Source organism: Sphaerodactylus townsendi, linkage group LG12, assembly GCF_021028975.2.
Source record: "Sphaerodactylus townsendi isolate TG3544 linkage group LG12, MPM_Stown_v2.3, whole genome shotgun sequence".
Taxonomy (NCBI): domain Eukaryota; kingdom Metazoa; phylum Chordata; class Lepidosauria; order Squamata; family Sphaerodactylidae; genus Sphaerodactylus; species Sphaerodactylus townsendi.
The window spans coordinates 49,777,416-49,848,044 of NC_059436.1; the positions used below are offsets into that span (position 1 = coordinate 49,777,416).

General features: G+C 50.3%; 2 protein-coding genes across 2 annotated transcripts; one reads left to right on the plus strand and one right to left on the minus strand.

Moving 5' to 3' along the window:
• Positions 1-15,249: 15,249 nt before the first annotated feature.
• Positions 15,250-59,022, plus strand: SH2D3C (SH2 domain containing 3C). Its single transcript, XM_048513016.1, has 10 exons — positions 15,250-15,394; positions 40,918-41,046; positions 42,694-43,142; positions 43,980-44,104; positions 45,537-46,114; positions 46,697-46,812; positions 48,903-49,074; positions 52,818-52,929; positions 55,454-55,660; positions 57,634-59,022. The coding sequence occupies exons 1-10, from the start codon at positions 15,314-15,316 to the stop codon at positions 57,807-57,809; spliced, it is 2,145 nt and encodes a 714-aa protein (XP_048368973.1). The 5' UTR covers positions 15,250-15,313; the 3' UTR covers positions 57,810-59,022.
• A 3,641-nt stretch (positions 59,023-62,663) lies between these two features.
• RMI2 (RecQ mediated genome instability 2) lies at positions 62,664-63,239 on the minus strand. Its single transcript, XM_048512057.1, has one exon. The coding sequence runs from the start codon at positions 63,188-63,190 to the stop codon at positions 62,768-62,770; it is 423 nt and encodes a 140-aa protein (XP_048368014.1). The 5' UTR covers positions 63,191-63,239; the 3' UTR covers positions 62,664-62,767.
• Positions 63,240-70,629: the final 7,390 nt, after the last annotated feature.

Below are 70,629 nucleotides of genomic sequence, written 5' to 3' on the forward strand. Positions count from 1 at the left end.
CTATTTACCCCATGGCGTTTTGCTTCACAGTGGAGTTTTCCCACAGGTGTTTGGTTTTTTTTGCACAAGGATTCTCCTCCTACAAAGTGTCCTTGGCCACCATTTTGCCCGCCCACCCGTTTTCTTGTTCTTGTTCCTGTGCATTTGGAGACAGGGGAAGGGGCTATTTGCCATCTGGTCAATTTCATGTCAATTTCACTGAGTTTATTGCTTCGGCCATAAACCCGCAGTCCAGATCCTTCTGAAATGGGGGCCTGAAGAGTGGGAGGAACTGTTGTGGTGCGGGCAGGAGAAGGCAGGATGAGCAAGGAAACCTGAAGAAAGCTAAATGAGTGATTATCTCCTTTGCTTGCCCTGCAAAAGGAGATGAAAAGTCACACCTGAAACTGTGGGGATGCTCTGATCTGAAGACAGGGTGACTGCCAAAGGGGGAGAAAGGTGCGTGTAACTGAAAAACAAACCTAAAGGGAAAGTAGGGCTCATTCCGCACATGCAGAACAATGCACTTTCAAACTGCTTTCAGTGCTCTTTGAAGCTGTGCGGAATCGCAAAATCCACTTGCAAACAGTTGTGAAAGTGGTTTGAAAACGCATTATTTTGCATGTGCGGAAGGGGCCTAGGTGTCAGGCTGCGCCATTCTCGGCCTGGCATCTTTCACATCCACATCAGGGCCGCAGCTGGCTGAGCCATTATTATCGCTCAAGGCTACAGGGGCCTCATTTGCTTGCCCATAACTAGTCAATAGAGCTTAACCGTTCTCTCTTATCTGTTTTCCTCCAAAGGAGGGAACCGCCTGTCCCAAAACATTGCTCTGTTCACACAAGTCTTAATTATGCTGATATTATGGGAACATGAGGGAGGGGGGCTCAGGGATGAGCCATGTTGTAACTTACAGGTATAAACCAGAGGTCAGAGAGCCAAACTTCAGTTTCGGCTGTCTGAACCTTGGGCTGACACGGTTCCAATAAAGCTCTTGAAACGTATTGTCGAAGGCTTTCACCGCCGGAATCACTGGGGTGCTGTGTGGTTTCCGGGCTGTATGGCCGTGTTCTAGCAGCATTCTCTCCTGACGTTTTGCCTGCATCTGTGGCTGGCATCTCAGATCCTCTGAAGATGCCAGCCACAGATGCAGGCGAAACGTCAGGAGAGAATGCTGCTAGAACACAGCCATACAGCCCGGAAACCACACAGCACCCCAAGCTCTTGAAACGTTCCTGAGTCTTTGCTTGCCGACTGGAGTACCAGACCCTTACAGTAGGCTCGATGCAAAGGAGAGAGACCACGAGCGCATAAATCATCTTTGCATTAACATTCCTTTGAGACACAGCTGGGTCCCAGGTGCACACAAGGCACCAAATCTGTTTTAGAAGTGAACAGAACTTGGATATCCTTATTCCCACTAGCATCATTCAAGATAACTGTCTCTTTCTCAGCTGTTCATGCCTTGTCCTTTTCTGGGGAAGGCAAAGGACTTGCTTGAATTAATTATGCAAGGGGTGGGGAATACTCTTCAAATATTAACTGTGGCAGAAATGCCAGCGTGTATTAGCAGCCTCCTCCTTCAAGACACAATAGTGAAATAACTATAATCGGGTTCCAGATATTTCAGAGTTCTCAGCCCGGCCGTGGGTCATGGCTTTCTTGCATTTCTGGAGACAGGATGATTCGCCCGCATAGGTCAGGCTCTGTGTATTAGAGATGCCATCGAATTTACACACTTGCCGGTTCAGTTGGAACGTCCCCCTTTTGATTTTGTTTCTCTCACATCTAAAAGTGTCTATTTTTGTGCCACGTCCTGCCGTCTCACGTCAGATTTTGCATGTCAGAATGTGTACATTTTCCAAATGTTATTTGTCCATCAGTAAATAAGCATTATACATGATATCTGTGTTAGGTATATAAAATGAGGAACGCTGCATGTTTAATCGCTGCAGGGAATGCATAACAAGAAACAAAAAGTCTCTTCAGTGCTTGCTTTTGATAAAGGCAATCCGTGGAAATAAAAAGAAATGGAAATTCCTGTTTGTCCTGCTTGACTGGAGAAAATGGAAAGGGGGTAATCAAGCTCGGATAGGAGTGCCTTCCGGGGACCTCATTATCATCTCATCTGATGTGAATCAAATGACAGCCATCTTTGCCTTTACAGATCACAGCTGTTAATGCACCTTTGCAAGAGACTTTCCCTAAGTACCTGACTGGAAGCTTCATTTTGAACCAGCATATCTCCTCACCTGGGGCGGGGGGAATTGTCAGAGGCAGTGGAAACAACGCCACGACCCTTTCATCGAGTTCTTTGGCGGGAGGACGGAACTAAATAATGTCACCTGATAATTGCGGCAAGTCAAACTGGTATTAAAGAGGCTAGGTACAGGGGTCTGCAACCTGCGTCTCTCCAGATGTCCGTGGACTACAAATCCCATCAGCCCCTGCCAGCAGGGCCAATTGGCCCTGCTGACAGGGGCTGATGGGAATTGTAGTCCACGGGCATCTGGAGAGCCGCAGGTTGCAGACCCCTGGACTAGAAGGACCATTTTAAAAGCTTGCAACCCCAGACCAGTGGCGTATTTGCCTGGTCTTATCTGGTCATGTATTTGGCTGATCTGGTCACGTGGGGGGTGCAAAATCAGCCCCCCCCCCACGTGATCAGGAAGACGGCAAGGCATCAAGAAGTGCTGCGGCCTTGTTGTCTTCTGGTGCCCTTGGCCCCGCCCATGTCATGGGCGGGGCCAAGGAAGTCAGAGGGAACCCCCCTCCCAGCCTTGCCCCCCTCCTGGTTGCCTGGCTCTGAGCCGGCAGCCGAAAGTCCCATCTGCCCTCCCCTCTGGGGAGGACAGAAGCAACTGGAAGACTCCATGCTGGGATGTTTGCTTTTATAAGCTGGGGGGGGGGTGGGCATGGCCCTTTTTTTTGTACTGTTCACATGCATGCCATGCAGGCAGCGATTAGAGCCCATGAAAACAATCCAGGTTGTTGAAGGCTTTCACGGCCGGATTCAACTGGTTGTGGTGGGTTTTCCAGGCTGTGTGGCCGTGGTCTGGTGGATCTTGTTCCTAACGTTTCGCCTGCATCTGTGGCTGGCATCTTCACAGGTGTCTCACAGAGGGAAGATCCACCAGACCACGACCACACAGCCCGGAAAACCCACCACAACCAATCCAGGTTGGTTTTGCGCCTTCTCATGGATATGCTTCTCTTAAAAAAAAAATTTCCTGTAACACCTGTGAAGCTGTAAGGGTCTGTTACTCCAGTCAATAATTGAGACTCATGAAGGTTTCAAGAGCTTTTATTGACCTTTAAGGCCCTACGCGGCATGGGGCCCTCAAACCTGCGGGACCGTGTCACCCCTTACGTCCCGCATAGACCGCTACGTTCAGCAGTGGCGGAACTGCTGGAAACCCCTAGCCCTGCGACGATGCGGCTGGCCTCGACCCGGGCCAGGGCCTTTACGGCTCTGGCCCCTGCCTGGTGGAACGCTCTCCCTCCAGCTGTCCAGGCCCTGCGGCACCTTGGTGAGTTCCGCAGGGCCTGTAAGACTGAGCGGTTCCACCGGGCCTTTGGTGAGGCTGGCCGCGGATCTACCGCCCCCCACTGAGGCTGCCAGTTTTCCATCTTGGCAGGGCCTTGATTCCATCTTGGGCCCTATCTTTCCCCTCCCAGCCTTTTTGATCAGGCGCCTGTCTTTAATTTTGCTTGCTCTTAACTTTGTTATTTAAATTTTAAGAAACTGTTGCTGGGGAAATTTTGTTTTAATGTGGTTAGTTTTAGTTATGTATTTTATGTGCTGTTATTGGAACAGCTGTATTGTGAGCCGCCTCGAGCCCTTTGGGGGTGAGGCGGCCTATTAATAATAATAATAATAATAATAATAATAATAATAATAATAATAATAATAATAATAATAGCCGATATATTACAACTTCCTAGGCTTTTATTGTCTCAATAATAAAAGGTCAATAATAATAATAATAATAATGATGATGATAATAATAATAATGATAGTAATAATAGTAATAGTAGTAGTAGTAGTAGTAGTAGTAGTAGTAGTAGTAGTAGTAATAATAATAATAATAATAATAATAATAATAATAATAATAATAATAATAATAATAATAATAATAATAATAATAATAATACCCCTGGTCCGAGAAGCCAGAACTGGGGGCTCTGCCTTCTGTCCCTGGTATGTATCAGAAAGCATTTACTCATTCGATCATCCTCCCTTCCCCTTCTTTCCCAAAACAATTTGCACAAGACAAGGAATAGTGAGAGAGCGCATTGTTATGGAATCATAGACTGCGAAAGACGCCCTCCTGGTCCCAGGCAATGGGAGATAAGGGGGATGGATACCTGAATCACTAGTTACAAAAGCGTAGCAATAGAAAAGCCATCCAAACCCCCAAGCGCTGATAAGGAGCCAGGTGTGAAGCAGGAAATGAGAAGAAAACGAAAGGCGAGGGGGAGAAAAGGAAAGCACATATACTGGATGGGCTACCTCCAGAAAAACACTCGCCCAAAACAGGGAAGTACAACAAACTAATTTATAGCATGAATAACAAGTCTAAACACATTAATAGTATTGTAAACACATTCTTATACAATAAATTGAATGCGCTGGAATCAAGTTCATTCATAAATCCCACAGACGGGAGACCATTCATGAGTAGAAGCAACACTTCAATAGTCAGTTTGTGATGGTGTAGATAAATCACGTAGGCAGATAAATCACGTGAAGCAGGAAATGCCAGACCCAGCGGGGCCAGCCCTGGCAGTAGCTGTGCAGACCTACAGAAAGGAACTCCTACAGCCATGCCAATCGTCCCACAATACAGTTGACTGAACCTGCATGGCTGCGCATGTGCAACACGCACAAGAAAAACAAAACTAAAAGGGGCCTCCCTGCAGTGACAGGGCAATGGCAGGCGGATTCTCCCAGTCTGGGTTGCGCGGTGGAAGGGAGGGAAATACAGTGCCTCCTGTCTGGCCCTTTGCGCGGGAGCAGCTTCAACCCCGGGATTTTGCAAAAGGATCCCTGCTGGTTTACGGATTTTCTAAAGTCCCGGGTGGAATGCAATAAAACGGGGCGGACTCGATTTGGGGACGGGACCTGTGCCAAAGTCCATCACCTCCAAATGGTTTTGATAGCATCCTACACTAGTTATATTTGCCCTGTTTTGAATCCACCAGTGATTTATTCCCCCTGGAGGAAACGTCAGCTTCAGAGGGTGAACTACATAGCGCCATGTTGTCCAATCCAATCCAAAAGCCTTTATTAGGCATAAAACCAGAAGTACCATACATTCCAAGTACAATAGCAATGTAGGATCATTGTTACACATCATGTAGAACACGGATTAACAATGCGGCAACTGCTTCAGAAATTTCTACATGAGGGCTGTTCAATAGCTTAGACATTTTTAGTTTGTCTGAGAGAAACATAAATTCTAGAGGTAGTAAAGCTCCCAGATCGGTTCTAATATCATTATACCTCGAACAGTAAAGCAAGATGTGAGGGATTGAGTCCATAGCGTTGGGACAGTACCGACAGCAACGCTCACTTTGTGGGATGTTAAGGCAATGACCTTGAAGATAGACAGAGGGGAACAAGTTGCACCTTGCTCTGGTCATGACCCATCTGCACTTATAATTAACAAGCTGTTCTAAATATACAGCAGGGCTAGATTTCGGGGGTGTGATCCCAAAGTATAGAAGGGAACAGGAGCTTTGTGCAGCACTCAGGAGAGATTGGTATTCCTGGTCGTACAGTTTGATCTTTAGATGATGCTCCATACTCCATTCCCCCACCCCCAGATCTTCAGGAATTGACCTTCCTAGAACTGGCAGTCCTTGAAGCTGCCCATCTCCAGAGGGGGCCTGAAAACCGCCCAGGATTACAGCTGTTTTTCAGATGACAGAAATCAGTTGCCCTAGAGCAGGGGTAGGGAACCTGCGGCTCTCCAGATGTTCAGGAACTACAATTCCCATCAGCCCCTGCCAGCATGGCCAATTGGCCATGCTGACAGGGGCTGATGGGAATTGTAGTTCCTAAACATCTGGAGAGCCGCAGGTTCCCTACCCCTGCCCTAGAGGGTGGTCTTTATGGCATTATACGGTTTTAAAGGGGAGCATGACTGGTCTGCTGTATGACACTTAGATTAGGGTCTAGCTGTGCCTTTGAGACTAATAGGAATCCCAAGGCTTCAGTTTTCTGGAAGGGAGCTTTAACTCTAGAGCAGTGGTTCTCAGCCTTCCTAATGCTGCGAGCCTTTAATACAGTTCCTCCTGTTATGGTGACCCCCAACCATAAAATTATTTGTGTCTCAGTTCCTAAGACCATTGGAAATACGTGTTTTCCAATGGTCTTAGGCAACCCCTGTGAAAGGGTAATTCGACCCCCAAAGGGGTCGCGACCCACAGGTTGAGAACCACTGCTCTAGAAAACATATGCACCATTCACAAAGGTTAAGTTACAAAACGGAAACCCAACAAAATATTTATTGCAAGGTGTGCACACAATAGGCAAATTAAAAACCTCTCGGGTCTGGAATACAAACTGCTTGCTTCACGCAACGTGTGATTGGTGTTTGGAATCTGCTGCCACAGGAGGTGGTGATGGCCACTAACCTGGATAGCTTTAAAAAGGGCTTGGACAGATTTATGGAGGAGAAGTCGATCTCTGGCTACCAATCTTGATCCTCCTTGATCTGAGATTGCAAATGTCTTAGCAGACCAGGTGCTCAGCAGCAGAAGGCCCTTGCTTTCACATCCTGCAGGTGAGCTCTCAAAGGCACCTGGTGGGCCACTGCGAGTAGCAGAGTGCTGGACTAGATGGACTCTGGTCTGATCCAGCAGGCTCGTTCTTATGTTCTTATGTTCTTTTTTAAAAAACTGTTAAAAATGCTTCCTTTTTTCCTTGCTGGTCCTAAAATGCTTACCCCTTGAAACTCTTCTGGGTCTAGTGCAATGGGATTCAAATCTAACTACCCCACTGATGCCCCTCCGTAGGCGCCACCCTCCCTAGACCCTCCACCCCCAAATTTCCCAGAGCTGGCCTTACTGCGTTGCTTCTTGGCTTTGAGCTTTCCTCAACGAAAGTGACTTCTAATTTTTTTTCACTCGCGTATCTCTTGGCCACCCATTTCCCTAAAACTGCACCCCCACGTTAGCAAACCCATTACGCAGTGGTGGGATCCAAAATTTTTAGTAACAGGTTTCCATGGTGGTGGGATTCAAACAGTGGCGTAGCGCCATTGGGGCTGGGCGGGGCACGACGGGGGCGTAGCCGGGCATTCTGGGGGCGGGGCATTAATAATTTCTCTGTGACTGTAAAAAACTCTTACTGTAAAAAAAAGTTCCTCATTTCCAGCTGGTATCTTTCTGTCCATAATTTAAACTCATTATAGCAAGTCCTATCGTCTACTGCCAACAGAAGCAACTACTTCTCCTCCAATTGACTGCCTGTCAAATACTTCATACTTTCAAATACTTAATTTTGTTTCTAGAAATCAAAAGAAGGAGACTTTCCTGAAACAAGGAACTTTACCATATTTCTGAAACATGTTTTTAAAACAGCCCAACAGGGAGAATTATCCCGTTTTCTACGCTCACTAACCAGCCACATAGGAAACAACAGGACTTGATGATTTTTGGACCTAATGGGATTTCTAACGGAAAAGCAGACCCAATTAGTAACCCCCTCTCGGCACTCACAAATAATTAGTAACCCACTCTCGGGAACTGGTGAGAACCTGCTGGATCCCACCTCTGCCATTATGTCATTTTTATCAAAAAGCCCAAACGCTCTGGTGCAGCATAACCAGGGGAGCCCGTGTGCCGCAGGATGGGAAATACTGCTCTTGGACCATGCCACATTCCTTCTCCTCCCGTCGCCCCATTTGGGTTTTCAGCCCAGTCGCAGCAACGCGCATCCCAGATCGGTTTGGGGCCATGCGCTCAGTGCAGGGAGAGGGTAATGGGACCTTTGAGATCAGATGGGGGCAGCCCGCCCCAGTTTCTATTAAAAGAAATAAATCAATTGGGGGAAATTAGGGAGGTATCGACGGGGATGGAGGAGGTCAGAGAGCCCCGGAGCAAAGTGCCTCTTAAAAGGGAAAAGGAAACCGAGGTGCTAATTAATGGTGAGGGAGGGGCAGGGGGCCAGCTGAGCCCAGGGACAGCAGAGGGGGGCACCTATCTCCGCTGTGGGGCTTCGACCTTTTGAAAAGGGTTAAGCATCCGTGCGAACACACACGGAGGCAGAGCTAAAAGAGACGCAAGCCGCGGGGAGTGGTCTTTGCTCCTTTCACGGTGAGTGTGGCAGGACACAGTTGGTTACCCATGCAATCCTCATTTATCGATTTAGACATTTACTCTCCTACCTCTGAGAGCCTGAAACCCCAAATGGAGGAGAAGGAATCTGACATGCTCCAGTACTGGTGTTTCCCAACCTGGGGTACGTGCAGTGGTGGGATCCAACAATTTTAGTAACAGGTTCCCATGGTGGTGGGATTCAAACAGTGTCGGAGTGCGCAGGCTAATCTGAATTCCCCAGGTAAGCCTCCACGGCTCAGGCGGCAGAGCAGGGAATCAAACCTAGTTCCTCCAGATTAGAGTACACCTGCTCTTAACCACTACCCCACTGCTGCTTCAGGGGACAGGTTTGAAGAGCAGAACCTAGGGAGGGCAGAATTTACGGGGGAAAGCAGGAATTTGATGCCACAGAGCCTGCCCTCTGAACCAGCCATTTTATGCAGGGGAATTGATCTCTGTTGCCTGGAGATCCATTGCCATTCTGGAAGGTCTCCATCCCCTGAATGACAATGGATCTCCAGACAACCCGATGTTTGACATCTTCCCTTTTTTTCTGCTCCCCCCACCCCCGGCCCACAACAGCTGTACCTTCTTGAGCGATAGAACAATTATCGGGCTGGCTTCAGGCAGAAAACGATTTGGCTCGCAGGATCTGCAAAGTCTGGGAAACGAGAAAGTACGCCGCTGCGTGCGTGTGATGTATTATGCACCATCAATACCAGCGCTCAAGGGCAAACCTGGGATAAGTCCCGCATTACATTGAATGTCTGGCATTATGCAAAGAATTGTCAGATTGCACACAACCAGCTAGGAGCGGCCCAAGGGTTGTGTTTTGGTTTGGGGTTTTTTAATGCTGCCAATAAAGGAGACAACTTAGTGGGAGGGACGCATTCCCCCCCCCAGCCCCCTCCCCTCCGCATCCTGCGTGAAGCAAACATACAGGTGTGGGCACAAGTTTCTTAAGGCAAAATCACACATTAGAAATTGTCTTGTCACGCACTTTCCAATTAGCTAAAACTTAAAAAAGCAATGAGGGGGAATGCTGTTCCCTCAATAGAAGCTGAACACACACACACGCATCTTAAGAAGAAGAAGAAGAAGAAGAAGAAGAAGAAGAAGAAGAAGAAGAAGAAGAAGAAGAAGAAGAAGAAGAAGAAGAAGAAGAAGAAGAAGAAGAAGAAGAAGAAGAAGAAGAAGAAGAAGAAGAAGAAGAGAAGAGAAGTTTGGATTTATATCCCCCCCTTTCTCTCCTGCAGGAGACTCAAAGGGGCTGACAATCTCCTGGCCCTTCCCCCCTCACAACAAACACCCTGTGAGGTAGGTGGGGCTGAGAGAGCTCCGAGAAGCTGTGACTAGCCCAAGGTCACCCAGCTGGCGTGTGTGGGAGTGCACAGGCTAATCTGAATTCCCCAGAGAAGCCTCCACAGCTCAGGCGGCAGAGCTGGGAATCAAACCCGGTTTCTCCAGATTAGATACACGAGCTCTTAACCTCCTACGCCACTGCTGCTCCTACTATTAGCGCGCCCCTGTCCCCTTCTAGCACTGTCTTCCGCCAGTGCGTAAGTTCTTTTTTGTTTCTTTTTTAGTAATATTTTTTATTAATTTCCTCACTAGCAGAAAATATGGAAAATTTAAAAAAAGAAATATGGAAAAGATACAGCTACCCATAAACTCCAACACACTGGATCTTAAAATTACAATACTACTATCATTCAGAGAGAACATTACATGGTTTTAAAATTTGTTGCCTTCTAACCTTTAGTTCCAAAACAACAATAAATATCCGAGAAGCAGTTACTTATACCTTAATCATTAACAAATTAATATTCTTACTATTGTTATTATTCTTGCATAATCCATTCAGCCTCAGTTAAGAAGCATGGTTTCCGTTTCTCATCAGATTCTTCTTCCGACCATTTGTTTACAAGATTTGTTTATTTGGCCATGGTAGCATACTCTCTAACTTTGCCTTCCCAGGGTTCTATGTTAAGATCTCAGTTTTCCAACTATTACCCTGGCAGCTGTTAATAAGTGCCAACATACTTTCCCCCATCAATTGACATTCTCCCAATCTCTCCTCCCTGCCCTGTATTTTAATTGATGTCTGCCTGTCTGTATTTTATGTATACGTTCTGGTTTTAAGCTTGCCTTAAGACAGTGGTGGCGAACCTATGGCATGGGTGCCAGAGGTGGCACTCAGAGTCTGTTCTGTGGGCACGCCCCCCCCCCCCCCATCTAGGCTGGCCTGGGCCGCTGGGCTCATTATTAGCATTAAACCTAAGACCTAGTTTTGGGGAAGCAGTGTAGGTAACCCTGTTAAGCGCTGTTAAACCCCACTGATTTTCATGGGAAGAACTAAAGCACGATCCTTTACCTGTGAGTAAGCTCTGTTGCTGGCAATGGGGCTGGCTTCTGAGTAAACCATCCTAGGGTTGTGATTCACCCATTCAAAGAGTTGCACGGTTGCTTCAAAGCAAAGCCACCAACTACCACCAAGCTTACTCCTGAGTAACAGATGCCTCGGAGCCAACCGTTTTTTCTAAACTAAAACCTCAGTATTCAGGTTGGCACTTTGTGATAAATAAGTGGGTTTTGGGTTGCAATTTGGGCACTCGGTCTTGAAAAGGTTCGCCATCACTGCCTTACAATATGAATCTTTTTTAAAAAGTTATCAGCCACCTTGGTGGTTCTGAATGGGCTGAAAGGTGGGATATAAATATTTTACATAAGTAAAATAAATTGTGGGGGGTGGCAGCGTCTTGATTATACGTGTCTTATTTCCGTTCGGATCTTTAGTCTTGGCTCACTCGTCGGAATCATCTGGAGATTTTAACACTGCTGGCAACCACAGGGCATTAGAGCCCTATCAAGAATCTTCTTCTTCTTTATCCATTTAGTCGTATCCGACTCTTGGATACTCTGTAAACGAGTCCCCTCCATGCTTCCCAGTTTGCCACAACTTCTTTCAACTGGTTGATGTTCATGCCCACGTCCCTCTTAACGGTTTCCAACCAACGTTGGCCTGCCCCATTTTCGTTTACCACTGACCATTCTGAGAAGCATTTCTTTTTCCAGTGAATTTGCCCTCATCACATGTCCGAAGTAGGTCAGCTTCTGTCTAGTGATCTTGCCCTCCAGGGACATCTCTGGGTTAATACACTCCAGGGTCGAATCCCCACTACCTTCTTAACCAGGTTTCAGAACACAAACCAACCAGGTTTGAGGGACGACCTCCCCATTGCTTGCGTGGCAGATTCCATTTCTGGCGCTCGTTCTCCCCGTTAATCTGCGTTCCAGCAGGACCTGGCTGCAAGTGGCATAGACCCCATTAACACGGTTCAGAGCTGATCCGAGGGGAGGGATGAGGGTTGAAACCCTGACTCGTTTCCCACCCTGGAGTGTGACGCAGAATTTGGGCAACCAATCAGCACTGCGATGCACATGCAGCCTTTCCTTGGTTTCATTTTCGCTTTTGCGATTGGCCAGCAGAAGGGGATGCAAACGTTAAACAGTCAAACGCGTAACTGAATCGTTCATGGTTTACACAGGTAACAATTAACTGTTTGCACGGTTAAACGTTAAACTTTTACACGCTGGTTTTTTTTTATCACGCCCCTACAATGTACGTTTCCGCAGTGGGAAAAAGTCCCGCCCCATCAAGGCACGCCAGCCAATCAGGGGAGACCGGCAAAGCGAGCTCGCCTGGCAGTGGGGATTGCTAAGAGTTCTGCAACCGGGTGTGTCTGCTGTGTGCTCGCTGCGGTGGGGAGGGAGAAACTCTGATGAAGAGGACACAGTTTCACAACGAATAGGTTTGGATCTGTGTGCAAATTTCAAGTGGGGATTTGACCCAGGACACCTTCATTGGTGGCTCTAGCTGGTCCATGGGATTCATAAAAGTCTTCTCCAACCCCACAGCTCAAAGGCATCCACTTCTCTTCTATCTGTTTTTGACAGAGTAGATAACACTAATTTTTAACAGTAACCAAATAGTAGATAACACTAATTTATGACTGTAACCAAACATATCAGTGTCATCAATTTATTTAAATGTATTCATTAGAATCTATTTTAAAATTAGTGAACGTTGATAGAGGTTTAAAGGTTTCGATATAACTTTGTTGCTTCTCTTATTCTTTAGTGTAAGTATGATAGGATCCCTTTTTAAAAATCTTTTTCTGTTATATTAACTATTTTAATGAAACATTACAAAGAGTAATGATAACACATAGCATTTATGCAGCCTATTCTTATCTTCTAAGCACTTCACATCCATTATCTTATTACAGTCCATACAACGGTCTTGTAAGGTAGATCAATACTGCTGAGGCCAAGCTTTTAACTAGCTGAGACACTGGAAGACTCCAAACAGATCTCCAGCACTTAAAAAAAATGATAAATAGAAGTCAGGATGGATCGGGACCCGAGCATGAGTAACCCCTTCACCTTTCCTTGTTCTCCCTCCTTCAAATACAATGAATACTTTTCCCCAGTGGGGCTTAAAGCAACTCCACAAAGCTATCTGAAGCTGGGTGACAGCGCAGGAGGAAAACCCCATTTCCACTGTACCCCTGATCCAAATTCCTCTGCCCAGTGGCACACAGTGTTGTTTATCAGGAAACAGCATGATGGAGATCCATTTGTGGATCTTCCAGAATCTTGCCTCACTTGGGGAGAGCAGTTTGTCTATAGCGACGTGCAGTGGTGGGATCCAAAAATTTTAGTAACAGGTTCCCATGGTGGTGGGATTCAAACTGTGGCGTAGCGCCAATGGGGCTGGGCGGGGCACGACGGGGGCATAGCCAGGCATTCCGGGGGCGGAGCATTCCTGGGCGGGGCTGTGGCAAGGACGTAGCTGCTGTGCCGGTCCTTGGGCAGGAAACAAATGCATGCAGGCACAGGCTGCCACGCGCGCCGGTGCACCTCCTGCTAGACTGCTTCAAGTTCTGCGCGTTACTGCGGAGAGGAGGGGCGTAACTACGGCAAAAATCACGTGGCAAAATCACCAATTAGTAACCCACTCTCGGCACACATAAATAATTAGTAACCTACTCTCGGGAACCTGTGAGAACCTGTTGGATCCCACCTCCGGCGACGTGTTGAGGTCATGAAAGACTTGAACTAAATTCATGGAGCGATCTGTTGATCTCTAAACTGTATGAGCTCTCTAAACAGAATAACAGGGACTAGCCCCTGGGAAAGCAGAGCTGGCGAATCAGTGCTCCTAGATAGGCCAGACTTGTATGCTCAGAAGGAAGCCCAGAGAGTTCCTTGTTTCTCTCTTTTCAGCCCAGCGTGTTTATGGTTAGGTTCTACGAGGCGATCAGGATGGATTGAATGGGGGAAGGTGACTCTTCTTCTTCCCACAAATCCTGAATTTTGGAATCTTCTTGGCTGCTATTTCTAAATCAGTGAAGGCTGGCTACAGTTTCAGGAAAACACTCTAGATGTGCTCAGAGTTCCTTTAATTGGACTCTTGAAATCTCATAGGAGCTTAACCACTAGGAGCAGCAGTGGTGAAGTGGTTAAGAGCAGGTGTACTCTAATCTGGAGGAACCGGGTTTGACTCCCCGCTCTGCCGCTTGAGCTGTGGAGGCTTATCTGGTGAACCAGATTAGCCTGTGCACTCCAAAACACGCCAGCTGGGTGACCTTGGGCTAGTCACAGTTCTTCTTCTTCTTCTTCTTCTTCTTCTTCTTCTTCTTCTTCTTCTTCTTCTGACTCTGCTTAGGACTGGGCTGTGATACATGTTTACACACCTGTAAAAAGCTACTTTCCAAACCTGAGATGCTGTATCATGCCTCTGTACCAGCTCATAGTTTTCATGAACATGCGGACTATACCAGAGCAGCAGTGGCGTAGTGGTTAACAGCAGGTGTACTCTAATCTGGAGGAACCGGGTTTGACTCCCCGCTCTGCCGCTTGAGCTGTGAAGGCTTATCTGGTGAACCAGATTAGCCTGTGCACTCCCACACACGCCAGCTGGGTGACCTTGGGCTAGTCACAGTTCTTCGGAGCTCTCTCAGGCCCACCTACCTCACAGGGTGTTTGTTGTGAGGGGGGGGGGGAAGGGAAAGGAGTTTGTAAGCCCCTTTGAGTCTCCTTACAGGGGAGAAAGGGGGGATATAAATCCTCCTCCTCCTCTTCTTCCTCTTCCTCTTCTTCTTCTTCTGAACATCTTGTTGGTCTATAACGCAGTTCAGGACTCCAGTGTTAAAAAAAAGCGTGTGACGCCCACGCACAGGTGCATGCACGCATTGCAAACACAAAAAAGACTTTGGAGCACGCCTTTGGTACCATCCCAGGGTCTCCCTTCAGCATCCCCTGTGGGCGGGGGCGGATCTTGGGAGGGCACTAACATCGCTCCCCCCCCCGCCCCCGCCCCCGCCCAGTGGAAAGCGTTCCAGACTTCCAGTAAGCCACCTAGGTGGCTTTTTCCCCTGCAGCCCTGACTGGGAAAGCAGGTGGGGCGGTGGGACATGGGAGGGGGCACGGGGGGGGGGGAGCAGAGGCAGAGGGTGCGGCTGGGGAGGGGGCACGATCAGCCCAAAGCCAGAGAAGCTCTGCCTCAAGCCTCTCTCTGCCTCTCCAGTTCTATGCCCGTGCGGGGGGAGCAGAGGCAGAGGGTGCGGCTGGGGAGGGGGCACGATCAGTCCAAGAAGCCAGGGAGGGAAGCCCTTGCCCCCCCCCTGCCCTGCCCCTCCTGTGCCTGCGGCCCCGGGCGTGCGTGTGTGGGAGAGCAGAGGCAGAGTGCGGCTGGGAGAGGGCACGATCAGTCCAAGAAGGCGGGGAGAAGCCCCCCTGTGCCCTCCGTGCCTGCGGCCCTCGGGGCGTGCGTGTGTGGGAGGGGGGGGGGTCTCTAGTCCCTCCTCCCCGCCTCCCCCTCGGGGCCCCGCCCCGCCCCGGGCCCCGCCCCCGGCCGGCGATGAGGTAATCGGAGCGGCAGCGGCGGCGGCTGAAGTTAAAGCCCGGCCGGGGCTGAGAGAGGCGGGAGGGGGTCGCCACCATGACGGACCGCTGCAGCCTCTGGAGCGCCCTGTCGGCGGCCGCCTGCTGCTTCTACCGGGGCTCCTTCATGCAAGTGCAGGTGAGCGGCAGGCAGGCAGGTAGACCCACCCCCCCCCGCCCCCGGCCAGCCCCGCGTGGAGCCCCCCGAGCCGGGTGGGCGTGGGCGGCGGGGCTGCTGCTTCCCGGGCACTCTCCTGGCGGAGGGGGTGGGAGGGATGCGCAGAAGGGGACCCCCGCCCCAAAAGCCGGCAGGGGAGCTGCTTCTCCCCCCCCCCCCGGGGTTCATTGTGGCAGAAGGGGGGGGGGGCTGGACGTCTGCAAGCCCCCCCCCCCCATGGCAAGCGACCCCGCACCCTTGAGGGCTGCAGAGGGGGAGCGGCTCCTTCCCTGGGCTTCCCTCCGTTCATTCATTCATTCTTTCTGGGTGTGGGTGGGAGGCAAACCCCCCCCCCCCACACACCCGGCAGTCGCAGCGTCTCCTTGACAGGAGGTGCGCCCGCAGGCGAAGGAGGACTCCCAAGAATGTTGTGGGGGGGCGGGGGGGGGAGGAATCTGGAGGAGGCTCCTTTTTTGCCCAATTGGGGGGGGGCGTGGGGGGGGCAAGGTCTGAGAATGGAAACCTGCGTGACCTTTCCGGGCCAGGAACCAGTGCATGATGCCCCTGAGCAAGTGCAGAGGTGAAGAAGGCAGGTGGGGGGGGGTGGGGGGGGGTTGTTCCAGGGGCTCAGCTGCCTCCAAGCTGCAGGGATACCTTGGGGGGGGGGATTGTGCCTACTGGGGAAAGGGGGAGGGAAAGTCCTCAGCATTAGCCCCACGCCTCTCTCACCTCTCTCACTTCTTCCCGTGGGGTGGAAAAGAGAAGGCGGGGGGCTTCCCTTCCCCCACCCCCTCCCATCTTCCCCCTTCTGGTTCCCCACCAGAGTCCCAACGTGGCTCATTCCCCCCTCCCTCCAAAAGAGCTCCTCTGCCCCGCTGGCACGACTCTGGTCTGCTCCTTGATCCCTCGTTGCAGCTGGCAAAGCGGCGGTGCCCCACTGTGCCGCCCAAGGAAGGCATCGCCCACAGATGGTCCAGGGGCTCTTGTAGTCTGAGGCAAGGCAGGTATTGGGGGGGGGGGGGCATCAAAAGACTGTATAACTACTTTCCTGTGCTTGCGTTGCCTGGATTCCAGGCCTGCCCAAGCGGGGTGGGGTGGGGGTACCCTAAGGAAGTGCCCGCCCATCACCTGCCCACTTGGGATGGGTCTGGACCACTTTGCAATCTCGGAAGCAAATGACAAAGGATTCGGATGTGGGATATGAATGGAAGCCGGGCGGAGGCCTCGAGCCCTGGATGAAGGAGAGAAGGTTAGGGTTAAGGTTAGCGTCCATCCAAAAGTCAGGGATGTGCCCTGCAAATTCATCATCATTTTTCCCCCTGGGGGAGTTATTTGGATTGGGTGTCGTTCCTCCTTTTTAAAAGCACCATCCTTATTTTGGCACTTCAAGATGTATTTAAAACATTGCGGGGCTTCCGCTGTCTCTGGATTGGGGGGGGGGGGGATTGATTATTTTAGCATGATGTAATCCTGAAAACCAGGACCAGAAAGCAGTGGCGTTGAATTAGCCGGCTCACAAATCTCCCGCTCCTGAGGATATTCGGCTTGTCATCCTTTCTCCCCCTCCCCGAAAAGGCCGGGTTGCATTGGGTGGGTTTGTGGGCACTGAGTTACGTTTGGCTTTGTGTTTCTCACACTGGGGTTGCAATCTCATTGGGGTAGGACTGTGTCACTACTCATTCATGTCTGGGCAGTATTTCTAAAACATCCCCCCCCCCCCCATCATCATTGTTACAACCCCAAATCATTTTCAAACAGGGTTCCCCAGACCCTCTCAGCTGAGTAGAACCTAAACAAACCCATTGTTGTATATGATGCTGGAACTCCAAATGTGTAATTTGGATGCTGATTTGGATTGGGGGCGTCCTGGCAAAAGGGGGTGGATTAATTCTCCACCCTGTGTCTTTTCTGTAGTGGAAAAGGCCCCAAACTGCACCCCAACTGGTTTTATCCCCAGTAAAGAGAAAAAAACCACTATGACTTTAATAGTCCAGGCTGAAATCTTGGAAGCTGGGTAGAATGGGCCCTGGTTAGTACTTGAATAGGAGACCCCGAAGGAAGTCCAGGGTCTCTGAACAGAGGCAGGCAATGGCAACCAACTTCTGAACGCCCCTTTCCTTGAACAGTCTGTGGGGTCGTCATGAGTCAAACGCGACTTGATGGCAAAAAAAGGCCGGGGAGAGGCACAATGTGGGACCTGTCTCTTTAGCAGCAGTGGCGTAGTGGCTAAGAGCAGGTATTGATAAGGAGGGAACTGCTTGATTCACTGCTCAAGCTTCCTGAGTGGAGGCTTCTCTGGGAATCCATCTTGGTTTGTACACACGCCAGCTGGGTGACCTTGGGCTAGTCACAGTTCTTCGGAGCTCTCTCAGCCCCACCTACCCCACAGGGTGTTTGTTGTGAGGGGGGAAGGGAAAGGAGATTGTAAGCCCCTTTGAGTCTCCTACAGGAGAGAAAGGGGGGATATAAATCCAAACTCTTCTTCTTCTTCTTATTTCCCATTGCCATGGATTAAAACTGCCCAGCAGAGGAGACTTTTCAGGAAATGGCACAGGAGGGGAGAATTGATTTGCCATTGCTGTGGTCCCCATCCATATCAAGCCCAAACTGACTGCTTTGGACCCCCCTAAAGTTCCCGTCACTGTCAAGGGCCACGTGGCCCTTGCTGTATTTAACGCTGAATTCAAGGGAGGAAATATGGAAGGCGCCTTCCAAGTGCTTCCCATCTAAAGATGGCTTACAAATTTGCCCCCATCGTCCTGAAGGTGATCCTATGAGAAGAAGAAGAAGAGTTTGGATTTATATCCCCCCTTTCTCTCCTGCAGGAGACTCAAAGGGGCTTACAATCTCCTTGCCCTTCCCCCCTCACAACAAACACCCTGTGAGGTAGGTGGGGCTGAGAGAGCTCCGAGAAGCTGTGACTAGCCCAAGGTCACCCAGCTGGCGTGTGTGGGAGTATACAGGCTAATCTGAATTTCCCAGAGAAGCCTCCACAGCTCAGGCGGCAGAGCTGGGAATCAAACCCGGTTCCTCCAGATTAGATACACGCACTCTTAACCTCTTACGCCACTGCTGCACTGAGAGAGAGGTAATGCAAATCAGGATCTAAAGTTTGGCAGCACAGGAGGAGACCGTCTGCTCCACAGCAGCAAGGCACGCAGAATTGGTCATCCTTCTGTTGAGGTCATCTCTTAAGCCATGCCAGTGCACGCCAGGAACACTGTCCTGTCTGAAATCTGAAATCTCTCATTGGGCAGCCTGTGGTTCAGTGGGAGGGCCTAAGACAGCGACCTGCCAATTCCAACACGTTCCTCGTCCAATTCATGAAGCATCAGCTTATCATCAGCTATTAACTATGGTGGCTCCGGAGAACTTCCATATTCCGTTTGACCCTGAATACCACTTGCTATGGAAAGGAAGTTCTATTTCATGCAAATGTCTGTTTGGCACTTTCGGAAACAGGGCTGCTCCAATCCAGCAGGATCCTTCTCCGTGTTCCCCAGGAACAGTTAACGGACCATTTCATACATTGTCGAAGGCTTTCACGGCCGGAATCACTGGGGTGCTGTGTGGTTTCCGGGCTGTATGGCCGTGTTCTAGCAGCATTCTCTCCTGACGTTGCGCCTGCATCTGTGGCTGGCATCTTCAGAGGATCTGATAGTGGGAAAGCATAGATAGCATATACTGCACTTGCTTTCCTACTATCAGATCCTCTGAAGATGCCAGCCGCTGATGCAGGCGAAACGTCAGGAGAGAATGCTGCTAGAACACGGCCATACAGCCCGGAAACCACACAGCACCCCATTTCGTACATGTTCAGAAGGGAAATCTGTAAAACCCAACGTTCTGCATCTCTTTGGGACTCATTCTCTGTGTGCTGCTAACATTTGCATTGTTTTCTTAGGCTGATTGTACACTGGCATTCTGCACCACAGTGAGCGTGCGGCTCCTGCAAGGTCGAGGTTTTTGAACTGACTCCATTTTGTATCTCCAGAAGTCCTGTTCACCCCACAGTTTGTGAGCGTGGGGAAACTGCGAGGTTTCCCTCCTTCTGGGTCGCTGTAGTCAAAAGTCAAGATGAAGGTGGCCGGTTTTGTGTCTTTGAAGCTCTTTAAAGGTAGTATCGATATTGTTTATATCAATATTGTTGCGGCTGCTTTTCGTTGCTTTTGCATTTTTAGGTGACGGCCGCTTTTTCCTAAAAATGCAAAAGCGACAAAAAGCAGCCTCAACGATATTGATATATCAATATAAGCAATATTGATAATACTTTCAAAGGGGTCTTTTGAGTGGGCACAGGCAGCCGCGGGGAAATGTGTGGAGACCCCACTGTCAAGGGACCGCCAGACTAGGAGTTTGGCAGAAAGCGCCCCATTCATAACAGGACAGCATGGAGTTTATAGCGAGAGGTAAAATAAACTGCCTTCCAGATGTTAATGGATTGATAGTTCTATCATCCCCTGCCAGCATGATGCTGGCAGGGGATGATGGGAGCTGTAGTCCACAACATCTGGAGGGCCACGAGTTTGACACCCATGGTTTACAGGCTACGTTTATTGTCTCATTTTTCCCAAAAGCCACCTTTTTTCAGATTGGATGGACGATAATAACTGGGCCAGGACAAGGTGCATTGGTGAATGAAGCAGGGAATCTACATTAGATGCATGCAGAAGTATCGGTCACCTTGCTGCCTTTTGCTGAACGAACAGACCAGTTCCAGAGAATAGATCAGTGGTGGCGAACCTATGGCACAGGTGCCAGAGGTGGCACTCAGAGCCCTCTCTGTGGGCACGCACAGAGTGCCCCCCCCCCACATCTAGGCTGGCCTGGGCCGCTGGGCTCGATTATTAGCATTAAACCTAAGACCTAGTTTTGGGGAAGCAGTGTAGGTAACCCTGTTAAGCGCTGTTAAACCCCACTGATTTTCATGCGAAGAACTAAAGCGCGCTCTTTTACCTGGGAGTGAGCTCGGTTCTAAACTAAAACCTCAATATTCAGGTTAAATATCCGTATTGGCACTTTGCAATAAATAAGTGGGTTTTGGGTTGCAGTTGGGCACTCAGCCTCGAAAAGGTTCACCATCACTGGAATAGATTGTTTAGTTTCATGGCTGAACGGGGATGTGAGTTCGGTTCTTCCGCTGCACCATCGCGTCACAGTATTTATTATCCCATTGAGTTGGTGTTGATGACGGCCCAAAGCACTGTTGATGTGTTAAGCCGGTGCGGGATGGAGACCTGGGATCAAATCCTGGCTCAGCCACCAAGTTTACTGGGTGCCCGTGGGCCTGTCGCTGCCTCTTCGCCTAACCTGGCTCGTAGATATGTTCTGAAGGTAAAATGTAGATGGGGGGAAGAGATGGTTTGAAGAAAGGACCTTAAAAAAGGTCTGGGTAAATGATGTCAAGTAATCAAACTGGAGGAGGGAGGAGGTGGCCCCGCCGTGTAAATATTCTTAATCTTGTATATTGCCATTTCTGCATTGATATTCTCCGGGGGTTCAAGAAAAAAAAATGCCCCCCAGCCGTGCCTTTTCAGGGCAGGTTGGATCAACAGTGGGACGCAGACGCTTTGTAAAAATCATGTTACCGCTGGCTAATCGTGATCCCCTTGGCAAGAGCCGTCATGGTTTAAGCTGTGAGCTTTCCCGGCCAAATCTGTCCCGAAGTTTATCCCCGTGTACTTCTTTTGTGATCCAGTCTGGCCCCTTAAGCTTTCCACTGCAGCTCAGACAAAACGCCCAAAGCGTGAGAGGCCAGGACTGCTTTTCTCAGACATTTCAAGCTGGGTTTTAGAACAGATTGGAATTCGGAAGGCACGGCAGCCCCAGAGGCCAGGCCGAGCAAGGGTTAACAAAGGTGTGGCACAGGTTAATTCTGCACGTTGCCTGCGGGTCCTTGCGGTCAGAAAAGCCGCAGCTCTGGCTCTCCTCCCCCAGCGCTCACCTGCCCCTCCGGACGATCTTTTCTTCCTGACCGATTTTCTGCCTGAACCCCTTGCGCTGAACTCTGCATGAATGACAGGGGGGCTTTCCAGCTGACACCAGCATCTCTTGCCTCTCCCCACCAATCGCAGTGCGCCTGGCGCTTGGAGAAATGACATCATTTCTGGCCAATGGGAGCCGAGGAAAGAGATGCAGCATTTGGAGTGGGATAACGGATGGATGGATGTTCAGTAGGCATACATCACGCACCCACACACCCATCTGCACCCGAGCACGAGTCCGTGTGCTCCATGGGCTCCACCCTGCAGCCAAGGATACCTCTCTGGGTATTCTCCAGCGCTGCAAAACGCGTTGTCCCTGGCTGCCTCCCCGTTTGGAAAAGTCACTAATGCAGCCTATCGGAGGCAGCTCGAAACCCCACTTTTAAGTCTCAGTGACTCTTTGAAGCCTCTCATCCAGAGGTGGGATCCAGCAGGTTCTCACCAGTTCCCGAGAGTGGGTTACTAATTATTTGTGTGTGCCAAGAGGGGGTTACTAATTGGGTCCGCTTTCCCACCTCCACGCCGTCGCCTCCCCGAGAGGCATCCTGCCTTTGAACGTGAAGGCTCCATATAGCAATTGCGACGAATAATGTCACTCCCTGAACTGGGTTAATCCCTTTCAGGTCCTGCAATTCATTGATTCTCAGCCTTTCGTACCTTTTATCTCACCAGTCTCTATCAAAGAACCTGTGTGTTTCACCATTGCTGTGTTCAGATTTGTGAGTTGGGGCATTTTCTATAATGTGATGATGATTTAGAAATGACCTGGTGCAAAAAAAAATTGGGGGAGTCGTGGTGGGGTGGCTGCCCATGGGGGGGGGGGCATCCAACTCAGGTTTTGCCCAGGGCTCAGGTTTGCCTAGGCACGCCTCTGCCCCCTTTGCTGAGGGAGGGCTGGCGAGGGAACCTGTTACTAAAATTTTTGGATCCCACCACTGCTCTCATCTCAGCTATTTTGAAAGAGTGGCACCATGTCCCTTTCTTTGCTCTTCTAAAGCAGCTTCAGATTTCTCATCTGGCTACTTGGGTCCCCTGCTGCTTCTTTGGATCGTGGCTGAACGATGGGACCTGTTCCTCACCCAAAAGACAGAACTCAAATATCACCAGTGTGATGTATCCATCCTCTATCTTGATATTTGGAGGCAGTGGCGTAGCACCCACAGGGCAGGGGGGCGACGCCCTGGGCGCGCCTCGGGGCAAGGGCGTTCCGGGGCGGGGGCGAGCACTGCCGTAGCAGGGGCGGAGAACGCACATGCGCCCTGGGTGCAGTTCCCCCTTGCTCTGCCCCTAGTTTTTTTGGGGGGGTAGTGACTCACAGGTATGATCTGGCCCTTATACTGTATATGAAAAGTGTGTGCCTTTATGTTGTAGAGAATTCTTTAGTAGATGCAGAGCACTTCAGTCTATGCAGCAGTGGCGTAGGAGGTTAAGAGCTCGTGTATCTAATCTGGAGGAGCCGGGTTGATTCCCAGCTCTGCCACCTGAGCTGTGGAGGCTTCTCTGGGGAATTCAGATTAGCCTGTACACTCCCACACACGCCAGCTGGGGGACCTTGGGCTAGTCACAGCTTCTCGGAGCTCTCTCAGCCCCACCTACCTCACAGGGTGTTTGTTGTGAGGGGGGAAGGGCAAGGAGATTGTAAGCCCCTTTGAGTCTCCTGCAGGAGAGAAAGGGGGGATATAAATCCAAACTCTTCTTCTTCCTCTTCTGTTGTGGGTTTTCCAGACCATGTGGCTGTGGTCTAGTAGTTTTTGCTCCTAACGTTTCACCCACATTTTTGGCTGGCATTTTCAGAGGCATGTCACAGTTAAGATGCGTTTCTTTTCATGATCCACAGCTTTGCATTCCTCTTAATGCCACCGACTGTTTTTGGTTCATTGTGAGACTGGGGCCGATTCTGCACAACCCAAGTAAATTGTCTTCGGCATGGAACTAAAAATGTTTCGGGGAGGAGTTCTGCACAGCTTTTCCCCCTCAAAACATGTTGAAAACGTTTTATTTCCCCCTCAAAGCATTTTATTTGGAAATGCTAAACTTCCTTGCCAAACTGTTTTGAAAACTTTTGCTGTTTGCTGTGCAGAGAGCAGGAAATGTTTCATTTCTCCCACCCGATCTTGAAGCTGTCGCTTTAGTTTTCTCCGCCGTTTGCTGCCTGCCATTTTCTACCACTTCAGTGTTTTTCGTACTGTCCGTCATTTGCTGAAGTTTTCCAGGGATGTTTATTCATTATCACGACTGCCCGCCATTTCCATCATTAAACGTGCATTAATTCAGTATTGCTGGCCAATTACGTGAAGGTGTCACTTCTCCTTTTAAAAAATATTTTCTGTGAGATATCGTCAAAGCTACTGAGATTCAATATGAGAATCAGCAATATGCATAGATTTTGAGGCTCCATAAGTTTCGAAGATATCTCACAAAAAATTTTTTTAATGGAAAGCGTTGTCACATCATGTGGACAAACAAAAGTCAAAATGGTTCTTTTTGAAACATTTGAAAAACATTTTAAATGTTCTGTGTGAAAAAATCCTAAAGGAGCAGCAGTGGCGTAGGAGGTTAAGAGCTCGTGTATCTAATCTGGAGGAACCGGGTTTGATTCCCGGCTCTGCCGCCTGAGCTGTGGAGGCTTCTCTGGGGAATTCAGATTAGCCTGTACACTCCCACACACGCCAGCTGGGTGACCTTGGGCTAGTCACAGCTTCTCAGAGCTCTCTCAGCCCCACCTACCTCACAGGGTATTTGTTGTGAGGGGGGAAGGGCAAGGAGATTGTAAGCCCCTTTGAGTCTCCTGCAGGAGAGAAAGGGGGGATATAAATCCAAACTCCTCCTCCTCCTCCTCTTCTTATTCTTATCAATGATGAAACAGATGTACATAACACTATTTATATTCTGTGCATGTGGCTCTGAATCATGAGTAGTGTTTGGGTTTCTGAGAAATTCCAGCTTTTTAAAAGAACACTTGTCCAGTTTTTTTTGGAAGCAGCAAGGTTGTCAGTGCAACGCAAACAGTCGGGCATTCACCTACAAAGCCAGCGTTCCAGGGCACTCTTGAATTATGCTCGAGGCGTCGTGTTGTACATACCGCTCAAAACACTTTAAAGCTCTCTTCTGCTCTTTTTGGCACACCAGCAGAAATCAGAACATCTGTATGGCTTTTCAGGGACCAGCTGTTGGCTCCAAGTGTGGATTTTAACCCTACACACACACACACAATTCAGTGGAAGATTTTATTCCTGGATTTTAGGCAGGGGTGCCCTCCACGTTCCTGCTTCCACCCCCAAACTCCTTTAAGCCCCTTATCTGCCTGCACTTCACATGCTGTGTTTCCACGAGAGAGGTCAGAACGGAGGCTTCTTCCCAGCGTGCTGATGGGAAAGGTGACGGCTGAGGTCTCCAATGCAGTTCACCCCCTGTCTTTTTGGGCCTGGGGGAGGAGAAGGAGGTTTAAAAGGGCACAGGAGGGGCTGCATCTGTCTCCCAAGAGACCCACGTGAATTCTTTTTTTGGTGGAGGGCCCCCCCCCCCCCGAGAAACACAAGCAAACGCACACTTGCGTGTCTCCAGTTAACAATGATTGTAATGGCTTGCGATTAGATAGTAAATAACTCAGGGATATTTTGTCACTGGGTGTTCTCAGCCCTTCAGTCTCTTTCTTCCGCTCTTTGTTTCTTCTTGGCCTTTCTGGTTTGTCTTGGCGGCAAGGTCACGCAGCCTCCCGTCTTGCCCACAGTCACGTTCCTCCGGCTTCCCTTGTTGTTCTCCGCAGGAGGTCCCTTAGAGAGGCGGAGAGGGGGAAGGAATACAGAAGGCTGGAGAGAAAATTGTCCTCCGCGTGGGTCACGTGCGGAAAGATGTCTCTGGGGGGAACAAAAGGGAAGGTGGATGTGGCCGGCTCATCTTCTCAGCCCCATATGGCCTTCAATGTAGCCGGGGACTGTCGAGATTTGAGATCCCCTCTCCTCTGATAAACCTTATTTTTGCTTCTTCTTTTTTTTGCAGACGTGTGAGTGAGTCAAAATGGGTGCATTTATCGCTTGGCAGGGCCCAGCTTCCTCCTTGGCGTCTCAAGAAGACAAAGGGGTGGGAAGGCCAGTGGTGGGGGCAAAAATTTAATATCCATCGCTGCAAAGAAAATGGATACGATTTATAGATTTCAGATACAAGCGCCGGGTGGTTTCAGGGAAGAAAACGAGTTCCACGATGTGATCTTCAGTTCGAGATTAGCAGACAGTGTCCTGAAATGCTGGGGGGGGGGCGGGGGGAGGCAACTCTGAACAATTGGTGTGACGTGCTGCTCCATCTTTGTCTATGCCAGCGATGGCGAACCTATGGCACGGGTGCCCGAGGTGGCACTCAAAGCCCTTTCTGTGGGCACATGTGCACAGAGTTTGTCATGTGGCGGGCAGAAAATCACACCCCCGCACACATCTATGCTGGCCTGGGCCCGATCCTTTACCTGGGAGTAAGCTCGGCTGCTGACAATGGGGCTTGCTTCTGAGTAAACCCTCCTAGGGTCGTGATTCACCAATTCAAAGCGTTGCACGGTTGCTTCACCAAGCTTACTCCCGAGTAACGCATGCCTTGGAGCCAACTGTTTTTTCTAAACTAAAACCTCAGTATTCAGGTTAAATTGCCGCGTTGGCACCTTTGCGATAAATAAGTGGGTTTTGGGTTGCAGTTTGGGCACTCGGCCTCGAAAAGGTTCGCCATCACTGGTCTATGCTGTCTGCCTACACACAGCTCCGTTCTCTTGCCCCAACCCACAGAGAGACTGGATTCAAAGAGGGATTTCCCCCCCCCCCCCCCGCACACGCCACGCTGAAAGAGGCCGGAGTTTCTGGGACTGAGGCGGGGGTTTTCATGGTGATAGCATCTGCTGCGGCCCGGGGCAGCCCCTGGGAATGCCCAAGGGCCTGGACCTGTGGCGTCCATTAATTCTAACGCCGAAGGGGCACTTTGTGGGAAAGGGCCGGAGCCTTTAAAACCACCTCTGTGTAGCAGGCCGTGAGCATTTTGTCAGCCTTCAGTTATCATACTCGTTTACAGAATCTGTTGTACTGCACCGCAAGCAACTGTCTTGCTCTGTAGGAGCGCTCCTACCGTGTTTCCCCGAAAATAAGACAGTGTCTTATATTAATTTTTGCTCCCAAAGATGCGCTATGTCTTATTTTCAGGGGATGTCTTATTTTTCTGTGTTCTGTTCGTCGGGCATGCTTCCAAACAAAAACTTTGCTACGTCTTACTTTCGGGGGATGCCTTATATTTTGCACTTCAGCAAAACCTCTATTATGTCTCATTTTCAGGGGATGTCTTATATTCGGGGAAACAGGGTATCTGTTATGACCAGAGGGAGAGACCCCCGCTTTGTGTTTCAGCCATTGGACAGATCACTAAATGACCATTTCCAGGGCCTTCTTCATTGTGCATTACAGATTCCTTTTCCACCAGCATTACCGACTGCCGTAGTAGCAGTAGTGGTTAAGAGCAGGTGTACTCCAATCTGGAAGAATCAGGTTTGATTCCCCACTCTTCCGCTTGAGAAGCGGAGGCTTCTCTGGGGAATTCAGATTAGCCTGTGCACTCCAGCTGGGTGACCTTGGGCTAGTCACAGTTCTTCGGAGGTCTCTCAGCCCCACCTACCTCACAGGGTGGTTGTTGTGAGGTGGAAAGGAGTTTGTAAGCCCCTTTGAGTCTCCTTACAGGAGAGAAGGGAGGAAGCTGGGCCCTGCCAAGTGATAAATGTACCAATTTTGACTCACTCACAGGAGAGAAGGGGGGGATATAAATCCAACTCTTCTTTTTCTTCTTCCTTCTAAGCAGACCGAGTGAAAAATGGAGATCGGCCCAAGAACAAATCTTAAAGGTTCTGCTTCAAGTGACCATATGGTCAAAACTGTGGTGGGTCTTTTCTGGGGTGGCACCCTGACTGTCTCCCTTTCTCCATAGCTGGGCCTAGTCTTTTGAGATTTATGTCCTGAGTGGTCTTTTCCATTCACCCAAGCCTTTGGAATGTATGTTGGGCTGAATCGATCATGACTATTGTTGTTGTTATTGTTGCAAATTGGCTATTCCAGCATGATGTAGTACTGGTTAAAAGCAGATGGACTCTAATCTGAAGAACCAGGTTTGATTCCCCACACCTCCACACAAAGCCTGCTGGGTGACCTTGGGCTAGTCACAGTGAGCAGCAGTGGCATAGTGGCTAAGAGCAGTGACTCACAGCAGGTGCACTCTGATCTGGAGGAACCAGGTTTGATTCCCCGCTCTGCCGCTTGAGCTGCGGAGGCTTATCTGGGGAATTCAGATTAGCCTGTACACTCCCACACATGCCAGCTGGGTGATCTTGGGCTAGTCACAGCTTCTCGGAGCTCTCTCAGCCCCACCCACCTCACAGGGTGTTTGTTGTGAGCGGGGAAGGGCAAGGAGATTGTAAGCCCCTTTGAGTCTCCTACAGGAGAGAAAGGGGGGATATAAATACAAATTCTTCTTCTTCTTCTCCTCCTCCTCCTCCTCCTCCTCCTCCTCCTCCTCCTCTCCTTGACTCTTGGCTGTCCTTTTCCAGAACTCTCTCAACCCCACCTACCTCACAAGGTGTCTGTTGCGGGGAGAGGAAGGGAAAGGAGTTTATGAGCCACTTTGAGACTCCTTATGGTTAAAAAAGCAGGATATAAATCCAGGCTCCTCTTCTTAATTACGGTTCTGTCTTGCTTTATTTGGTTTGTTGACAAATATATGGGTGTGATTTTAAATATTTTATTTGAAAGTTGTCTTGCAAAATTGGACGAAGAGTTCTTAGGTGAGAATTCTTTTAATGCATTTTTTCAAAAAAGAAAGCCACACAAGACTTCCTTGGTGGAAAGGCATTCCAGGAACTGGTTGGTGATGGAAGGATTAGTATTGATTTTGAATGTTACGGCTTTCAGGGTTTGTTGCTACATGAAATTATTACAACCTTGTAAGTAAATCTGTTGGGACTCGCTTCTGTTCCATTGGTCTTTCTGAGCATTTTTAATATGTGGTGGATTTCTATTTCTGGAAGTTGGCTTCCAGAAATAGACATTCAGTTTTGGGGTGGGGGAAAGGTCACCTGTAATTATTCCCATTTCATACATGGGAAACCACTGATAATGTGTGACTTAACTGAAGTAAAAACAATGCCCCAGAAATTATAGGGTTCGTAATCAATACCTGCCATATTTCCACATTTCTGCTGATCTGCAATTACACGAGATAGAGGTGCCTTTTGGGGGGGGGGTTAAAATATCTGTCCTGTTCGCATAAATTCCCAGGAGCTTTTGGGGACAGGCCGGGGTGATGCAGCATTTTGGAATGCTGGAAGTGATATTATAGCAGGTTGACCAGACGTCCTGCTTTTGGCGGGACAGTCCCGCCTTCAAACAATTTGTCCTGCGTCCCGCAGGTTATTTCAATTGTCCCGATTTTTGGGAGGCTGCCGCACTGCCTTCTGGGGCGCAAGGCAGTGCGGCAGCCTCCCGCACGTGCGGTCGCAGGCCCTTAGAAGGCGGCCTTCACAGAGACTTGCCATCTTCCACGCCCTGTCACAGGGCGGGAAACGGCAAGCCCCAGAAGGCAGTGCGCTCCTGCGGCTGCGTGCGCGGCCGCCTACCCCCTGTCCCGGTTCACAAAGGTGACCATCTGGTCACCTTATATTATAGCAATGTGGCAAATACTTCTAAAAACTTTATGATTTTACCGTAGAAATTTGGGAGATTTCTTGAGGGTCATAGTGTAGTGTGATGTCATTTCTTGTTACACAATCCCTGCATTGTGACATCTAGGGAAACTGTTCTCTGTAATATGGAAGTCAGTTGCACTCCAGGGCCTGCCTTGCAATTGGTAACCCTGCCTCCTAACTTAGCGAACCATGTTTTCTTCTTTAATTCAACCCCTTCCACTCTATCCTTAGTACTGGAAATGAGCTGAAAATGAAATGGGGAGATAAGCCGTCCTCAGCTGCACGTTTCCTTTTATATTAAGAACCAGAGAGCATTGGGGGGGGGGGTCTCTGCTCCACAAATATCTTTGGCGCGAAGAGCCTAGTTAACCTTCAAGATGCCACAAGACTTCTGTTTGATGTTATCAAAGGAGCAGCAGTGGCGTAGTGGCTAAGAGCAGGTGCACTCTTACCTTGAGGAACCGGGTTTGATTCCCAGCTCTGCCGCCTGAGCTGTGGAGGCTTCTCTGGGGAATTCAGATCAGCCTGTCCACTCCCACACACGCCAGCTGGGTGACCTTGGGCTAGTCACAGCTTCTCGGAGCTCTCTCAGCCCCACCTACCTCACAGGGTGTTTGTTGTGAGGGGGGAAGGGCAAGGAGATTGTAAGCCCCTTTGAGTCTCCTACAGGAGAGAAAGGGGGGATATAAATCCAAACTCTTCTTCTTATTATTGCTGCCATGCCCTCCCTCGGTGGTCCTGAACCAGTTGTGGGATTCAAATAATTTAACAACTGGTTGTTCACAAGCACCAGTTTTAACAACCAGTTCTGCCGAAGTGGTGCGAACCTGCTGAATCCCACCACTGCCCTGAGCGAGCTACTTCCTCAGCTCCAGCCCCTCCTGTCTTCCAGCCTAGGTGTGTGTGGGGCGGGGGGGGGGGGCGACCAGAGGGAGCAGCAGTGGCGTAGGAGGTTAAGAGCTCATGTATCTAATCTGGAGGAACTGGGTTTGATTCCCAGCTCTGCCGCCTGAGCCGTGGAGGCTTATCTGGGGAATTCAGATTAGCCTGTGCACCTCCCTGCACTAGCAATGGACGCCAGCTTGGGGTGGACTCCTGCTTGGGCTAGTCACAGCTTCGAGGAGGCTCTCCTGAGCCCCACCTAACCTCTACAGGGTGTTGGCTTTGTTGGCAGGGGGGAAGGGACAGGAGCTTTAAGCCCTTTTGAGTCTCCTGCAGGAGAGAAAGGGGGGATATAAATCCAAACTCTTCTCTTCTTCCCGAGAGTGGGTTACTAATTATTTGTGTGTGCCGAGAGGGGGTTACTAATTGGTGATTTTGCCACGTGATTTTTGCCTTAGTTACGCCCCTCCTCTCAGCAGTAGCACACTGAGTAGAACTTGAAGCAGTCTAGCAGAGAGGGCTCCGAGTGCCACCTCTGGCACCCGTGCCGTAGGTTTGCCATCATTGCACTAGCTGCTCAGAGGACCCCACGGGGAATCTCTCCGCCCCATTTGCCGGGAGCATCACACTGGGGCTGCCTCACCGTTCTGCTGCTTTTGCAGGCTTGAGTCCCTGATTCAGTGGAGCTGAGACATTACATCATTGACTCGTCTTTCCCCAGAGAGTGGGAACATGGGGGGTGGGGGTGGGGGGAGAACAGGGGAAAATGAAGAGGGTGGGATTGTGTGTTTAAGGCTCAGGTGCAGTGAGTATTAGTGGAAAGCTCATCTTTATGCAGACTATTCCCTGTTAAATCTGTCATTGTTATTCATTACACCAGCAGGCTGACAGGCAGGCAGCCAGGTTAACCCTTTGTGGCTCAGGCGTTCAATCGGGCATGAACATTTGGGGGGAATAGAGGGAGAAGAGCCATTTCCTACATTGTTCTGGTTTAGATGGACCTACATTGTTCCGGTTTCGATGGACCAGTTTAGATGTTACCAGCTTCTCCAGAATTCTTGAAACTGTCTTTTTAAAGGCCTATTTGTGCTGAAAAGCATCTACCTTGCCGAAAGGACAGCGATGACAAACAGAACATTGGTCTGAGAATCCAAGCGCTTGAGACAGAAGGGAGGGCTGATAGGGGAAACTAAAGACTGTATTTAATGCGGAGGGCACCAGCAGAAAGTGGGCAGAAGGGTGTTTAGGACTTCATTTAGGAGAAGTCGATTTATGGCTACCAATCTTGATCCTCTTTGATCTGAGATTGCAAATGCCTTAACAGACCAGGTGCTCGGGAGCAGCAGCAGCAGCAGAAGGCCATTGCTTTCACCTCCTGCACGTGAGCTCCCAAAGGCACCTGGTGGGCCACTGCAAGTAGCAGAGTGCTGGGCTAGATGGACTCTGGTCTGATCCAGCAGGCTCATTCTTATGTTCTTAAGGCCATTGCTTTCACGTCCTGCACGTGAGCTCCCAAAGGCACCTGGTGGGCCACTGCGAGTAGCAGAGTGCTGCACTAGATGGACTCTGGTCTGATCCAGCTGGCTTGTTCTTATGTTCTTATGTTCTTATTTCAGTGGCACACGCATCAGTGGCCTTTTTAGTCATCCCATTTGTCTGTCTTATTGTACAAATCTCTGAAGGCAAAGTCCTACTTCATTCAAGGCCTGGCCTGCCAGGTAAAACATGCCTAGGACTTCAGCCTTGCATTGCTACCCTTGAACACTTTCTTCAAAGTGAGGTCTCTTGAAAAAAACCTCAGCTGGGTTCTGACTAGTAGACCTCATAAGATTGCTGTAGTCCTCTCACCTGAGAGTAAGCTATTTTGAATCGCATGGGTCTTATTTCCAAGTGAAACTGTTTAGGATGGTTCCCTGTCTCACCTGTTGGGGTACTAGCAGCGTCTCACCGGAACTGAAATAAAGATTCACAAAATAATCTTTCATAGCGCTCTGCCCGTTGCATCCAGGAATTCTTTAGCCGTGAGCAAGAATGTCTTGGGCATCCCCTTTCTAAAATCCTCTTTCTGCACGGTGTCTTGGAAGCCCCCACAACCAGAGGTGGGATCCAGCAGGTTCTCACAGGTTCCTGAGAGTAGGTTACTAATTATTTGTGTGTGTCGAGAGGGGGTTACTAATTGGTGATTTTGCCACGTGATTTTTGCCTTAGTTACGCCCCTCCTCTCAGCAGTAGCGCGCAGAACTTGAAGCAGTCTAGCAGGAGGTGCACCGGCGTGCGTGGCAGCCTGCGCCTGCGTGCATTTGTTTCCCGCCCAAGGACCAGCGCAGCGGCTGCGTCCTTGCCACAGCAGCCCACTCCCAGAATGCCACAGCCCACTGGCCCCGATCAGGTTCTCCGCTTCCAGCCCCATTGGCGCTACGCCACTGTTTGAATCCCACCACCATGGGAACCTGTTACTAAAATTTTTGGATCCCACCACTGCCCACAACCCCCCAGGCAGGCAAACATTTGGATAAGTGGGACCGCTGTCATTTAGGAGATTGTGTTGATGCTGAGCTCCATAGAGTAAAAATGAGATAACAGGAAGTTTGATCTAGCCGGCACAGGGGGTCAAGGGGAGGGATGCGGGGGAGGCCGTGCCTATAAACCTTTTGCGTAAGCAACAGCGATACTGTTCCATTACCTCAACACTGAAGCGCATGCATTGTTTGATCGTTGCTGCATTGATTTAAATGGGTTCTCTGATTCTGCCCTCGCCCATTCACCCGCTCAGTCGTGACGCTTGCTGGAAAGAACAGCCCCTTGGTTTCTGCTTTTTGCTGCCTGTTGCCTGCTGGAATTTACGTCGAGCCCTGCAGTTTAAATTGTGGGCCGGGGAGAGAAAAGGTGTCTTGAGAGCATGCCGGGAAAAAGCGGTTGTTCTTTAAAATAATTTTTGTTGAAAGTTTGTTATAATACAACCTTACACAAAAACAAAGAACAAAAAAGAGTGAATAATAAATAATAAGAAAAGGAAAAGATAAACGGTTAGAAGGTGTAGATCACAGGTGTCAAACTCGCAGCCCTCCAGATGTTATGGACTACAGTTCCCATCAACCCTGCCAGCATCATGCTGGCAGTGGATGATGGGAACTGTAGTCCGTAACATCTGGAGGACCGCGAGTTTGACACCTGTGGTGTAGATACTTCCCATCTGTGCAGCATTCTACCTCTAGTAATACAAAAGTAACATGTGAAAAACTAGTACAGTGTATTAGACATTATAAAATCCTAGATTTTGTCTTGATAAGGAAAATACAAATAAAGAGGTGAAAAGATTTAGAGACATAATCTTCTGCGTAAAAGGAAGAAAAAAGAATAGAAAAGAAAAAAGAAAAAGAAAGAAAAGAATTTTCAGATATGTCACCAACTTGATGAACCACGTTTACTGGTTGAGACATTCTAAATAAAGTTTCCATATTTCAAAATTCTCTGGTGCTTCTCTCATTCTCCAAGTCAATCTGTCTAATTCCATCGATGGTTGTAGCTTAACTTCCCAATGGGACAGGGTCGGTACTACTTTTGTTTTCCAATACTTCGCAATTTGAATTCTGGCTGCTGTTATTGTGTAAACTTTACACTTTAAAGCAGTGATGGCGAACCTATGGCACGGGTGCCAGAGGTGGCACTCCGAGCCCTCTCTGTAGGCACGCACACACAGAGTTCATCATGTGGGGGGGAATCACCCCCCCCCCCACACACACACACATCTAGGCTGGCCTGGGCCGCTGGGCTCGATTATTAGCATTAAACCTAAGACCTTGTTTTGGGGAAGCAGTGTAGGTAACCCTGTTAAGTGCTGTTAAACCCCATTGGTTTTCATGCGAAGAACTAAAGCGCGATCCTTTACCTGGGAGTAAGCTCGGTTGCTGGCAATGGGTCTTGCTTCTGAGTAAACCCTCCTAGGGTCGTGATTCACCTGTTCGAAGAGTTGCACGGTTGCTTCAAAGCAAAGCCAATGACTACCACCAAGCTTACTCCCGAGTAACGCACACCTCACAGCCAACCATTTTTTCTAAACCAAAACCTCAGTAGTCAGGTTAAATTGCTGTGTTGGCGCTTTGCGATAAATAAGTGGGTTTTGGGTGGCAGTTTGGGCACTCGGTCTCGAAAAGGTTCGCCATCACTGCTGTAAAGGAACAGGTTTTTAAGAAGGTTCTAGCCAGTAGAAATAGGTTTTGGGGTGTGGCAGCTGAATGAGTATTCCTTGTGCATCCGAGATTGTCGCCTCGGGGTTGGTTCTCCAATCGAGCCACCCACATAATTTCTTGGGGCAACAAACTGAGACGGGTGCTGATGCTGTAAGCCATCAGAGATCCACAGGGTGACAGCTGTTGCCTCCAATACCTGGCTGGCCTGGGTTTGACAACCCTCCCTTGCAATCTGCTCTTCCTCGATCTTTGAAAATGAACAGACAAGGCAGGGGAAAGTGTCAGCCTTCCCTACCCTTTATGCCAGTGATGGCGAACCTTTTCGAGACCGAGTGCCCAAATTGCAACCTAGAACCCACTTATTTATTGCAAAGGGCCAACACGGCAATTTAACCCGAATACTGAGGTTTTCGTTTAGAAAAAATGGTTGGCTGCAAGGCGTGCGTTACTCAGGAGTAAGCTTGGTGGTAGTCGGTGGCTTTGCTTTGAAGCAACCGTGCAACTCTTCAAACAGGTGAATCATGACCCTCGGAGGGTTTACTCAGAAGCAAGCTCCATTGCCAGCAACTGAGCTTAATCCCTGGTAACGGATCGTTCTTTAGTTCTTCACATGAAAATCAATGGTGTTTAACAGCGCTTAACAGGGTCCTACACTGCTTCCCCAAAAACTAGGTCTTAGGTTTAATGCTAATAATCGAGCCCAGCAGCCCAGGCCAGCCTAGATGTGTGTGTGTGGGGGGGGGGGGGACTCTGTTTGTGCGTGCCCACAGAGAGGGCTCTGAGTGCCACCTCTGGCACCCGTGCCATAGGTTCACCACCACTGCTTTATGCCTAAGGGTTCTGCCCAATCCAAAAGGCTTAGAAACCCTTCCTGTTGTTTTAACAGGACCATAGCCGTCTCTCCTCAGATCTAGTCAACTGAGAACACCCACCTACACCCTAGTCCAGTGATGGCGAACCTTTTCGAGACCGAGGGCCCAAATTGCAACCCAAAACCCACTTATTTATCGCAAAGCGTCAACATGGCAAAAACGGTTGGCTCTGAGGCATGCGTTACTCGGGAGTAAGCTTGGTGAAGCAACCGTACAATCCTTCGAATGGGTGAATCATGACCCTAGGAGGGTTTACTCAGAAGCAAGCCCCATTGCCAGCAACTGAGCTTACTCCCAGGTAAAGGATCTTGCCCAGGCCAACCTAGATGTGTGTGTGATTCCCCCCCCCAATGACCTCTGTGCACGCGTGCCCACAGAAAGGGCTCTGAGTGCCACCTCTGGCACCCGTGCCATAGGTTCGCCACCACTACCCTAGTCCAGGGGTCTTCAAACTATGGCCCTCCAGATGTTCATGGACTACAATTCCCATCAGCCCCTGCCAGCATGGCCAAGTGGTAGGGCTCATGGGAATTGTAGTCTATGAACATCTGGAGGGTCATAGTTTGAAGACCCCTGCCCTAGTCCATCACTCTGCTACTCGTAGGGGCCAACCAGAGCTCACATGCAGGATGTGAAAGCAATGGCCTGCTGCTGCTGCTTCTCCTGCTCCTGAGCACCTGGTCTGCTAAGGCCTTTGCAATCTCAGATCGAGGAGGATCCAGATTGGTAGCCAAAGATCCACGATATCCCAGGATCTGCCGCTGCGGGCAAAAAGTAAGGAGAAGGGAGAAGACAGGGGGACTCAAAGAGTCAATAAAGGAATAGCAAGTGTGTGATGGGATGAAAACAAGGATTTTTTAGGAGGGATGCTCAAGAGATATCACGGGCACAGGAAGCCAGTGCCGCCTCACAGCTGTTGCCTCCCACAGCGTCAAAACATTAAGCGGAAGTTCAGCCTCGACCTGTCGAGTGAGTGCTTTACAAGCCATTGTGGTTTCCTAAGTTGTGTATTGCTTTTCGAGGCAGCTTCTGTGGTAATGGGCCGTGGGGGCCTTCAGCGGGGAGCCGGCTGCTGCTGAGCCACACGCCACTTGCTGGAGGATTCGGAGGATTCGGCGGCTCTCCTGGCCAGCGAGAGCTTGGCTCCCCCCCTCATTGTGTTCCTTGAATGGGCTTCTCCTGAGCTTGCATCAGCAGGCCCTCGCCCTACCGAGACTCTTCTGATAGACCAAAATAACCCACTGATGTCAGGCTCTGTTGGTTTGGTTGCTGAGAGGGAGAGGCGGACAGGCCTAGGGGAGGTTTCTGTCCCACAGGGTCACTAGACCTGAACGGCAGGCTGCCCGGCTGGGAAGAGGAGGACGGGCCGCAAGGGGCTCGCTCGCTCCTCCTTTGCACAACCACACAACTTCAGCCGAGATGTGCGACTGTAACCCCTCTGTTCAGAATGGGTTTACCCAGAAAGGGGTGGAGACTCAAAGCAGCAGAAGGCTGCAAAAACTGGTGAAGTTGGAGGAAGCTCTTAGGCTACCAGGCTGGGACCTTGATTTAATTCTTTATATGCTCTTCACACCTTGTTTAAGAATTTATTGTTTCAGGGCTTGCTATGTATGTAGTTGATGGGAGTTCTTTTGGGGACCTTCGTCATCTTGGATCCCGTTCACCAAGCCTCTGAAGTCTTCATAAGCCCGTGGTGGCGAACCTTTGGCACTCCAGATGTTATGGACTACAATTCCCATCAGCCCCTGCCAGCATGGCCAATTGGCCATGCTGGAAGGGGCTGATGAGAATTGTAGTCCGTAACATCCGGAGTGCCAAAGGTTCGCCACCACTGTCATAAGCCAACCACCAGCAGGAAGAATTGGACTTGGCATTATCAGTAGATTGTAAATGAAAGGACTTGAAATGCAACCTAAAAGGACTGTAAATTGTTAATGTTAAATGTTAATGTTAAAAGTGTTATTTGTTAAGGAAGTAAACCGTTCTGTTTTAAATTTAGTTCTTTGCAACTCCTTCCAAGTTCTGCCCCACAGAAGCCACAGATAGAGGTTACACGACCTCTGGGTTGGGTACTTGCTGCGCGGGCACGCAGCTGCCCTGCCGGCTCAACCTCCTCTGCTGACAAGCCTTTCACAGTAGAAACCACTTTGCAGCTCATGTTAGCTGACAGGTCTGTTTACACTTGGCCTCGTTCCCGGTCGGCGGTCGTGGGGGCGGCCACGTGCAGGTGGTAGAGCGCTGTGCTGGCAGCTGGTTAACTGGAGAGGGGAGAAGACTACAAGGTCCAGGAGAGACCTCGTGGACTGAATTGGTTGCCCTGGCAAATAGTGCGGAAGAGGTGCCGCAGAGCCTTTTACGAGGCAAAGTGAACCCGTGGCTTAAAGTGGCCTCCTGTGGTTTTCCCCTCTCACTGGGTGAATTCTCTGGAAGAAAAGCCGATGCCCACGGTGGTGGGATTCAGCCGGTTCGCGCCACTACGGCAGAACCAGTTGATAAAATGGTGCTTGTAAACCACCAGTTGTTAAACCAGTGATGGCAAACCTTTTTGAGACCGAGTGCCCAAACTGCAACCCAAAACCCACTTATTTATCTCAAAGTGCCAACCCGACAATTCAACCTGAATACTGAGGTTTTAGTTTAGAAAAAAACGGTTGGCTCAGAAGCGTAAGCTTGGTGGCAGTCGGTGGCTTTGCTTTGAAGCAACCGTGTAACTCTTCCAATGGGTGAATCACGACCCTAGGAGGGTTTACTCAGAAGCAAGCCCCATTGCCAGCAACCGAGCTTACTCCCAGGTAAAGGATCCCACTTTAGTTCTTCGCATGAAAATCAGTGGGGTTTAACAGCGCTTAGCAGGGTTACCTACACTGCTTCCCCAAAACTAGGTCTTAGGTTTAATGCTAATAATCGAGCCCAATGGCCCAGGCCAGCCTAGATGTGTGTGTGGGGGGGGGGGCGACTCTGCGCGTGCCCACAGAGAGGGCTCGGAGTGCCACTCTGGCACCCGTGCTATAGGTTCGCCATCACTGTGTTAAACTATTTGAATCCCACCTCTGCCCACGCCCCTTGGCAGAAGCAGCCTCGTCTGCGGCTCTCCAGATGTTCATGGACTACAAATCTCATCAGCCCCTGCCAGCATGGCCAATTGGCAGATTTTATCTCTCAGCATGAGCATTTGGCAGATTTTATCTGTCAGCATCTCCCCTTGGTAGAGGGCAATGCGTTGGGATGATTACTGCATGCAACCAACAGATGAAACAATTTTGGATTACCGTATATACTCGTGTATAAGTCGACCCGCATATAAGTCGAGGCACCTAATTTTACCACAAAAAATGGGAAAACTTATTGACTCACGTATAAGTCGAGGGTGGGAAATGCAGCAGCTGCTGGTAAATTTCAAAAATAAAAATAGATGCCAATAAAATTACATCAATTAAGGCATCAGTAGGTTACATGTTTTTGAATATTTATTTCAAAGAAAAACAGTAAACTGGCTCTGTAAGTGGAAAAGGGAGTCAACAAGAACAATATGGTCTCAACAATAAACTTTAAAAGTACAAAAAACCTTAGCTCAATCAGCAACCAAGCTAAAACACAAGAGTTAAAATCCTTCAAAACTGGATTCCTCCTCATCATCATCTGTATGTCCAAATGTAACCCAATCTAAGATTTTAAGAGGGATATTATCAGAAATGGAAAATCTACTATTAGCTTCCATTGTAAACAATGGGGGATGGGGCACCCCCTTTGGGGATCAATAACTTTGGATCCCCTGACCCAAACTTCACCAAACCTGGCTGGTATCGTAAAGAGACTCTCCTGATGAGACCAGCCAGGTTTGGTGAAGTTTGGTTCCGAGGGTCCAACGTTATGGACCCTCAAAAGGGTAGCCCCATCTACTAATAGCTCCCATTGAAAACAATGGGGAATGGGGGCACCCCCTTTGGGGATCAATAACTTTGGATCCCCTGACCTAAACTTCACCAAACCTGGCTGGTATCATAAAAAGACTCTCCTGATGAGACCAGCCAGGTTTGGTGAAGTTTGGTTCCGAGGGTCCAACGTTATGGACCCTCAAAAGGGTAGCCCCATCTACTAATAGCTCCCATTGAAAACAATGGGGAATGGGGGCACCCCCTTTGGGGATCAATAACTTTGGATCCCCTGACCTAAACTTCACCAAACCTGGCTGGTATCATAAAAAGACTCTCCTGATGAGACCAGCCAGGTTTGGTGAAGCTTGGTTCCGAAAGGGTCCAACATTATGGACCCTCAAAAAGGGTAGCCAACCCATCTACTAATAGCTCCCATTGAAAACAATGGGGAATGGGGGCACCCCTTTGGGGATCAATAACTTTGGATCCCCTGACCTAAACTTCACCAAACCTGGCTGGTATCATAAAAAGACTTCCTGATGAGCATCCAGCCAGGTTTGGTGAAGTTTGGTTCCGAGGGTCCAACGTTATGGACCCTCAAAAGGGTAGCCCCATCTACTAATAGCTCCCATTGAAAACAATGGGGAATGGGGGCACCTCCTTTGGGGGTCCATAACTTTGGACCCCCTGAACCAAACTTTACCAAACTTGGCTGGTCTCATCAGGAGTGTCTTCCGAGGGTACCCTGACATTTTGGTGTCGCCAGCATACAAACTGCGCCCCTTGCTGGCCGGCAAAGTAAAAACACACACAAAATTTTAGTGACCCGCATACCCTGTTTCCCCTAATATAAGACATCCCCGAAAAATAAGACATAGTAGAGGTTTTGCTGAAGTGCGAAATATAAGGCATCCCCCGAAAGTAAGACGTAGCAAAGTTTTTGTTGGGAAGCATGCCCGACGAACAGAACACAGGAAAAATAAGACATCCCCTGAAAATAAGACACAGCACATCTTTGGGAGCAAAAATTAATATTAGACACTGTCTTATATTCGGGGAAACACGGTATAAGTCGAGGGGAGATTTTTCAGCATTTAAAATGTGCTGAAAAATTCGACTTATACATGAGTATATACCAGTGATGGCGAACCTTTTCGAGACCCAGTGCCCAAATTGCAACCCAAACCCCACTTATTTATCGCAAAGTGCCAACACGGCAATTTAACCTGAATACTGAGGTTTTAGTTTAGAAAAAACGGTTGGCTCCCTCTTCCTCCGCCCCACCCGCTCGAGCTCTAGCTTCCAGGAAGTCCCGCGTACACTGCTCTATGCTTCTCTAGCATCTCTGCCTCCTCTGCACCCTCCCCCTAGGGCAGCAGCCACCTGGAGCACAGGTACCAGGCCCGCCAGCCAAGACCTCCCTGCTCAACGTAGTGCGCACATGTCGTGCTCAGTGGCCCAGGCCAGCCTAGATGTGTGTGTGTATGTGTGTACATGGCAAACTCTGTGTGCGCGTGCCCACAGAGAGGGCTCCGAGTGCCACCTCTGGCACCCGTGCCATAGGTTCGCCATCACTGGTATATACGGTACTTTCCAAGATCTCTGCTGATACCTGGTCTGTTTGGATTGTCGGCTGTTGGACCCTATTTGTGTTCCTTTAAAACTGATTGTCAGGTTATGTTTGTCGTTCCTTGACTGACAACGACCCCCCTTTTTTAATGACAATTCTGCCTCCTGTTTTGATATTGAGGTTGTTTGGCAATTGCTTTTACAGTTACCAATTTAAGCTGTTGTTGCTGCAGTTTCAAGATTCTTTACTGTCCTCTTCTGCTTTTATCATCTTAAGCGGCCATTGCATTGACTAGATCTTAATGCCTATTCAAGGGGAGGCTGTGATCTGCCCCTGGCTATTTTTTTTTTTTAACAGCGAAGCAGCCTGTAAACATTTCAGATAAAGAGACTAAATGATAGTTGATGGCAGGTCCTCCGTCTCTGTTTCTCTGCAGTTCTCCAAGGAGAAGTACATCCTGGATTCATCCCCGGAGAAGCTTCATAAGGAGCTGGAAGAGGAATTGAAACTCAGCAGCACGGATCTTCGCAGCCACGCCTGGTACCACGGGCGCATCCCCCGGGAGGTAAGGGCCGAGCCATCAGGTCACAGAGACTGTGAATGCCTTGATTCAGAGGCCGGAAATGTATTCACACACACACCCCTCTTAAAGCATTTGTCAACCTTCCAATGGTTTAAGAATGGTTTAAGAGAAGTGCTGTGATTTAAGGCACTCTCAGATAGTTTAATTTCAGGAATGAGGATGATGGGGAGAAGGTAGTATCCTCCCTACTTCTTCGTAGGTTCTCTTCTTATGCACTCAAATGTTGTTCCGGGGCTGAACCCTGGCATTCGTTTCAGTCATTAGCCAAAGCTGCCTCTGCAGTGCAAGGATTCCGCCATTTGCATTCCCTTCTGTGGCAAAAGCCAAGATGCCTCATGGCACTGTCTATGCCAGCGGTCTGCAACCTGCGGCTCTCCAGAGGTTCATGGACTACAAATCCCAGCAGCCCCTGCCAGCATGGCCAATTGGGTCTGCAACCTGCAGCTCTCCAGATGTTCATGGACTACAAATCCCATCAGCCCCTGCCAGCAGGGCCAATTGGGTCTGCGACCTGCGGCTCTCCAGATATTCATGGACTACAAATACCAATTGGCCATGCTGGCAGGGGCTGATGGGAATTGTAGTCCATGAACCTCTGGAGAGCCGCGGGTTGCAGATCCCTGGTCTATGCAACTTCATCTATCTTCCCTTTGTGCCCTGATTTTGTTTGCATTTTTCTCCATCGTGCCATTGGAAGGTTTCTTGAGGGGTCTCCCCACACAATGAGTAATTGCTATAGCATTATAGTGCTATGGCAATTATTAAAAAAAACTCTCATGGAACAGGGAGGGTTGGTGGGGGCGTCGAGGGGCTAATGACAGGGAAATGGTTCCAATGTGGGTAGAATCCCTGCAGGGCAAGAAAATGCCCACTTTTCTGTCCTGATTATGTGAAAATACGGCATTGTGCTTTTCTTAAGAACATAAGAACAAGCCAGCTGGATCAGACCAGAGTCCATCTAGTCCAGCTCTCTGCTACTCGCAGTGGCCCACCAGGTGCCTTTGGGAGCTCACGTGCAGGATGGGAAAGCAATGGCCTTAAGAACATAAGAACTAGCCTGCTGGATCAGACCAGAGTCCATCTAGTCCAGCTCTCTGCTACTCGCAGTGGCCCACCAGGTGCCTTGGGGAGCTCACATGCAGGAGGTGAAAGCAAGGGCCTTCTGCTGCTGCTGCTGCTGCTCCCGATCACCTGGTCTGTTAAGGCATTTGCAATCTCAGATCAAAGAGGATCAAGATTGGTAGCCATAGATCGACTTCTCCTCCATAAATCTGTCCAAGCCCCTTTTAAAGCTACCCAGGTTAGTGGCCATCACCACCTCCTGTGGCAGCACATTCCAAACACCAATCACACGTTGCGTGAAGAAGTGTTCCCTTTTATTAGTCCTAATTCTTCCCCCCAGCACTTTCAATGGATGCCCCCTTAAAAAGGTAGGCGCGAAGAAGGTTTGAGAAGCAGTGCGCTGAGAATGGGGAAAGGTGTTGGGTGGATGCTTCAAAAACGTTCTGCCGTTTGGGCTGTGCGGAAGCAGCCTCAAATGAGAAACTGGGCCAAAAGAATTGGAATGGTCTTTTCTGTGACTCTGCAAATGCGCAGTGTGGGCCTCACCTTTCCCATCCGGTCTTTCAGGTGTCGGAGAGCCTGGTGCAGAGAAATGGGGACTTCTTGATTCGCGACTCGCTCACCAGCCTGGGGGACTACGTGTTAACGTGCCGTTGGCGGAACGAGCCCCTCCACTTCAAGATCAACAAAGTGATGGTGAAGTCCAGCGAGGGCCGCACCCACATCCAGTACCTGTTTGAGCAGGAGAGTTTCGACAATGTGCCGGCCCTGGTGCGGTTCTATGTGGGCAACCGCAAGCCAGTCTCGGAGCAGAGCGGGGCCATCTTCTATTGCCCTATCAACAGAACCTTCCCGTTGCGCTATCTGGAGGCCAGCTACGGACTTGCCAACGGGAAACACAGCGGCTCGCATGGCCACTCGAGCCAGAAAGGGGGGCACATCAAGCGGAGGAGCATCACTATGACGGACGGATTGACAGCTGACAAGATCATAAGGGGGGAAGGGTGCCCAACAAGGTAACATTCAGTAGTGGGAGCCGAAAATTTTAGTAACAGGTTCCCATGGTGGTGGGATTCAAACAGTGGCGTAGCGCCAATGGGGCTGGGCGGGGCACAACGGGGGCGGGGGCGGGCATTCCGGGGACAGGGCATTAATAATTTCTCTGTTACTGTAAAAAACTCTTACTGTAAAAAAAAAGTTCCTAATTTCCAGCTGGTATCTTTCTGTCCATAATTTAAACTCATTATAGCAAGTCCTATCGTCTACTGCCAACAGAAACAACTACTTCTCCTCCAATTGACTGCCTGTCAAATACTTAATACTTTCAAATACTTAATTTTGTTTCTAGAAATCAAAAGAAGGATACTTTCCTGAAACAAGGAACTTTACCATATTTCTAAAACATGTTTTTAAAACAGCCCAACAGGGAGAATTATCCCGTTTTCTACCCTCGCTAACCAGCCACATAGGAAACAACAGGACTTTATGATTTTTGGACCTAATGGAATTTCTAACGGAAAAGCAGACCCAATTAGTAACCCCCTCTCGGCACACACAAATAATTAGTAACCCACTCTCGGGAACTGGTGAGAACCTGCTGGATCCCACCTCTGGTAACATTGCTTGGTTATGTATTTGTTTGCATTGGCCCTGCAAATGGCTGTTAGGGGATCTCCTCTGATATTACAGAGCTAGCTAGAATGCTATTGGTTTACCCACTGTGATGTCAGAGAAAGGTTTACAAGCTGGGTGGGACTGAGTATTCTTACAGACTTCACAATTGCAATTGGAAACCTTATGCTCCGAGGTGGTGACCTCTTGAGTGACATTTTTTATCTCTCTTCCTTGCTCAGCGTCTCCTTGCCACATCACCGAGACATCATCCGCAACTGTGCAGTCAGCGTAGACCAGATCCAAGACCTACAGTCTCCGATGTCTCCTATTTCTGAGAACCCTGCAACTGCAGCCTACAGCACTGGTAGGTAGGACTCACCCCATAGCCCCACCTGCTGGGTTCTGTAACACAGGGTAGGGGGAGGTGCTGAAGAAATATCAGACAGAGGGAATGAACGATGGCATGGGAAACCCTCCCTCCAACTGACTAATTTCAATGTTTATATGAAGGGTGTGTTTGCATTCAAATACAAGATAGTCCTAGAGCAGGGGTCTGCAACCTGCGGCTCTCCAGATGTTCATGGACTACAATTCCCATCAGCCCCTGACACAATGGCCAATTGGCCATGCTGGCAGGGGCTGATGGGATTTGTAGTCCATGAAGAAGAAGAGGAGTTTGGATTTATATCCCCCCTTTCTCTCCTGCAGGAAACTCAAAGGGGCTTACAATCTCCTTGCCCTTCCCCCCTCACAACAAACACCCTGTGGGGTAGGTGGGGCTGAGAGAGCTCCGAGAAGCTGTGACTAGCCCAAGATCACCCAGCTGGCGTGTGTGGGAGTGCACAGGCTAATCTGAATTCCCCAGATAAGCCTCCACAGCTCAGGTGGCAGAGCTGGGAATCAAACCCGGTTCCTCCAGATTAGATGCACGAGCTCTTAACCTCCTACGCCACTGCTGCTCCCCTGTCTGGAGAGCCGCAGGTTGCAGACCCCTGTCCTAGAGGTAATCTGATATGTGACCAGTTAGAATCATAGAGTTGCAAGAGACCATCAGGGCCCCCAAGTCCAACCCCCCCATCCCAGCTGGTAACGCATTTTAAAAATGGCCGGTGTGACCTTACACACGGCATGACCCTTTGCTGTCACCCGGGAGGGAAGATCTTTTGCAAGACAATATTTTCCAAAGGCAAAAAGAAGAAACATTTTCCCCTTCAAAATTATTGTCTTGTTCACAGAGGCAATTTTAACCAATTTAAAAACATGTGCAATTTATCTACTGAGATTCCTTCGACTGAATTGCAGCCTAACCGTAAGTTGCTGAGACACGTTTGCCTCATACCATTCTCCAGAATACAAAGAAGAAGGAAGGGCGTTCCAGCTCCGCCTTCCCAGCATGTGAGAAAACAACGTACGATAAGGTGACTAGTTGGTCACCTTTGTGAAGCGGGACGGGGGTAGGCGGCCGTGTGCACATGGCCGCAGGAGCCCACTGCCTCCTGGGGCTTGACAGGGCGGGAAACGGCAAGCCCCAGAAGGCCGTGCTCCTGCGGCCGCGCGCGGGGGAGGCTGCCGCACTGCCTTGCGCCCCAGAAGGCAGTGCGGCAGCCTCCCAAAAATCGGGACAATTTAAATAGTTTGAAGGCGGGACTGTCCCGCCAAAAGTGGGACGTCTGGTCAGCTTAACGTACAAGGCTGGGTGCGTGCACAGAGCTCTCAGCCCATTGTTCACCCACATGGCGCCACATGCCTGCTGTGCGCAGCCAGTGATTACAGGGTCTCTTTCCTTCTCTTTGCAGTGACACGGCTAAAACCACAAGCAGGGCAGACCGGCGGCAGCCTCGCCCCAGCGTCCCCTGTCATAAGGAGATCCAGCGAGCCACAACTGTGCCAAGGGAACCACAATGGCAAGGCTGAGCAACCCGACAGCGCCCACTCCACGCCTTCCCACGGATACTCCCGGGCATCTCCTTCTCCCTCTGTGAACAGTTACAGCGACCCAGACTCTGGGCACTATTGCCAGCTCCATCCCCCTTCCCCAATCAGCTGGGAACTGCCCGCTCAGGACGGCAAGCAGGCGCCAGCCAAGAGTTACGTGGACAGGTTAAAGGGGGACGAGAGCCAGAAGGGGGCGCTGACGCAGAACGGCTCCGAGTCGGAGGCCGGACCCAGGAAGAGGCCCCATCAGGATGCTCCGGGCTTCACGGTCCCCGTGGTGGAGAGAACCTCTTCTTTCAACCCGGCCGTGTTCCACTCCCTTCTTATTCCTCTGGAAAACAAGCCCTTGGAAATGGCCGTGCTTAAAAAAGTCAAGGAGCTCCTGGCCGAGGTGGACGCGAAGACGCTCGCTAAGCACATCACCAAAGTGGACTGCCTGGTACGGGCGGGGGGGGGGGGGGGGCGTGGTGGTTCCTCTGGGTGGTCTGCTTTTCAAGAGTTTGGGCGACTAATGGTCCCTTCCGCACATGCAGAATAATGCACTTTCAATCCACTTTCGCAATTGTTTGCAATTGGATTTTGCTCTTCCGCACTGTCAAATCCAGCTGCAAAGTGCATTGAAAGTGGATTGAAAGTGCATTATTCTGCATGTGCGGAAGGGGCCTGATATTAGCTATGCGAGCAGCTACGGCTTTGGGGTTTCCATTCAGTAGGCCTCCTTGATTGGAAGGCTCCCCGTCCTTCGGCTGCTCTGGCAGCTGGCCCACCAGGCCACAAAGGCTGTATGCCAGAGTGGTCCCCAGAGCCAGCCTGCCCCACAGCCCATCCGGGGCCGCCTGTTATCTGCTCTTCTCAGGCTCACGCTGATGATGCGACAATCACGAGAGGATTCCTTTCTTTCCTGAGCCCGTCCTCAAACGTTTTGTGCATCCGAGCCAATTTATTTTGCTTTGCGGCTCCCTGCGATTCCCCTCTCCTCCGTTCCAAGGACAGACCAAGCAGCTTCCTCTCTTCCTTGCAGGTTGCTAGGATACTGGGCGTTACCAAGGAGATGCAGAGGCTCATGGGAGTGAGCTCGGGGATGGAGCTGCTCACTTTGCCCCATGGACATCAGCTCCGCCTTGACTTGCTGGAAAGGTACAGCATCGGGATCGTCCGGATAGAAAAATGGGGGAACCCAGAGACAGTGAGGGCAGGCACTTCATGGAATCATAGAGTTGGAAGGAGCCATACAGGCCATCTAGTCCAATCCCCCGTTCAATGCAGGATCAGCCTAGAGCCGTGGTGGCGAACCTTTGGCACTCCTGATGTTATGGACTACAATTCCCATCAGCCCTTGCCAGCATGGTCAATTGGCTATGCTGGCAGGGGCTGATGGGAATTGTAGTCCATAACGTCTGGAGTGCCAAAGGTTCGCCACCACTGGCCTAGAGCATCCCAGACAGATATCCCTCCAGCTGCTGCTTCAAGACTGCCAGTGTGGGGGAGCTCACCATCTCCCTAGGCCCAATTGGCCATGCTGGCAGGGGCTGATGGGAATTGTAGTCCATAACATCTGGAGTGCCAAAGGTTCGTCATCACGGCCCTAGGCGTCTGATTCTGATGCTGAACTACTTGTACTGTAAGAAAATTATTTTTCCTAACATCCAGTTAGAACCTTTCTCCCCGTGATTTAAACCCATTATTGCAAGTCCTATTCTCTGCTGCCAACAGGAGCAGCTCCCTGCCCCAGTGGCGTACCACTAATGGGGACAGGAGGTTTCCCCTGTCCTCCGGCGCACGCCGTTCCCTCATGTCGGGGAGTGCCGGGCGCTGGCCGGGTCCCTGCGCCCGGCCTCTCCTGGGGCACAGCGACCTGGCTGGCGCCCAGCAGCTCCCCGTGTGCCAAGGAGCCACTCGTTGGCTGAGCTATTCGCTGCGGCCGCAAGCCAGCTCTCCACATACACCCCCCCCCCCCGGGAGGGCAGGAGCCAGCCTACCGTTGCAGTGCCCGCCCGAGCCACGGAGCCCCGCCCCCTGCCCTCCCTCCAGGTCAGATTCTGCCCTCCCTAGTTCTAGGGGCTCTTGGCAAGGCAGGCAGCAGCTTCAGGAGTCGGCCTGGCAGTGGGAGGCTCGGGGTGGGCTACCCGCAAAGCTGGAAGTGCGGCTCCAGGGGCTGGGGAGGGAAGGAACCGGGCTGCAGGGAGGCCGGGGGGTTAGGGACAAGCCCTGGGTGAATTCAAAGGCAGGGCAAGTGCGGAGTCTGGGATTAAATCCAGCATTCCAGCAATCTCAATTTTCACTTTTCAAAGTTTCCAGTCCTCAGGACCACAAAGAGAGTCTTGAAAACTCCAGGGTTGTTCTCGCTCCTACTCACCAGACTTAGGGTCCCGTTGCATCTGGGAGAGGTGGGGATTCCAGGCTCCACCTTTGCCAGTCCCAGTGGGCAGGGGTCCCTGATGTTGTGCCGCCAACACCTTTTCTGGCACTCTCCAAGTGTTTCTAGGAAGGGGCCGGGGCAGGGAGAGCTTTTTCTCAACCAGGCATCTTCTAATTGCCTACTGGAGATTGGATTGGCTATTCAGATTTTTTTTGAACATTGCTTTGCTACACCGTGTTACTGAAGTTCAGCTGTGGCAATTATGTTGTGTCTGCCTCCTGTAGTTGCCTTTCATGCAGTGGTGGTAACAGGTTTTTAGTAGGTTCCCATGGTGGTGGGATTCAAACTGCATATGAAGCCAATGGGGATGGGCGGGGCACGACGGGGGCGTGGCCGGGCATTCCGGGGGCGGGGCAGTGGCAAGGACACAGCCGCTGCGCCGGTCCTTGGGCGGGAAACGAATGCACGCTGGCGCAGGCTGCTACGCACGCCGGTGCACCTCCTGCTAGACTGCTTCCAGTTCTGCGTGCTACTGCTGAGAGGAGGGGCGTAACTAAGGCAAAAACCACGTGGCAAAATCACCAATTAGTAACCCCCTCTCGGCACACACAAATAATTAGTAACCTACTCTCGGGAACCTGTGAGAACCTGCTGAATCCCACCTCTGCTTTCATGGCAGCCATTTTATTACTGTACTCACCATGCTGGGTCAGAATCCCAAGTATGCCCACAGGATCCAAATGGTTGCAGACTCCTGGACTGGGGGGGGGGGGGGTTGGCAAAGAAGTGGAGGCCAGCAAGCGCCGTCTTCCCCTTTGGGTCTCCTGGCTGGCCTATTCATCATCTACCCCCCTTTTGTCTGCCTCAGGTTCCACACCATGTCTATCATGATCGCTGTGGATATTCTGGGCTGCACGGGCAGCATGGAGGAGAGGGCCTCCCTCCTGCACAAGACCATCCAGCTGGCGGCAGAGCTGAAGGGCACCATGGGCAACATGTTCAGCTTTGCTGCTGTGATGAACGCACTCGAAATGACCCAGGTACTGGAAACCTCAGCGTTCTGCCTGGGGTGGCTTTGGGGGGCGGGGGGTGGTGGTTCTGTGGAAGCCCCTAAAGCCCCTCTCCTGATCACCTAGGTTAGCAGGAATATCTCCAGTTTTGAGCCACCAGGCCTTTACACTTATCAGCCTCTGCCAGCATGGCCAATTGGCCATGCTGGCAGAGGCTGATGGGAATTGTAGTCCATAACATCTGGAGTGCCAAAGGTTCGCCACCACAGCCCTAGGCTGCCATGTAGCCTGGAGGAATTTGCTTATTTACCTTATTAATAGTCTGCCTTTCCCAATGATACTCATGTCAGATTCTACTGCGTTAAGAAGAAGAAGAAGAGTTTGGATTTATATCCCCCCCTTTCTCTCCTGTAGGAGACTCAAAGGGGCTTACAATCTCCTTGCCCTTCCCCCCTCACAACAAACACCCTGTGAGGTAGGTGGGGCTGAGAGAGCTCAGAAGAACTGTGACTAGCCCAAGGTCACCCAGCTGTCGTGTGCGGGAGTGCACAGGCTAATCTGAATTCCCCAGATAAGCCTCAACAGCTCAGGCGGCAGAGCGGGGAATCAAACCCGGTTCCTCCAAATTAGATACATGAGCTCTTAACCTCCTACGCCACTGCTGCTCCTTAAGTCCGTACGTGACAAGATCAGTGAAGAGTGAAATTGGGTTTGGATTGCAAAAATCTGAGAACAAGAAAAATCTGGAACACGGCAGCAGCATTTAAACATGACCCATCTAGTAGTTGAGAAATTAACACAGCAGGAGCATACATTTGCTGACAGAACGCAATATGTGTAGTTCACATTTCCTGTCCCTTCAGCAAAGCATCTTTCTGAACCATTTCATGACTATATGGTATGCTGGTAGCGCCCTCAAGTGGAAGTGAAAGAGCTGGCGCTTCTGCATTCTCATGCCTTCTCTGCAGGGAAGCACATAAGAACTAGCCTGCTGGATCAGACCAGAGTCCATCTAGTCCAGCACTCTGCTACTCACAGTGGCCCACCAGGTGCCTTTGGGAGCTCACATGCAGGATGGGAAAGCAAGGGCCTGCTGCTGCTGCTGCTCCCGAGCACCTGGTCTTCTAAGGCATTTGCAATCTCAGATCAAGGAGGATCAAGATTGGTAGCCATAAATCGACTTCTCCTCCATAAATCTATCCAAGCCCCTTTTAAAGCCATCCAGGTTAGTGGCCATCACCACCTCCTGTGGCAGCATATTCCAAACACCAACCAACATCGCTAGGTGAAGAAGTGTTTCCTTTATTAGTCCCACCTTTTCCCCCCCCAGCATTTTCAATGTATGTCTCCCTCGGGTTCTTAGGTATTGTGAGAAAAGAGAGAAAAATTCTCTCCACAACATTTTTTCTACCCCATTTACGCATAATTTTATAGACTTCAATCATATCCCCCCTCAGACGTCTCTTCTCCAAACTAAAGAGTCCCAAACGCTGCAGCCTCTCCTCATAAGGAAGGTGCTCCAATCCTTCAATCATCCCCGTTGCCCTTCTCTGCACTTTTTCTATCTCTTCGATATCCTTTTTGAGATGTGACAACCAGAACTGAACACAGGACTCCAAGTGCGGTCGCACCACGGCTTTATATAAGGGCATGACAGTCCTTGCAGTTTTATTATCAACACATGCTAAGAAAGATGCGCAGGTAATGTCCAACCCGATGCTCATGGATCGTCCCCTGTGTGGACAATTCAGTGGTAGCTCACAGAAAAGGCACAAAGGGCTAGGAGGGTGACCACTTGTTGGCTCTCTGGCAACCCTGAATCTTTCACTGGATGGGGAAAGGGGTCCTAGAACCCAAAATCTGAGTTGGAAGCGACACAACTGACCATCATTCGTCAGTGGTTCTCAAACTTTGAGCAGGCTGTGATTCTCTCACAGGGGTGTCCTGAGGCTCGGAGGAAGGAGAGGCTGCAGGGAGAGGAGGCTCAGAGGCAAATCTGGGTTTTCCTCTGCCTGGTGTGCAACCCAACTATGAATACAGTTGCTCACTAATGTGTAGCATTGATGAACATTGATAAACATGAAAAATGATACATGACTCTGTTCAATGTCAACTGTATCTGACGTGGCAGGAGAGGTTCCTTTGCACGCGAGTCTCATAAGCAATGCAATAAGCTTAGAAGTAGGTTCTACATCAACAAGTTTGAAAACCACTGGATTAGACCAGCCTGCTGCCTGAAGATAGATGCTGTGGCATAACAAATGGTACCATTTGCAACAAATTCTGGTTTAATCAGACATAAGTAACAAATCTCAGTTTTCAAAGGGTAGCCATGTTGGTTTTCAGCAGAACTGTTAGATTTTAGTCCAATAGCACCTTAGAGACTCACAGGATTTTTTTTGGGGGGGAGGGCTATAATATACCTGGCGACGGGAGCTTTGACTCTTGAAAGCTCATATCCTGAAAATCTTGTTGAAGAAGAAGAGTTGGATTTATTAACACCCCCCCCCCCAATTCTCTCCTGTAAGGAGACTCAAAGGGGCTCACAAACTCCTTCCCCCCTCAAAACAAACACCCTGTGAGGTGGGTGAGACTGAGAGAACTCCAAAGAACTGTGATTAGCCCAAGGCCACCCAGCTAACATGTGTTGGAGTGCACAAGATAATCTAGTTTGCCAGATAAGCCTCCACAGCTCAAGTGGCAGAGCGGGGAATCAAACCCAGTTCTCCAGATTAGAGTGCACCGGCTCTTAACCACTTCGCCTTGCTGGCTTTCCTGTTGGGTCCCTAATGTGTTACTAGACTTTAATCTAACAAATCCCAGTTTGCGTCACAAACCCTATCCTGCTTCTAAGCAAGGAAGACATCCACCTGGCACTTCTGTCTGTGGCCCAGGAGAGAACGCTGTTCAACGAGCGATGGATTTGTGAATCCACACATTGTAACAAACCAGAGTTAGGACAAACCACATTTAAGAAACCTGCTACACATTTAAGAAACCTGCTACAAGCCCTCGTTTGTGGTCCAGGTTTGGTGGTGAGAAACAACTGCCTTATTTGACCATCTGCATCCAGATGCTATAACCACCTGGAACCACTCAAACCATGGATTGCTGTGATGTCTGAATGCCGCCTGTATTGCCTGCCTCCCCGGTGGATGGCAGCCCAGTCTTCAGGCAGGGGACTCCAAAACATCTAGGCAGTTTCTTCCCATTGTCGAACTGTTGTGTAAGTTCCACTCATTCTGACCATTAGAACTGAGGAGCGCTGCCACCCACAGGGAATTTTTGCACAACGCTCCTTTACCCAGTGCTCCTTGAAACATTTTAAGCATGGAGATGCATAGTCCCTTTGCATCCCGTCAAGGGCAACCATACCTCTATCATACCTCTGTCAGTGCCCAGATGTCTTGCTGTGTAAGAATTGCAAATGTTTTCCTGTAACTGCTTTTCTGTTTCCCTCTCCCTTCCCTGGCAATTCCCTGGCGCCAGCTCCCCTGCAAGAAGGTGCGAACGGTTCCCAGGTTCTTTGAAGTTCTGTAGTGCAAATGTTGCGAAAGTTGTAATGCGCATTTGGTGTGAGACAAATTGGGGGGGAGGTGAAGGATATAATCTCTGGATCTAAGCTGGAGAGCTTAGATTCAGCTTTCTTTTGTTACTCTACGCGTTGTAGAAATAAACTGCTTTAGGACTTTCCTATGGTCTCTGTTATAATGGGTCTGCCTCGTGCTGCCCCCCCCCCCCCCCAACCTTAAGCCTTCCTTTTCTGCTTTCAGATCTCACGACTGGAACAGACCTGGATGGTTTTACGCCAGCGCCACACGGAAGGGGCCATCCTCTACGAGAAGAAACTGAAGCCTTTTCTAATGGGTCTGAACGAAGGCAAAGGCAAGCATCAGAAGAGAGCTGCCCAGACCCCCTCTCACTCACCCCTCTGTTCATCCAGCCCTTAAGAGAATGATTTGAACTAGGGTATCATGCACAGTAGTGAGCTGGTAACCCAGTTCAACAGATGGGAGAGCCTTGTCAGAATAATAAGTACTAAATATCAAGGCCTAAGAATTTGACATTGGATCTCTGATGGCAGTCTATACCTGTGGAATGTCCAGGGTGGGAGAAAGAAGAAGAAGAGTTTGGATTTATATCTCCCCTTTCTCTCCTGTAGGAGACTCAAAGGGGCTTACAATCTCCTTGTCCTTCCCCCCTCACAACAAACACCCTGTGAGGTGGGTGGGGCTGAGGGAGCTCCGAGAAACTGTGACTAGCCCAAGGTCACCCAGCTGGCGTGTGTGGGAGTGTACAGGCTAATCTGAATTCCTCAGATAAGCCTCCACAACTCAAGCGGCAGAGCTGGGAATCAAACCCGGTTCCTCCAGATCAGAGTGCACCTGCTCTTAGCCATTGCTCTTAGCCACTACGTCACTGCTGCTCCCATTTGCCTGTTAACAAGTGTAAAGGGAGCAGTTAGCAAAGCGTGATTTGCATGTGTTGGGTGGGATCCACCCATTTAGCATGTGAGTAACCATGAAGATAGCATAATCAATTAGTGAGGGCATCTGCATTGTAGTAGCCTGGCCTGCATTGTTGTGATTCCAGCCGTGAAAGCCTTCGACAATAAGATGTTATGTCTTTATGTGTACTTCTATTTGACTGCACTTCTCATCCACATTAAATTTGGCACAAGGGCTCTTTTAACTGTTGTCTGTAGCCTAGGTGTACGAGGGTTGTTATAGTGTTAAATGTATTGTCGAAGGCTTTCACGTCCGGAATCACTGGGGTGCTGTCTGGTTTCCGGGCTGTATGGCCGTGTTCTAGCAGCATTCTCTCCTGACGTTTCGCCTGCATCTGTGGCTGGCATCTTCAGAGGATCTGAGGAGAGAATGCTGCTAGAACACGGCCATACAACCCGGAAACCAGACAGCACCCCATAGTGTTAAAGTTTGGAAGCCTTTCAGCCACTTCCAGTCTCTTGTGTAGTGGTAGTCTCCCATCTAGTGGCTACTACGAGAAATAAGACAGGTTTGGGAGGACTGAATTAAACTGCAGCTTTACGCTTTTATAGGTGCTTATAGTCCAGTGATAGCAAACCTTTTTGAGACCAAGTGCCCAAATTGCACGCAAAACGCACTTATTTATCGCAAAGGTGCCAACACGGCAATTTAACCTGAATACTGAGGTTTCAGTTTAGAAAAAACAGTTGGCTCCGAGGCGTGCTTTACTCGGGAGTAAGCTTGGTGGTAGTTGGTGGCTTTGCTTTGAAGCAACTGTGCAACTCTTCCAATGGGTGACTCTCGACCCTAGGAGGGTTTACTCAGACGCAAGCCCCATTGCCAGCAACCAAGCTTACTCCCAGGTAAAGGACGCACTTTAGTTCTTCGCATGAAAATCAGCGGGGTTTAACAGCGCTTGACAACTGCTCCCCCAAAACTAGGTCTTAGGTTTAATGTTAATAATCAAGCCCAGCCGCAGAGGCCAGCCTAGATGTGGGCACTCTGTTTGCGCATGCCCACAGAGAGAGCTCTGAGTGCCCCCTCTGGCACCCGTGCCATAGGTTTGCCACCAGTGTTATAGTCTATCATATTCTCTGAGTGATATGTCAGATATTGCTAGCTTTTTAAATCCATATAAATTATAAAAATTAAACCATGCTGATCTGAAAAAGGGGGAGGATCAAAATAATTCTCTTAACAGTAAAAAGTCATGGGAGATCAGGATATAAGCAGAGTCGTCTTTTCAGAAGATACCTTTGAATGACAGCTCACTGGTTCCATGCTGAGATAGCTCAAAACTCAGTGCACAGCCAGTGTGAATTGTGGTTGTTCGCTTAAAATTGGGAAGAGTCAGGTTCAGTCCCTACTCAGTCATGAGACCCACTCTGTGACCTTGGACAGTAGCAGTTCTGTCAGACTACCCTACCTCAAAGGGGTGTTGTGAAGGTAAAATGGGAGGCAACCACAAATGACATCGTATTCCTCCTTGGAGAAAGGGCAGGATAACAAAAAAGGAAAGGCAGAATACTTTGCTCAAAATTAAAAGATGAATGGTAGGGGGGGCAAGGCCGGCAAGTGAAACCCCCTCAGTTTGGGGGTATGACCAGAAATTTTTGCTAAGTCCAGGGCAAATTTTGTCTTTTTAATTGCCCTTTGGTGAATAAAGAAAAACTGCTGATGTACGGGAGACAGGCCTTCCCCCTTTGCAAGCAAGTGCCACAGGGCTCAGGTTTTCTCTCTTCGTTGTTTAGCAACTCTATCCCATAACAGTACTTAATAGTAGGGTGTAGAATTGCCAGTGTGACTGCTAGGGGTGCAAATCTATCTGCAACTTGCGAGAGCTGCTGCCAACCGAGGCAAGGCTGGGCGAGATGAATCAACAGCAGGTCTTTATAGAGACATTCTCCACTCTTCTCTTTCAGACGGACCCCCCCTATCCAACACCACCTTCCCACACATTGTGCCCCTCATCACACTCTTGGAGCGGGACACGGCTCTTCCAGACAACCCTGAGCCCTGGGAAAACGTGGATGATGGCGTGGAGGTGGTCATGGCCCACCTGGAGGCGGCACGGATGGTGGCTCATCACGGGGGATTGTACCACACAAATGCAGAGGTGAAGCTGCAAGGTAAAGATACCCGTAGGGACCAATGTTGTTGTTGTTATTATTATTATTAATTATATTTATAAACCGCCCTCCCCCGAAGGGCTCAGGGCGGTGAACAAAACATACAGATAGAGCACACAATAAAATCAATAGTATCAAATTAATTAAATAAGCATTAGATAGTGGCTCTATACATGTTAAAACTAACCCCATTAAAAGCAGCATCCAATCAAATATACAAATGGTGTCCTACTAACAAATCCCCTAAGAAGAAAGGGGGGGGAAAGGGATGGTAGGATCCACAGATGTTATTTAAAAAAAAGAGAGGGGGGCCCATCAGCGGCCGGTCTCCCCAAAGGCCCGGTGGAACAGCTCAGTCTTGTAGGCCCTGCGGAACTCATTAAGATCCCGCAGGGCCCGCGTAGCTGGAGATAGAGCGTTCCACCAAGCAGGGGCCAGAGCTGTAAAAATTCTGGCCCGGGTAGAGGCCAGCCGCATCATTGAGGGGCCAGGGATCACCAGCAGATTGGCCTCTGCTGACCGCAGAGGTCGATTTGGGACACATGGGACAATGTTGCTCTTAGAACATGTGGCCCAAGATTATGCCTGTCCAGTAGCATGAAAATAGGACACTGGCTTCTATCCATTTACTGAATAGATAGGAAATAGCAGAAGATGAGATGGTGTGGTCTTCAAACTTTGAAAGTTCGAGAAGGGGGGGGGGGTGCAGTTATCTTTAGAGCATTAGGGCTTTCAAGTGTACAAGACAAGTTCTTGCCCCTAAGGGGAAAAAAAAAGAATATTCCCTTCGTTTCCCTGAACAGCTCACTGCAGATACTAACATGCTTAAAAAGCAGACTTCTCCATTTCCTTGGAGTCTTGCTGGGTAAACAAGGGCCAGACTCTCTCTTTCTCTCTCCTCTTCTCCCCCCTCCCCCCCCCCCCCCGGCCACCACACCAAATATTTGGATGCAAATTATCAATTACTATTATTTATTCGATTTGATAAAACTGCCCAACCCCCGAAGGGCTCAAGTGAAGAAATAGCAGTGAACATGCATGTGTGAATCAGATCCAAGGAAGGCAACAAGTGATACCCCATCTGCAAAACGTTTCTGGAAGGGACAGATAAGGGCCAAACCAATGAAAGGAGAAGGGAACTGGAAGGAACTTGGCAAGGGAGAAGCCGAGCAGGTTCTAAGATGGTCAAACCAAGCTTAACAGTGAACAGCTCAGATTGCAAGCAAAGCCTTCTGTGGGCCGTTTTGCTCTGTTATTTCAAACCCTGAAAAGTCTTAGCTCTCTTCATGCAGTCAGTGGATTCAAATCCACCAGTGTACACTTTTAACAGGCTGCCCTGTCATATAATCGGAGGCTTTATTTGCTTAATTGTTTGCTTCATTTGTCATCCACCTTTCTCAGTGAGACTCAAGGCAGGTTACGTTCATATGTGCAATCAAATTGCAACTGACTTGCTGCGATCCCAGCAAGGGGCTTTCAAGCCAAGTGAGAAGCAGAGTTGGTTTGCCTTTGCCTTCCTCAGTGGTCTTGCAAACAAGTACTGACCCAGCTTCAAGATCTTACAGGATCAGGCTATACCAGACCATTCCACATCCCTGACACAGGCCACAGAATTATAAAGCAGTGCTATGGAACGAGTATAGTGTGTACAATAAACTATTTAACTGGAGTACATATTCAGGAAAAGAATGAAAGAAAAACGGCATAATAATATAGTGGCACAATGCCATGGGAGGTGGGGGGGGAGGAATTGACAATAATATAGCCGTGCAACAATTTTTTAAGTAACGTTTCATCCTGGGAAATCAAAGAGACAAGTTGCTGCCTATAGTTTTGACTGTCTGCGGTTTTTCCACAGAAAATTAGCCTTCTCAAGCTAAGCAGATGCCTGTGCCCCTTGCTCTTGGGAGTGAGCCGTGCAGGGATCAAAGCAAGTCCCGTTTCCCTTGAGACCTTCTTGGTTCTTGTTGCAGGCTTCCAACCAAGACCGGAACTACTCGAGGTCTTCAGCACGGAGTTCCAGCTGCGTCTTCTGTGGGGCAGCCGAGGCGCAGAGAGCAGCCAGAGCGAACGCTACGACAAGTTCAACAAAGTCCTCACGGCGTTGTCCCACAAACTCGAGCCGACGGTGCGCTCCAGCGAACTGTAGCTGACAGCGCAAACTGTGGACTACACAAGCAAAGAAAGATGTCACCAAATCAGCAGCCTGCAGCTTCCTCTTTTCATCAGCCCATTGCTCAGGGAGGGGGGGCTTTCAGGTTGACGTGCGCAGAGCACCAGGGTTGGAATCTGCATCTGCAAAGGCAGCAAGGAATGAAGGGGACCAGCCAAGGAGTCCGTCATCGTGAAAGGCCTTTTTCTGCAGCAGTTACTGACAATCAGTATCCAAGAGGCAGAAGCAGCTGTTTCTTGCTTCGAAAAGGAACCAACGTATCCAGCTGCACCTTGCTGTCGCTACCACCTTTGCAAAGTGGCATGGAGATGCGTTTCTGCAACTGCACCAGCCAGACCTTTTGCAACTCCTCTTGGGTGATTTGCCCCCCTGAACACAAACGGCTGCATAGCACAGCTGGTGCAAACGACTCCAGATATGTGGCAATGTAAAAACTCACTATGGATCCACACCTTGGCCACGGCTGACTTTGAGGACTCCCAGGTCCCCTTTAAACCAGAATGTACAACTGATCTTCTCTCATTGCTTTGTTGTCAGGCATCTTCTGGGGGTGACTGGTCTCTCCCCCACCTCCTTTGGCTGCAATCCTATTTAGGAATAAATCCCACTGAAATTGGTGGAACTTACTTCTGTATGAATGTCAAAAAAGGGGCTTCTTGTGTGTGTCCCTTCATATTTGACAGAGGCCACTGACTCCAGGTTCCTTTGTCCACAGCCAACTCTAGTCCAAAGAGCTGAGCTCACCAATTCTTCTGTGCCAAAGACTTGGGATTTGGCTGGGGTAATCTCCCCCCTCCCCCCCACTATGGTGCTTATGCAGTGGCAACTGATCTATACCCATTCCTCCTATATGCCTGGAAACAAGCAAGATGATGTCATTGTATTCAGTGTTTCCTTGCTCCTATAAGTGGCATCCAATGAACGGTGTCCAGCATATTTCTAAATGTTACTTGGAAGATGCAGCAGAGACATGCATGTCACTGACTCATGTGTTGAGAAAGTTTGGATTTATACCCTGCTTTCCCCAACTTTGGGGAGTCGTAACAGCGTATAAACACTTTCTTTTTATCTCCCCATAACAGACACCTTGTGAGGTCAGTGAGGCTGAGTTCTGTGAGAACTGTGACTAACCCAGCAGGCTTCATGTGTAGGAACAGGGAAACAAATCTGATTCACCAGGTTAGAGTCTGCTGCTCATGTGGAGTGGGGAATCAAACTCAGTTCCGTAGGGCTGATTCCGCATGGGCCAAAAACAGCAGTGTGAAAATGGTGTAAAAGGGTTTAAAACGGTGTAAAAGGGTTCACACCAGTTTCACACCACTGTTTTTGGCCCATGCGGAATCAGCCCAGGTTAGAATCTGCTGTAGAAGCCACTACATCACACCAGTGTAGTGCAGCCCTCGCTCTCACCTTGCTCCCCAATTAAGCCAGGCACCCATCTCCAGTCCACTGTTGCGATCCTGAAGTTGTCCTTTATCCTTGCTTCAATTCCTTTTCTGGTTTCAAGCACCATCTTACTGCATTTCACAGAGCATTAGTCTCTGGCCCTTTTCAATCTGCCTTTCATCTTGCGAGGGCTTTTCTGCTTGTAAATAGAATATCCACATTGGTGTGTGTATATATATCTATATATATATATCTATCTATAAATATTCAAAAGGGACAATTGTTGTAAATATTCACATTTTCTGTCTTGTAAATTAATGTACATATACTATGGAGTGTCTCTCTTTCAGTTCTTGCATACAATAAACTTTTATGCTTTTTTCTTCAAGAAATGTACTTCATCTGACTCTTCCCAAAAAGCAATTTTTGCCCTTTAAAAACAGCATGTTACTGTACCAGCTTTGCTTGACCCGTTTCTCCTCACTGATGGAATGTGCTAAACCTTTCCCATACAAAGTGTGGTTTGGATTCTACATTTGTCCCATGGGCATTATGCAGACTGGGTCTAGAACTTGATGAGTGGCCATAATTTGGGCCTACAGAAATTTCATTATGACTGCATCAGAATCACAGTATGTTCAGATGTTCAAATGGAAAAATGTACTTCCAGCATACACAACTTGTTGGCTCAATGATTTGTTATTAGAGAAGTGATCTTCTACAGACACAATCAACAATCCTTTGCACACTCCAATAAGTTACTTGTCCTAGTTTTAAGTGTTTCTGTTCACTGTTCCTATTCTGAATTTTCCACACCAGTACACTTTTACAGATCATTGTTGCTCACAGTAACAATTTCTCCATCCAAGAGTGCGACCAGACCTGGTTTTCTTTCACTGCCACTGTAGTTACCACCTATTAATTTACTGTTCTCACTTTCCTCAGTGTTCTTCCCAAGGAGTGCCACTCACCAGTTGCCTGGTAGTTCCTTTAATCCAGGGGTCTGCAACCTGCGGCTCTCCAGATGTTCATGAACTACCATAGCGCATTTGTAATTTATTCATGAAAGGATTTGTAATTTATTCATGAAAGGAAAACAAGTGTGAGTTGATTGGGCAGTGTGAGGGACTGCATACAATCGTAATGTAGTTGATAATGCATGGAGGGAATCTCCGCAGAGCAAAGTATTTAAGGTGATGAATGCCATTTGTTCATGGATGCCTTCATTCAAACGGGGATACAATGGGAAAGAAGAGGCGCCTCCAAGTCACTGTTAAAATTCCCACAGAGAATCACAGCAATAGAAAAAATGGGTGTCTTTTTTTAAAAGGAACTGCTTGTGTTATAAAGGAGTATAACAAAAGAACATCCTAGCCCTTGGCAATGAGAGAAAGAGGAGACTTTCCAAGCATTTTTTAGTGTTACAGTTCACCGCTGGTTTTTATTATGGTACAGAATAAGAGAATGCCCTTTTTTGCCAATACCTAATTTACAATTTTTAAAATCTATTAAAATAAAACCTCAAAAATATGAAAGCCAGAGTGTTCACATTAACACGTTATTATAAACAGTATAGTTGGGGGGGAAAGAGCAAGGAATTGGTGTGTTTTAGTGATCAAAATAGGATCTAAGAGACCCGATTTGAATTCCCCACCCTTCATGTATGCTCACTGGGTATCTTTGGAACAGGCCCCCTCTCTCAAACCTAACCTAACCTACCTCACAGGGCTGCTGTCAGATAAAAATGGAACACAGGAGGATGCAGCAAGTTGCTTTAGTTCCTATTGGAGAGAAAGGCAGGGTATGGATGAAGCACGTATGTTCCATGCATTAAAAATAGAATACCTATTTCAGCTAATCGTCACTCTTTACCGGGTACCAGCTTCCTGATCAAAGCAGTCAGAAGTTTAATTTATTGTATTCCACTCAAAGATCATGCAGTGTTATTTTTAAACCTTTTAAAAATTAATCTACTTGTTCTTAAAATGATCAAATAAAAAAATCACAAATGTAGAGAATGCTGGCATCTGCCAAAGAGTTTAAACAAGAAGACATAAACATGTCTTATTCTTGGTGTAAAGTGCTGTCAAATCACAGCTGGCTTATAGCAGCCTTTCAAGCCAACCTTCTCTCAGGCAGCTTTAAGACTGCCTGTTCTTCTGCATAGGTGGCCTCCTATAATTTCCCTTTGATGGTCACCTCACCCGGCAAGGGTACCACTGCCAGCTTACAGGATCGAATTCCCCAAGCTTAGCTTCCGAGATGAGGCTAACCTGGAACATCCAGGTCAGGCATTCTTACTTTAACTAACTAGAATTATTTCTAAGATTCATACTAAAACCTTTGCAGAAAAAAAACAATTACATGAGCCAACATGATTTTATTAAATCTTATGATTTGTAACTTCTAAAGGTCTAATGGGATGTATCTTAAGCAAACAGTGATATTTTCCCAGTGAATATTTGTTCTGAACAATCCTATGATTGTTCTCGGCAGGAAGTCATCTATTCACAGCTCTAGAAAATATTATGCATTTATTTGTTAACAATAGACTTAAGGGTTTTTGCCTTTTTGTGAGTTGTCTGTCTAAGGCATGGGTCTTCAAACTATGGCCCTCCAGATGTTCATAGACTACAATTCCCATGAGCCCTACCACTTGGCCATGCTGGCAGGGGCTGATGGGAATTGTAGTCCATGAACATCTGGAGGGCCATAGTTTGAAGACCCCTGGTCTAAGGCAAAAACTCTGAATTGCTAAAACTGTGAAGAAAATTTTCATGCTTGCAGTTTTACACAGAAATACAGTACTCAGGCCTAATAACAAACCCTATTTAAGTCCTCAACAACATAATATCCTGAAAGAGCCATATCATGAAATGGTCCGTTGTGTGGCTGAGTAGGATGCAATTTGGCCAGTGAAGTATAGGTTACAAAGGAAATGTCTTTGCCAAAGAATGAGCTCTATGGTGTGCGTCATCTAATTTGACCTGAGACTTGTAGCAGTGGTTCTTGAGATGCCTCCCCACTCCCGTTTCTTCATCTCACCTGTACACCACAGTGCTGGGAGTCCAAGGAGAAGAGGATGCCTCAAAGGAACATTGTCCAAAGCTCTGAGGTGGCTGGTATTCCAGCCCTCTTCCAGCTTTGGTTGAGTTACCAGCCAAGCACTCCAAGTTCCTCTGGCCGTTGTAGAAGCAAACTGAAGCCATAAGCTTTGGAGGCAAAATTAACAGCAGAAAGAATATCTGGGGGTGGTGCAGTTTACAAAAAGCCTTATACATATACTTCTGACAGGATGAAATATGCATGCGGAGGTTTTCCCTTCTTTAGGCTTTTCTTTTTTACACAGGGTATGGGTGAACGACATGGCAACTGCATTGTTTTCAACTTCTTCAGTAAACTGAGTAGGTAAATTTCTCTGCCTAATTCAAGTTCTCTGAAGGAAAAGTTTAAAATTTATTTATTTAAAATTATTAAAGTTTTAACGGCAACATCAAAAGGCTCCTCGGGGCTTCAGTTTCTTTGGAAAACAAATGCAGCCTCTACCACTAAGGGAGATGTCTGTGTAAATCCTCCACTTCCAGCTCCCACATATTCCTATTCAAGACACTGTCCATCAGAGCTGTCATCTTCACTGCTCGAAGGATGGGCTCCGGGCTACAAGACAGAACCAAACCCATCACCATCACATATTTGCCAGCAATGAGGCAAGGCCGTCCTTTGGGGACCTTGTCTACTCCCTGAACTGTGAAACAGCCGCTTTCATCTTGTATCTGCACTGTCAAACGGTCCTGATCCACACTGAGCACTGTACCCTGCATCCACACCAGGGGGACTGCCAACGCAGGTCGTCCATATTCCTCCCGAGCCAACTGCCACTGACCACCAGGGGCCCGACAGCACTTTCTCAGCTGTGCAGCCAGAATCTTGACTGGTGGGGATCGCAGAGAAAGAGGGTCTTCTGACATCATGCCACTCCTCCTTCCGGTCTGTTTTCACCCACAGGAAAAGCACATGTAGCCCTTTAACATAAGATATAAGAGAAAAGGTATTAATCACGTGCAACCAAACTTCTTTTGGACATGGAATACAGTAGGATATTTAGAACAACATCTCTCTCCAAAACAGAAATGCTCCCTAAAAGAGAAATATAAAACTCTTATGGGATCATATAGATAGATCAATGCATAAACACACCATGGGTTAAAAACCTACAAATACTCCAAACTAAAAAGAAAGCAAGAAAAAACATTGGGGTGCTGTGTAGTGTAGTCGACCCACGTGGTCAGCGTAAGAACGAGACGAGACGCGGAGATAACATCTGGTGGAGATCGCCAGCAGCGGGAGCCCGGAGGTCCGTGTTCCTAGCGAGTCTACCGCGTGCTGGTTCCTGGCACCTTTTATTGTTATTCTATCGGGGGCGTGTAGGAGGGAGGACCGGGGGGAGTTCCGGGAGAGCGGGAGGCGGGAGGTCGGGAGATCATCATGTGATGCATGCTCTCACCTGGCTACGTGCGGAGAGAAGCGTAAGCGTCTGAGCCTAATCCTCACCTGGGGGCAAGACCATTGTCCCTGCGCCCGGTGATTGAGCCAGATAGTTCATGACCCGTGACTCATAGGGGGATGAGGAGTGGGGGGTGCGTATGAACTCAGAAGCGGTCAGAGGGTCCGCTGGCGCCCCTGCTAACGTTTCTACCATCACGGGCGCTGTTGGGTCAGCAGTGCATTACTTAAGATCTCCTCCCTTTTTTTTACATTTTGTGAAGGGGACCGAAATGCTATAGGGGTGATTTAAAGGGACGCTTTTGTCTCCTCCATTACCGTCTGGTCAAGCTGGACCGGAAAGCTGCTTTGTGTAACATTAGAACTTGGTTGCGGGTAAGGGAAATTCGAGGGGCTTCTTTACACACGCTATGGCAGGCAATATTAGGACACACACATTGAACGGTAAACAAGATCCGGATAACGAGGCACACAAATTAAACCAATGCAGAGCTGTACAATAGCACTCAACCATCCTCCCGGCAAGTAGCCAGCTCCAGAGGGCTGACCATCACTCAATGGGGCAAAACATCATATTTTCAGTTAGATTAGATACAACTTCTTGCAGCCTCACACGCACTTTGGCATATGAATCAATCTGGGAATTATCACGAAAAGTGATTAAAACAACACATATTATGTACAATATTCTTCACAACCTTTGGTGCGAGGATGTAATAATAAACAATAAGTAATCGAGTAGCTGCACGATTGTCTAAGGTCGCTTTGACGAAAAATTCCTACGCTGCTCGGAGGCCAGGGCATCCAGAGCGGTGGAGGTGTAGAGTTGATGGACTTCGCAAGGGCACAGGCCAGCCGGCCAATAGTCTTGGTGGTGTTACAGGAAACAAGTATCCGGGACTCCCACAAGGGAAGTTGGCGAGGGAAACACACTCCGCTTCTTTGAGCTAGGAGTCCGCCGCCTCCGGGCAAGGGGGGGGTCACGAGGGGAAGGGCGGAGCCGGGTGGCTGTGCTTTGGGCTTCCGGGTGAAGCCTGAGGCAGAACGTCATGGTGAGGGCGGTTAAGCAAGAGAGTTCCACACACAGGCTGGAAATGCAGCAACAAACAAATAAACAACACATAACTTCTAAAACTACCATGCATGCAATACACTTCAGCAATAGTTGGTTCATAGTAAGCAATACAAACATGGGCTTAAAACGCATACATAGGCTGATGATGATGTACGGAAGGAAGGCAACCCTGCGGGTTGCATAATCTGTCCAATGCATGGCTCTTTGCTGTTTGATCTACCAAAGCTACAGAGCCACGGCGTTAGAGTCCATGGATTCTCTCAAGAGCGTAGGGAGAGCTAATACTTCGATAGTTCTTTTAGCATTGCAGGTTCAGTGATTTCTCACGGAAGCAAGCGTTGTGAGAGAAGGCGTGGTTCCAGCACAATATTCCGCCGCTGGAGAACAGCCGGGAGAGTTCTGGGCAAGGGTTAATCTATCAGGAATGTCCCTGGCTGCAACTCCAAGCTTCAGCCAGGGGCTGCAGAGAGGGAGAGAGAGAGAATAGCGATTGTAGATGAGGAGCAGCAACACGCTGCATCAACCCTTCTGAGCCACAGCTGGCTCCGAGAAGCTGCCAAGCCACTCAGGGTGACACAGCTGTGGGGCTGTGGATCCTTGTGGAAGAATGGGTGTGCTGGCTCCAGAGAGATCCCCTCCCATCTCGGCCCAGGCTGGGGCAAGCGGGCCCTCTCGACAGGGCGGCGGGTCGATCCTCCAGGGAGGCCCCGCCCATCTCCGGGATGGGGCTGGCCTGGCATGGCTGCAGCGTTGGACTCCTGTATGGAAGAGAGAAAAAAGACAAGCAATGCCTTTTCCCCAGGGCTTTTTAAGGCGTGGCTGGCTGAGTTAGTCCTTATAGATGATTTACGGAAAGCCCGGAGCCCTGAGGGCGGCAATTTTGATAGATAGAGAATGAGAGAAGAGTGACCTTTGGATATGGTCTGCCTGATGAGACCTTGGATTGGGTCGATAGGGGGGGGAACTACTCCACCTCTTCGGGCTTGGTTTCTTGGGCTTCAAGCTGAAGTGAGGCGAGCAGTTAACTGGCCCATTCCGGACAACGCATCATCTTGCAACATTCAAGGCGCTAAGAGATACAAGGCAGGGAATTGCCCGCGCTTAGGAGAAGGGAGAGGTCATATCCAGGTCGGATGTTTGTTTGTAAAACAATCCCAATCACCGTCCACAGTTGTGTGGGTTTTTTTTGCAAAGCAACTTAAACAATTCACAATTATAGTTTCATACCGTAATATAGCATCTATAGGGAAAAGATATAGAGTAAGATGCAAAGAAAAACAGTTCCTGGGCTTGAGGTTTGATCACAGGAGCAAATTGAGAGGGGTTTGCAAAAAACCCTTTATCAGATCCTTCTAGATCTAGAGGCGGGGTGCGCGCCAGCCCATTAGAAAGAGTGGAGGGTGCGCAGAAAGGGAAGGCAGGGGGGGTAAAGTGGTTTGGAAGTCAGCTCTCTCACTCCTTCCCCTCCCGTGAAGGGGACTTTGGCCGGTTTGAGCTCACGCTTCCTACCTTCACAGCGGAGGCTGTGTAAGATAGGGTGTGGCTGAGAGACCCCCCTTGGCACTGTGACTAGCCGGGGAGCCAGCAGAGAATGTGGAGCAGCATGAAAATGATTTTGGCTTCATATGTAAATCCTGGCGCCTACGCCAATGTGGCAGTGTAGGCTCAGATGGGATCGGAAGCGAAAAGGTTCTCTACAAGGAGAGGTTTGAAGAAAAGTTTTGGGCAGCTGTTAAACTAAGATGGAGGCGGGCTTCTGAAGCAGGTCCCCATCGGTATCCTGGGGAGCACGCACGAAGCTGTGTCCCGCTTTAAGGCGGATGCTGTGAATGGGCTAAGCCTCTTCAAGGCATTGGCCCACTTAATCAGAAGGTGAAAACCTTTAATTGAAGCACAAGAGCATACGCTTAGAAGCTAATGGAAAGGCAATCCCCCCTAAGTGAGGGGAAAAACTTTAGGGTCTCTTTGAAAGGGGCAAGACATACAGAACATACATAGGCATACAGAGCACATATAAAGTAACGCAGGGAGGTGATTGCAACTCTGATTTGAGATTTTGCCTTCTCTCTGAGGTGCTGACGCATTTTGCTGCCACTGGGAGCTTTGGAGCTTAGGGCTTTGCACAGGTACTCAGAGCCGCTATGAGATCTGGTTTGAACCTTACAGCTGGAGAGGGCCAAGGGGGCTTCTTCTTCACGTAAGGCTACTTTTGGCTTAAGGCCATTGTGCGAAAGCATCTTCCCCTTTCCATGCCTCATTGTCCCGTGAGATTGGCTGGTGGGGTAAGATTCTGAGGAGGGTTCAAAACGGCAGTCCTCTTGGATAATGACACGGACTGGGCATAGTGCCAGAATGTTACGCATGCTTCCGTCAGCATTTCCCTTCTTGCTGCAATTCAGTGCGACTGTGGACTTCTGCAGAGATTTGTGCACGCGTGCCACTCTGGGGCACTCGGGCGGAGGCATGGTGACTTTGGAAGCAGAGGGGTTAGCAGAGCAGGAAGTATAGACGTAGGGAGGGAGCAAGCTGCGCGTACTCAGCCCAATGGTCTCCGTGGGGATGGGATCACGCGTATACTGAGCTGCGGGCAGCCAAGATCTCATGGGGAGCTCCGGGAAGGGTTTGAGGTGCGGATCTTGGTTCCGGCTGGGAGATGCCCGGCGCCAAGGCCTCCCCAGCGGGCATTGGGAGCGCCCTGCCCTAGACTTTCCTGGGGGTCCTCGCCCTCTGGGGAGAGACCCTCCTCCGGCCAGGGTTAGTGGCCCCCCCCCGGCCAGCGCAGCCTACAATTCCTCCGAAATGTCCTGGCTTGCCGCGAATTGAAACATCTCCCGCCTCGGGCTGGGCTGTCTCTCATGGCAGCGGAGAGGGCGGCGGCTAGAAGGCTGGCTTGATGGGCTTAAAGCCACCCGATATCCTGGCAAGCTGGTTGAGCACGTCGGCCAGCTCGGGGCCCCTTCCTAGGCCTGTGATCGCTGGCGGTGCACTCCAGCGGAGGCTGCTCTCCTTGGCAAGGCGCTACATGAGTGCTCCTCGCCTCCTGGGCCTCCCTCGCGGTCAACCTGCGTTCTTGAGGGGCCTCCCTAGGTTTGCCTGTTCACAAATCCTCAGCATAGGGCTCTTCCTTGGAGGCTTCTGCACCGGGTGCTGTGAAAAACTTTGGGTTGGCTGTCCGGGTATTGGGACTTTCAAAAACGCCTTGTAGGCGCATTCAGGAGGCTGGCATTCTGCAAGGGTGGGCCACAGGCAGGACAATCTGATCGCTGGGGTTGGTGAAGGCATCGAAGCCGGTGAAGCTGCTGCTGGGCGGTGTAGGCGCCCGCCAGAGGTGGCTGCCAGCTCCTGTTGAAGCACTTCGCTGGCGGAACTTCGCCTTTCCCAGATCACAAATTGTGCAGGGCCCAGGAGTATGCGAAAGGTGGTACTTTCTCCAGTCGTCCGGAACCATTAGGTGGTGTTCTTCGCTGATAGCCTCCAGCATGCCTCTCACGTAGGGGCTAGTGACTCCTACGTCCCGCATCGCTGCGGAGCCCAGTGAGGATGTTATAGCTTGGCGGGCGGTACTCTACAACTCACCGGATGACGCCACCCTCCTCGGTATTTGTGAAATGGACGGGGCACAATGCAAGAATATCGCCATCGCTCTCTCCGCCGAAGTTCTTCTGCAGATCGTGGCATGATATCAGCTCATGGCGAGAGCTTTGAAACCCTCGGCGCCGTTACGCGGCGCTGACGGAGGTGCAGTGGCTTCGGAAAATGAAGGCGGAGCAAGGGGAGGGGGCGGCTGAGCCGCCGTGGAGAGTTTGAAATGGGGTGGAGTGGTTAAGGGGGCAGAAGGAGGACAGGCGTCCAATTTAGTGGATAGAGAAAAATTCCGGGGTTGAAATTGTAAGGTGAAAGATCGAAAGTGAGGCGCCGCCTTTACTGTGCAAGGGAGCCATAGGTCTGCAGGCTGATGGCGACATAAACATTGTCTCCACCGCCAGTAGCAGCGACATCGGCGCTGCCACAGGCTCTTGTGCGAAGAGTGCGCCTGATGTTTTCCCAGTCCTTAAGATTCAATGTCCCCCCAAAATTTGGGTATCGTGGACACTTGAGCTTCAATCTCTCTCGAACCTGGAATTTCGCGCAGCTCCTCTTCTCTTTACGGGGATTCTGCGTACGTGATTTCGCTAACGCTTTCAGTTCGCCAACGTATTTGTCATAAGCCCTGCTTTTTTGTGTAAGTTTTCTCCTCTATACTCACCGGTGTTCCGTCCGACGAGCGAGTGTCCTAGGACGCTATAGTCTCTGGATGCGCTCGATCCAGAGGACAGGCGACATACCGAAACGGTGTGGTCCCTGGATGCGCCGATCCATCGGACTTCTGTATCGCGGCCCTCGTCCCCAGGCGACGGTGAGCAGGGTGGAGGTTCGAGGATTCCCCGGTTTCAGCACCAGCTTGTAGTCGCACTCCACGGGTCAGCGTAAGAACGCAGGACGAGACGCGGATCCCCCCCCCCCCCTCACCCCGCCCGCCCCACGCCCCCCCCCCCCCCCCACCCCCCCCCCCCCCCCACCTCCCCCCCCCCCCCACCCCCCCCCCCCCCCCCCCCCCCCCCCACCCCCCCCCCCCCCCCCCCCCCCCCCCCCCCACCCCCCCCCCCCCCCACCCCCCCCCCCCCCCACCCCCCCCCCCCCCCACCCCCCCCCCCCCCCACCCCCCCCCCCCCCCACCCCCCCCCCCCCCCACCCCCCCCCCCCCCCACCCCCCCCCCCCCCCACCCCCCCCCCCCCCCACCCCCCCCCCCCCCCACCCCCCCCCCCCCCCACCCCCCCCCCCCCCCACCCCCCCCCCCCCCCACCCCCCCCCCCCCCCACCCCCCCCCCCCCCCACCCCCCCCCCCCCCCACCCCCCCCCCCCCCCACCCCCCCCCCCCCCCACCCCCCCCCCCCCCCACCCCCCCCCCCCCCCACCCCCCCCCCCCCCCACCCCCCCCCCCCCCCACCCCCCCCCCCCCCCACCCCCCCCCCCCCCCACCCCCCCCCCCCCCCACCCCCCCCCCCCCCCACCCCCCCCCCCCCCCACCCCCCCCCCCCCCCACCCCCCCCCCCCCCCACCCCCCCCCCCCCCCACCCCCCCCCCCCCCCACCCCCCCCCCCCCCCACCCCCCCCCCCCCCCACCCCCCCCCCCCCCCACCCCCCCCCCCCCCCACCCCCCCCCCCCCCCACCCCCCCCCCCCCCCACCCCCCCCCCCCCCCACCCCCCCCCCCCCCCACCCCCCCCCCCCCCCACCCCCCCCCCCCCCCACCCCCCCCCCCCCCCACCCCCCCCCCCCCCCACCCCCCCCCCCCCCCACCCCCCCCCCCCCCCACCCCCCCCCCCCCCCACCCCCCCCCCCCCCCACCCCCCCCCCCCCCCACCCCCCCCCCCCCCCACCCCCCCCCCCCCCCACCCCCCCCCCCCCCCACCCCCCCCCCCCCCCACCCCCCCCCCCCCCCACCCCCCCCCCCCCCCACCCCCCCCCCCCCCCACCCCCCCCCCCCCCCACCCCCCCCCCCCCCCACCCCCCCCCCCCCCCACCCCCCCCCCCCCCCACCCCCCCCCCCCCCCACCCCCCCCCCCCCCCACCCCCCCCCCCCCCCACCCCCCCCCCCCCCCACCCCCCCCCCCCCCCACCCCCCCCCCCCCCCACCCCCCCCCCCCCCCACCCCCCCCCCCCCCCACCCCCCCCCCCCCCCACCCCCCCCCCCCCCCACCCCCCCCCCCCCCCACCCCCCCCCCCCCCCACCCCCCCCCCCCCCCACCCCCCCCCCCCCCCACCCCCCCCCCCCCCCACCCCCCCCCCCCC

Bases quoted from the DNA above. Each gene is read 5' to 3' on its own strand.
- SH2D3C (XM_048513016.1), top strand. From the start codon at position 15,314: ATGACGGACCGCTGCAGCCTCTGGAGCGCCCTGTCGGCGGCCGCCTGC. The intron at 41,047-42,693 runs GTAAGGGCCGAG...CCGGTCTTTCAG, and splicing joins ACGGGCGCATCCCCCGGGAG to GTGTCGGAGAGCCTGGTGCA. The intron at 46,115-46,696 runs GTACGGGCGGGG...TCTTCCTTGCAG, and splicing joins TCACCAAAGTGGACTGCCTG to GTTGCTAGGATACTGGGCGT.
- RMI2 (XM_048512057.1), bottom strand. From the start codon at position 63,190: ATGATGTCAGAAGACCCTCTTTCTCTGCGATCCCCACCAGTCAAGATT.